Source organism: Oratosquilla oratoria, chromosome 12, assembly GCF_046742065.1.
Source record: "Oratosquilla oratoria isolate Oo_2021 chromosome 12, ASM4674206v1, whole genome shotgun sequence".
NCBI classification, from domain to species: Eukaryota; Metazoa; Arthropoda; class Malacostraca; order Stomatopoda; family Squillidae; genus Oratosquilla; species Oratosquilla oratoria.
The window spans coordinates 38,148,137-38,220,225 of record NC_134788.1 but is presented as its reverse complement, the minus strand read 5'-3'; the positions used below and the strand labels follow the sequence as shown (position 1 = coordinate 38,220,225).

Sequence of the window (72,089 nt, the reverse complement as noted above, 5' to 3'; positions counted from 1 at the left end):
CTGAAATTTTTTATGAAGGTGTCTAGAAGTATTGGAAATTGAATTAATCTTTAACCTGTTTAGCATATTTTATATTAAGGTACTGGGCACTGGCATTTAATCCCTTTGGGATGAGATCCTCTTCTCGACTGAATAAAAACATCTGGTATTCACCAGAACAAACTCTGAGAAGTGTGTCGTCATATCAAAGAGGTTAACTCCATCAGTATGAGGTCCTCCTCACAGTTGAATGAAACTTTCTGGCACAACTTTAATAAAATTTAAAAACTATGTCAAGACAACAAATGGATCAAGTACATGTCACTATAAATAAAAAAGTTTATTGTTTAACTTAATAGTAGTAAAGGGGAGTTCAGGATATAACCATCAGGGATTGTGATTATAACTATTTTTTCATGATACTAGATGTGTGGATTTCATGCAGGCTTATGAATTTGAAAACAAAGTTCCTTGGAAACCGGTAACTGAAAAAAATTGTGTCCAGAAAATCATGGAATTTGTGATCCTTGTGAAATGGGTATTTAGTATATCTTAGTTTTTTTTAAGAATTATGTATCCTACACTATATGAGAACTCTAGAATTTAGGTACACAGTAATGAAGCACTGTTATACAAATTAGGAAAGCTAAATTGTGAAGGTGAAGGCAGAAAGTTTGTGAATGATAGTTTCTTGTTATATGTGACTTGAAAGAGTATCATAGTTGCCTCAATTTTTAAGTAATTTTACCTTGCCAACATGAAACCTTTCAACAGAAACTGCATAGAATGGCATCCGTTTCTTCTTTTTCATAATTGTTTTCGTTTGCTAAATTTCATTTCTATTCATATACTTCTCATCCCTCCTGTACATAAGATAGTGCAGTGTGATAAGATGTAAATATACAGTATAAAGAAGTACATTGTGTAAATGTGTATGTTCTTTATTTTGGACATGTGTGTATTTACCTAATTATATTTACTCACTTGTAATATACAGGAATGGAACTATACATGTTGTGTCCCATCTCTCTCTCTCTCTCTCCTTTTTTTTTTTTTTTTTTTTTTTTCTGTCTCTCTGGCTCTCATATTTAGCTATAGATTTGTTCATGGTTTTAAGCTATTCTAGGAGTTGATCCATCACCCTGGGAAATTGTATTTCTTCATGTCTTTAAGACCTTAAAATGCTCTTTCCATCCCAGATTAAGAGATATGAGAAATTATCTGTCAGTTTTATCTACTCCCTTCAATAATCTCAATTATCCACTCTCTTCATTGAATTGAACATTGTATTGGTGTCACCTCTTAATCTTCTTTTAATGATAGCACATCCACTATATTTGATCTCTCTATATAGTTTATCTGCAAGGCTTGAAACAAATTTTGATGCTTTTTGTATTCTCATGACAAACACTCCCAGATCTTTCTCACTGATATTAGTAATTGTTTCACTTGCCATTGAATAATTCATAGGTGGTTTTTGTAGGTCATAGCTCAAGGCAAAGAATTATTAGAATATAATCTCTTCTAATTTTTTTTTTCCTATTGCTTGGATTGCCATAGCATTATGTGCAGACATGCTATTGTCCTTGGGCACAACATCTTGCTGAAAAGGCAGAAGTGGAAAAGAAAAAAATTGAGGAAGTTAGCAAAATGGAGGGATGGTAGAAATGAAACGTGATCAACGTTCTTTTTGAGTAGATATTAGTCCCCATTCATAAAAGAGGAATGATTTGGTCTCTAGGGATGTCGCTAAGTCCCTAAAATACTGACTGCCATGATCATAAAATGTACAGTCTGTATCCTATATGGGTTAGGCAGTTGCAAGATGTATTGAAGCTTTGGGAGGAGGAGGGTTTGGTATGGTCACACCTATTACAGATTTTATTCTGAGGAGATCAAGTGGTTCTGTTCTGATAAGGAGATGATGTCATTAGAGTAATGGGCTTGAAACTTTGCTTAACACTTTAGTGGGGGGTAGTAACACCCTTTGAAATTTATTTTCACAAAAGCCAAGTGGCATCACAGTACCCTAAATGGTGTCAAGGGATTATATTCAACTGAGAGGTCAAAAGAATAACACAGATGTCGGCACCAAGCACACACAATTTTTTTTTTTTTTTTTTTTTATCACCTTTTTCACTCAGTTTTAGGTTGTTTTGTATCTTTACAAGTGTATTTCCCCTTAGTTGTATGTCTGTTGAATTTATATTTTGAAACAAGAAGGACTTGAACCTGGGACTTTGCCATGAACAAGTGCACTATGCTATGACCATTTTGCAAAGGAGGGAATCAGTTCTTAGATTTTTGTTTCTCTGTCACCTCTTTTATTTTCCCCCTTATTTTCAATATGTACATTTAAGATGTTTTGAACTTGAAGTGTGGGTGTAGATCACCTTTTTATTGGTTATATGTTGGTGACCACCCAGGGATGAAGGAAACCAAGTATAGAGTCCTCAGCCTATAAACAGATTATGTACTGAGAGGACATTTGTGAGTTTTGTAAATCCCTACAGTGGGTGTATATGAACAAACATTATGTAGCGTAATACCTTAGCATATACAATGGTTTGTGTCAAAATATTGTACATCCAAATATGAGAGCAAAACATTTATAATTAATTTAATAAATAATTCAATATAATTACTGCACTGTATTCTGTTCTTGCCTCAAAAAAGACAAAATGCTGAATTGAATCAAATACAGCTTTGAGTGTTCAAGAGACAAAGAAAATAAAGTAATGATGATAATAATAAGGCCCACAAGTGTAGCTCTTTTCTGTACCTTACAACTACAAAGGTAAATGCAAGTGAAATGATAGTTGAAGAGTACACTGGGGATGAACCAGACTTACTGCTATTAGAGGAAGATTTTATTTTACTATTATTATTATTTTTTATTTATTTATTTATTTTTTGCATGGGTTAAGCAGAAAGGTATCACTGAGGATAACCAGACTTACTATTGTTAGAGGAAGATTTTATTTTATTATCGTTATTATTTTTTATTTATTTATTTTTTGCATGGTTTAAGCAGAAAGGTATCACTGAGGATAACCAGACTTACTATTGTTAGAGGAAGATTTTATTTTATTATGATTATTATTTTTTGTTTATTTATTTTTTGCATGGTTTAAGCAGAAAGGTATGAAATGGACAAGTGTGATGGGAGTGAAAGGAGCGAGAATGTTTTTCTGTTGTGCCTAATTACTGCTTGGTGAAAGATGATATAAAGGATGAAAGAAACTTCGATTCATACGTTTTGTAATGAACACTGAAGGTGACATCACACTTGACATTTCTCACTAGCATGCTACTTGCTTTTGCTATTTCATTTGAGTAGAAACAACTTCAGTTATGGTCTCGTTTTTCAAATTTCCAAATGTGAGATGACTCTTGCAATATCTAGTAAGAAGCTCAGTGTATGTTGAACCTATACAGATGTTAGACACATTGTCGAGAAGTTCTTCCTGAAGTCTAGAATATTGTAGCCGAAGTTGTTTCTGCTCAAAGTAGCAAAAAGAAGTAGCATGCTTGCCTTGTGTACTGCCACCTTTAGTCCTCCAACACTCCTATGGTTTTGGGGAAGAATTACTTTAAATAAAGAGGAAATATGTGCACTTGCTTGTATTTACCAAATTATATGAACTTAATTGTAAAGTACACGTAATAAGTGTGCTCATAGGGTCTTGTCCCAATGTCTTCACCATTTTAAATTGGCTTATGGCGGCACAGAAACGAGACTCCACAAATGTGGTTCTTATCCTGTATATTACAATTAGGTAAATACAATATATTTCTAGTATACATGTGTATATATACCTATATATGATATACCTGGATATTATAATTATTGTACAGTATACAGTACTACCTCTCATTAATGGACTAAAAGGGGGGTAATGGTGTCCGTTGATGTGAATAATCCGTTGATTTGGAGTGGTTTTTGGGTGGCATAGTGATTGCACAGCACTAAAGAACAGCACCAAAAACACCGAAAACAGCAAAAACACTGCAAACACAGCTAATTAATGTCCGTTAATGAGAGGTACTGTATTTACAACATACATGTGTATATATATATATATATATATACCTAGTTGCAATGCACAGATTAAGAATCCTTGTGGAGCAGTACTGAGTCTGTTTATAACTACAGCCATGCCAATATGCTTGACACATCACATGCACTCCATCCATGACACTATACCAAACCACATTAATCCACCCTGGTGAAGTATAAAGGCTGTGTCATCCCAGGGGGCCCTCCAAGGGGTTAGGAAGGTGGTCTTGTAGTGAACTTTGAAGGCTGATCATACATACATTATGATTATAAACAAATGTATGTGTGTTTATTTTTGTGTGTGCAAAAAATTCTAAGACTCACAAACAGTGGTTAGAATCACGTGGGTAGGCGGCATTGGGGCTGTGATGTTGGTGGTGGTGACAGAACGGATACTTGGCAACTTTAAAATTTCAAAAAGTCCTAGCTGCCATAAGATGGGTGGATTTTCTTTTGTCCTTTGAAGTTGGGTTTCCACAAATTGCCTTCTCATTTTCCATAACAGGTACTGCTGGGAGTTTTCTTGGTCGAGAAAGAAAGAATATTGGTGACAAATGGGCTATACCATATCAGCCCTTTCCTTACTGTCCATCACTTTCTGTTTTATTTTGGCTGCCACAAAGCAATTTTATGCATCTCTGCAGCATCCCCATGCCCCTGAATGAATAGATTCTCTTTCCACTAGTTGAATTTTCTTCAATAATTGTATATTCATTTCAATTTATTCCCTTAATTATTCTAAGCTCTTAGATATAAGGGCTGAAGTCATTGGAAACCTTACTGTAGGAACAAATAGTCCATGCAAAGCGTGGCTTTGAAGCTTCTACGTCATTGGGTCTTGTTTTCCTCCAACTGTCATACTTCGTTTTGAATTTGCTCGTGCTTTTAGCAAGGGCTATGTGGAAAACTGTTTATCGATATCCTTTACACAGGTCTTCAGTTTGTTTCAATGATGTGATAATACTCTCTTGTTCCAAACCTTGAGATCTCTGTCAGTTTTATTTACTTCCTGTAATGACCTGAACACTACTGTCAACCCGCCTCTTCCTCTTCTGTCAACAGTGGCAGAACTAGTTGTTTTTACTTTCTTCATATATTTCATCTGCAATGCTAGGAACTAAATTAGTTGCTGTCTGATTATTTTCAATTGTCACTTTCATATGGAGACCTCATTGCTGCTGCATATTATCTTGTAGGGTAGATCTGGCATTCTATTTTATATATATATATATATATAAATATATATATATATATATATATATATATATATATATATATATACACACACATATATATCACAACTAACACCACAGTTGGATGAAAGAAAGAGTTGAGCAAGCAAAACTATATATTTCGATTGCTAACTGCAATCCTCTTCAGTAGTACAAAGTGGAAGGAGGATGCTATCTTAAATAGCAACTTCTTACAAAGGAAAAGGAACTTAGAGAAGAATGGATGTCACTATGCCAACCCAATGTGACCTGGGTTGGGGTAGTGAAATTTTTTCTTTTCCAAATTCCCTTTCCTTTGTAAGAGGTTGCCATTTAAGATAGCATCCTTCTTCCACTTTGTACTACTGAAGAGGATTGCTGTTAGCAATCGAAATATATAGTTTCGCTTACTCAACTCTCTTTTGTCCAACTGTGGTGTTAATTGTGATTTACAAATGTGTTACTACATTTCTCACCAGTGATATATATATATATATATATATATATATATATATATTATATATATATTTTCTTCCTTTTCAATTATGTAATATGTCTGTGTGTGTGTGTGCATACAGGTGTGGATGCGTGTGTGCATGCATATAATACATTTCATGTGTGCACTTGTATGCAGTATTTACATGTACTTGTATTTTTTGTGTGCATATATATGCTTACTATATTAGCAGGCTTGTCTTGTAAGAAACAATAAAAGTATTGTCTAAGTTTGCACATTGTTTTAATCCATATTGTACTGAAACAGATTTAGAAAGCAGAATTCACCAGATTTGGTCAGTATATTATAATATTTTGCTGCTTTGATAGTTTATTATTTTTTATTCCTGAATATTCGGAACTATCTGATATAAGAATGGCCAAAGCTATTACTTCCATAATTAGGTTCTAATCTAACCTTTTGAATCTCCACCCATATGTACTTATGGCCTTGTTATAGCCAGGGCAGCAATTCTCCTTCTCACTGGAATGGGGTAAACATTCTATCATATTGAAGAAACAAATTAAGGAAGATCCAGTCACAGACCAGTGTCACTCACAAGTGTAGTTGGAAAGTTATTTGAAAGAATAGAAATATGAGGAACTTCCACATAAGGCACTTAGATGTAGTCCTTTGTATTCATATGGGTAAGGACAATGTCAGGGATCAGACTTGAATCAAAGTAGGTACAAGGCAAGTGTGAAGTTTAGGTAAAAAAAAAAAAAAAAAAAAAATTTATTACACATATGGGATATGAGAATTTAAAAGAATTCACATTCTACATGGGGAGACTTATGTGTTTGAAATGTATTGATTTTCTTAGACATGGTCACTGATATCTTGCAAGAGAAATGAATGGACATACTACATTTGTTCATGTTTAAGCAAAACTTTCCATAAAGTACCTTACATGAGTTTGGAATCCAGGGGAAATGGGAGTGATCAAGGGTAAATTCTTGAATGAGCACTGCAAGGGTTGGTGCTACCATTATTTATATTTTTAGCATATATGACCTCAGAAAAAAAAAATATTGGATTCTCTCGATGATGCAAAATGATCAACCTCTTTACTACAACAGTGTACCCAAAGTGAAGTGCATTGTTGCAATGAAAGGTTCAAAGTAGTTAGAACCTCTATGCTAAGGTAGTGTATCCTGAGCTGAATAGAATTGTTTGGCAGGTGCATCACCATCGTGTAGGGATTAAGAGGAATAAGAGACAGAGGCTTTTATGAAATTTGGAGGAAGACTAAAATACGATCTGTGACTGAAGCCAAAAATGGCAAGAGTTGCCAGTGTATTATTATAGAAATTTAAAAATAAATAGATAAATGAGGGGGTTAAAATTCAATGAACCCCTAAGGCATGAGCGCCCCTTGGAGATTTTGTGTCAACTATCATAGAGAATTTTGATCACATGTAGGGGAGGGAGGGGGGTTGATATAATAAATGGGTTATGAATGGTCATTGTAAGATTCAGTACACCTGGGATTTGTTTTTATTTATTTCAAATTGTAGTTCTTAGAATAAGGTAAAAAGAGACTGCCATCCTTGTGGAGGTTTAAAAGAGGATTGCTCGGTAAATGTTGGGTAATGTGACCTAAAGAAAAATGTGGGTACAGGTGTGTTAAGGATGAATGATTCATTACTTGAGTTACCTGGGAATGATGGGTCTCCTACTCTTGTGGGTGGGGAGTTGGATGTGTGTGTGTGTGTGTGTGTGTAAGGTCATAGCATTACCCAAAATAGGTGATATATATATATATATATATATATATATATATATAAACTGTGACCTCTCATCCAGGAGGGTAAAAGTTGTCGATCACGAGTCCAACATGTGGTCCAAGACCATGGTGAATCACCTGAGGCAACATATTGACTGATTGAGAAATATATATAATACATTAACTGAGCCTCAGTTGAACTGTGCATACATCTTAATTATATACAATTTTGTTTTCTAATTTTTCTACAACTATGTACCTCAGATACAAAGGAGAACATTTACATTTTCATATAGCTATTGTTGGTAGCACTTTGAGTTTGTGAGTACTAACCATCAAGGATATACCACAGGAACAAGCCAGAACCAGGAAAATGGGTACGTGCACTGCATTTGATGTAATTCTTTTTTTCTAATTCCATGAGTGTGGATTTTTTTCTTTATTACTTTTTTCCAAGAAAATATGTATTAAGTCATTCACATATCTTAGTTTTAGGTTACTCTAAACAATGAAGGAAAGATACACAGAATAACTTTCAACTTGATTTATGGCCTTTCATTGCAGGTTGACTTGGTGGAGAGTATTCACTTGAAAAGATAAAAAAATGGAATCATTATCAAGTGTTAATGAGGTGTTGGAAGGTGGAGGTATGCAAGACGGCTACAAGCAGAACGTCAACTCAAGTAGAGAGGCAGAGCAGGGGGGAGACGTAAATCAAGTAACTGAGATTGTCAAGGAAGAGAATGATGCTTCTATGGCTGATGACAATCAACAGATGGTAGCTCAGGAGGAGGAGAATTATTATAGGCCATTTAAATGCACGTACTGCGAGAGTTCATTTACGAGGAACGACCATTTGAAACGGCACATTCGGATACATACTGGAGAGAGGCCCTATGCTTGCCCACACTGTGAATCTGCATTTAACAACAGTGATCATCTAAAGCGGCACATAAGATCACATACAGGGGAAAGGCCCTATGAATGTATATTTTGTGATGCCACGTTTTCAAAGAGTGATCGTCTGAAAGAACACATAAGGAAACACACAGGGGAAAAGCCCTACAAGTGTACAATGTGTGATTCTGCATTTCCTAAAAATGACCATCTGAAGAGACATATTATGAAGCACACAACCAAGAAAGCTCACAAATAGACCCACGGTATTATTGCTATGGCTTTTGTCTACAAATGACCCCTGGTGGCTGAGTGGTTCTTTTGCTGATTTAAGAATACTAAGTATATTATGATGATATAAAAGAAAAAATTATATGAGGATATGTAAAGACAAAATAATGGTACAGGTAACTCGCCTTTTATGTAAAGGTTAGGTTTGGGAAGATGTCACACAATTAGAATTCACATAAAAAGAATTTCTTCCAACTGATATAATTTAAATGTGGGGCAGGGGAGGGGGGATAAGTTTGAAAATTTGGTAAAAGTGGACCCTACTGGGGGAGATCCTATCAAAGAACTATTTTCTCAAACATGCAATTATAAAACAGTACAAAAGATGCAAAATGTTAACAAAATTTCTGCATGTAATTTACTCAGACTGCTTACTATACATATACAAAATATTGTATACAGAACTGAACACAAATGTCACTAACAATGAAGAAAATAAGAAAAGCTATAAAAAGAATCTCTTACACGATTAAACAGCAATGGACACAAAACAGCAATCCTACACATAGAAAAAATGGATATATAGTCTAACTATTTCTTTAATCCTTGTGTCATTTCCAGCCTTCCTCTTTGTCTTCACCTTCTTCCTCATGCCCTCCTTACTATGCCATCATGACATCTGTCAATAAATGGTTTGGAAGAGCTTATGTGGAGGCTTGGTGCACAGTTCAAAATTCTGATGTAGGCTGTAAAAGTACCTTATTTTTTTATGCCACATAACGAAGAATTCACATGAATAGAATCTGAGTAATTGGAGAGTTACCTGTATTGTTAGTCATTATCATACTTCATATCAGGAAAGATGCCCACATGCTGGAAGAACCACTTCAGAAGAATATATGATTTCTAGATTCAGTGACAGATGTCTGAGAATCTAGATTTGAGTAAAGCAAGATCCCTGTGCATGCATTAGATTGGTGCTGTGGTATGCATACTATCTGACTCTTCACGGAAACACAATCTAGAAAATACTATAGCTTTGTGAGCAGAAATAGCAAAGTAAAACAGGATGAGACTTGTCACTTGTAAATCACAGTAGAATTTGAATTAAGAACTGATGTGGGTAGTTGAAATTTAAACCAAATATGATACACATTGATGGACAAAAATTAATAATTCATCCTAGGTTAAGTACAGAGAAAATTTCTCACTTGGAGGCACGTTTATTGATGTACTTTATGATTTAGTATTTTGTAATTACCTACTTGTGTTTATCTACAGTTAGATAAATATAAAATACTCAATTGTAAAGTTTAAGGAACCTTGTGGACACACAAGCACAAGATATTCAATATGATGTAACCCTGGTGGATTAATTAGAACTGTGTAACATTAATTTACTAGTAGTTCATACTAGAAATTAATATAACTCATTTTTTATGTGGCTTGGCTTTTTAAGCCATTTCATAAGTAAACTGCCTTCCAGTCAGTGTACATATAATGAAAATTTTTACATTTGAAATTATACCAAATCCTACAGAAAATTAAGGATTGGCTTTAAGAGAATTTGCCTACTGGAAAAAAGCATATGGGTCATTAGTCTGTACCTCACTTCTTTTAATCACTTCACCAGTAACATATTTTGTAGATTTTGTCATAGCTGACACAAAATTATTTTATTTGATGGGAAGTTGTCTCAATTTGTCAAGATCTCTTTCAAATTTGGGCTCTCACTTCAACAAATTAAATTGTCTAGTGTTTATTAGAAATGAAATCTGTAAAATATGCTGCCATGTGTAAGAGATTACAATCATGTTTCACTTTATAAGTAAGTTCTGTTTCCTCAGTTCGAGGATGCTTTTAGTGTCTTCTGTAGAAACATAACTGTAAGCACAATGATAATGTAGGTTATGAATGCTCTTAGCATGGTGTTTTGTATGGAGTTCATCAGGATGACCTTATAACAGAAATTTATGGTTTATGTTCCATATGATAATACATAAGTAGAATGCCACATGGTGGAATATGTGGCACCAGTTTTAATGTGTAAAATAAAATGTATTCAATTGAAATGGGAATTTATTCTTCATACTTAATCCAATTGGGAATTCATCAATTAGTAAACTTAAATTTTCTTAAAGTTTCCTTATCATAATAACTTTTAATGTCCAAAGAAGAATGTTTTTACATTTATATATACTATCTCAGTATGTGATCAGTTTATTCATGTGTCATAGTTAATGATTCATATGGTATAGACATTGTTTTCCTTTGCTTTAACAAATACATGTTATTTTAATTTTTGTGATTTTGTGTTTAAGCTTCATGTCAGAATTATATCATCATTATTTTTGTTATTCAGTTATATATTTTCTATACTAAATATGTAAACCATATTTTATTTTCATTTGTTTTCACCCCATCTTCTAAAGTATCTGAATTGACTTCATATATAACTTATATATTATTCACTTTGTCAAGAGTCTGTTTATACTGTATGTAGGGACCAACAAGTGGTGTAGTTAAATGGACATTAGAAAGAATCACCCATATGCTGCCCATACTGTAAAGCTATCAACACTACCGCCTTTATCTGGAGGTGCAGCCCCGAGGGGCTGACACTGTTTTTAGACTGTACCTAACATAGATCTGAATCAACTGCATTTACTTCACTATATCACATAAGAACAGCTGATGATTGCTCCCCTCCAGCAGATGACAGAAACACAAATTCCTGTACGGGCACAACATACATGTAGGACTTATACAGGGAACCAGACTAATGCCCTAAACCACACTATCCTCATTCACTGATGACACCACAATCAGGAAGATAAAGCTCACCCAAAGGTAGACTCAGAACACAATAGCATACTATTCTCCAGCAAAGCAAAAGAAACAAAATCACATGCAGACATCTCACAGAAATAATAACAATCCAAACACAAAGAAAACATACATCAAAGACATCTTCATTGACCCCACACACACACATACATCCCCAGGTTACGACCTGTCTGACTCCAATCTCACATTGCACTTACAAACCACATACTAGCAAGTGACTTCAATACACACTGCTTAGTGTGCTACACACACAGGGGACCAAAAAAGGAATCAGAATGCTAGAACAATTCTCCAACATAACAAATTCCAGCAAACACTTCACCAGACAACCTTCCCAACACAACCAACCAACAACATCCCTAGACACAATTTGTTTATTCTCACTCTAACTACAAACAACCTAGAAAACCACTTATGATCTCCCAGACTTCTTCCCCATAAAGATCATCATAGAACTTGAAGACAAAAAATTAAATATACAATAAAAGATGATATACACAAACTACAAGAAAGAGTAGCAAGATTACATGAAGAAAAAAAATAGACTTACAACAATCTAATTTCACCCATAGAGAAGGCAGTAAAAGAGATCTTAGAGACCATACGGAAGGCCCACATGAAACATATTCCAAGAGACTACGAAAAAAAAAAAAATGCAACTCCAACTTTAAACTGCCTAGTGTAGTCCTTATGGTTTCTTGCAGTCTTCTTCATTCTTATAAATGATAATGGTTACCTGCATGTGATGGTCCTTCAAGATGGACACCAAAGCTGCCCATTTCCAAAACCTGTTAACCCCCTCACCTACATCAATAGGTGCAGTCCCAAGCGGTTGGTGATTGGTGTCTGGACTGAGCCTAAGGTCTCATGATGAACTCGGCTGTATTTTTTACACTTTTTCACACATGTAGAGCTGATACCCTGCAACAGCTCCCCCCCCCCCCACTCTACCTCTTCAGTTGGTGACATAGAAATGGTTTCACAGTAATACACAATACAGACAACAGTCCAAAGTTTCTTCTTGGAGAGATCTATAGGAAGCCTTGAGGACCAGTGCCAGCTACTGTGGGGATGTGGATTTTCTAGTTAATGGAATTTGAGGAAACTATTATTGAATAACCCCAGCTATACACCAGAGGTAACCACCCTCATAAAAAAGAAAAGTTAAAAAGCAAACTGAAAGCTAACAACAAGAGAAAGAGCTACTCTACTGAATATATGACACATCAACAAGTCAGTCAATCAGTCTGTTGCCCCAGGTCTCTCTTGGAAGACCCACAGCTCACAGATAACTGTCAACAGCCACTTGATTGGCATATAGTCACCAAAGGAAACACTATTGCATTGGATATGGCTAAGGTGGAACTGTAAGATAAGGTGTTCAGTGTCCTCTTGTGATGGTTGCGCCTGGGACTGTTTGTTTCTGTGGCCAGGCCTATTCAGTATTGGTATTCCTGGATGTTGGCCTGAACACAGGTGTGCTAGTGCGGTTCTTGCTTTGACTGGGAGGTGGTTTCCTTGGGAACTTATGTTTGGAGGGATTTGATGGAGTCAGTCTTGAAATCTTGTTTTGTGATCTGAGTGGGGGGACATATTTTGTGTGTGAATGTATTGTGCTGTGCAGGTGGTAAATTGTTGTAGACGTGAGTAGTATGCTGCTGGTGTAGTTTTTTATTGCATTTAATTGGTTGTGCTAATAATAATGATGATAATAGTATAATAATGATGATGATAATAATAATAATGAAGATAATTGTTACCTTGAATTTCACTTAAGTGGAAAAACTGCAGCTCCACAACAGCTGAAAAAAAATATTGAGACCTCCCACATTTCTGGAAAGAAACTTTGGACTGTATTCTGTGTTGTACTGATTTGGTTCTATTTCTCAGCAGCTGAAAGTACAGGAATACCTCACTATACAACTGAGTGCTATAAAGTAGGTAAAACAAATTTTGGGTGTATGTGAAAGCTCCAGGAGGCAAAAATTGAGGAGGGATGGGGTTGACAGGGCTCATGAACACAACCCCCTATTTACATGTTAAACCCTTAACCTCGATATACTAATTTTCGCATTGCGACCAGTCAGCTGGGAACACAACTCGGTTGTACAGTGAGGTATTCCTGTAGTAGGAGGGGAGCAGCCACTGGTTAGAAGCTCTCCTTGGGTGATATAGCAAGGGCTGGAATCATGTATGAATTTAAAATAAGGCATGATGATGATAATTGGAGAGTAAGAGCCAGGACCCCATGAGGGTTGTTCCTTTTTTTGTGTACGACAGTTATGATAATTGGAAAATACTTAAGCCAGGACCCCATGAGGGTTGTTCCCTTTTTTGTGTACCACAGTTAGCTAAATGTAATGAAGTACTCACCCATGTCACACACACATGATGAAGAAACTCATATAAAACCTGATCCATCCAAGATTAGAATATGTGTCAGTGGTATGGTCCCCACACAGAATGAAGGATATAAGCAAGACAGAGAGAATACAAAGGGTAGCAACCAAACTGGTCCCCAGCCTGGCAGATAAACCATATGAGGAGAGACTTTAAATCACTGGGTCTACCAACTTAGAAAGATTGAAGAGAAAGAGGTCTCTCTTGCCGGAGACCCACAGCTCCCAAGTAACCAGCAACATTGGCCCACAGGTCATTTAGAGAAGAGATATTGCATTCTCTGGGCAGTGTAGGATGATTTGTATACATGAATATATACAAAAACATAACTTTCCATGCAGATGCATCAACCTTTGGAATAATCCAATAAAAAAAAAAAAAAAAAAAAATGATAATTCAAAGACCAGTTTGACAGATGGAGACAAAAAGACAGGATCCATGAATGTAGCTCATTTCCTGTACATCACAATTTAGGTGAATACATACTTACAATTTAGTGAAAATACCACAGATGTATGTAAATATCAGCCTTGTAAAAATGTGGAATCAAAGTGAGGTCTTTGAACCATTAGAGTTAAGAGATATTTTGACAGAAGAATATTTTCTCTGAAGTTGTTACACATGATAAAATTTATATGGAATTAAAGTGAGCTCTTTGAAAAATTAGAATTAAGAGATATTTTGACAGGAGATTATTTTCTCTGAAATTGTTACACATTATCAGATTTACTCTTTTGGCCATACTGTCAGAATGTTTTGAGCTTTGCATAGATTTATAAATAACATCTAATAAATGCAGATTTGTGCCAATTAAGCTTTTGTCACATCAGCAACCAGAAATTTTAAGTGAATACCAATATTTGCATTGTGAAAATTAGATACAAATTCAATTTTAGATTCTTGAATTTGAGTAGGGAGGGGAAAGTGATTGTCTATTGTCTCAGGTCTCTTTTTCAGGAGATCCAACAGCAGCCACTGGATTGCCCCATAAGTCACTTAGGGAAGAAACATTGCATTATCTAGGGAATAGAATGGGACAGTGAGGAGAGACCAATAGACAAGTTTTGATCAATCAAGGCCATTTTCACCCCTGGGCCTTTCCCATGGTTATAGCAACTTGTTCAGTTGTAGATGTAGCAAAAATGTGAAGTATACCAGTAAACAACATTCCCTCTAAGCTGTGCATATGTATGTGCACATGTTTTACAACTAGCGCCCATAAAAAAAAAAAGTGTGCATACAAGGTTTTCAATTTATATTAAAATCCATTCAATAGAGAAGTTTCACCCAAACATCAACTTATAAATTCTCCAAAAATATGGTAACTTGTCCACCGTCAAACCAATAATTGCTTTAGTGGAGGTAATATGTAATACAAACTTACAAATTGTGCATATTTGCTTATATGGTCAGATGGTGACTTTCATGGGTGCACACATACTTTTCAGAGAAGGCAAAAATTGCACACAAGTAGTTATAGAAGAGACCTGAAAAAAGAACAGCCTTCTCCACAGAGTGGTAAATGTATGGAACACATTGGATGAAAAAAACAGTGTGTGCAAAAACAATACAAAAATTTAAGAGCAAACTGGATATGGAGAGATACAAAGACGGGACACCACGAGCTTAGCTCCCCTTTCCCGTAAGATACAACTAGGTAAATACTCACAGCAAAAAATTAGAGGGAACATTGCCAGTATACTGCTTTGTTGAGGGGGTCCACTATGAAGCAGGTTTACATGTTGAGCAGAATAGTCAAATGTCAACATGGGACTCCTTTGTAAACATGAGTCTGTATTTTCCACATTAGAAAGGAATATAATTTTAGTTATAAATGAATTTGTATGTCTTGATTAATTAGGCAGAAATGTGTATATTTACCTAGTTGTATTTTACGGGACGGGAGCTATGCTTGTTGTGACCCGTATTCGTATCTCTCCACATCCAATCTATTTTTGAGCTCGTGTATAGTTCTGGCATTCACTGTTTCACTGTGTGTGTGTGTGTGTGTGTGTGCATGTTTACCTAGTAGTATACAGAAAGGTAGCTATGCTCATGGGGTCTTGTTTCTTGATTCTTTATTATCATACCTCATTTTAAATTCATAGTTCCAGCCTGTATTATATCTTCCTCTAGGCTATTCCAGGGCTTTATACATCTGTATGGGAAACTGTTGTTTCCTAACCTTCAGTATGTATGTAATACTGATGACCCACTTTCAGAGAATAATAAGCGAAGTATAAAGATCTGTATATTTCGATCACTAACTGTGATCCTCTTCACATCTGCTGAAGAGGATCATAGTGATCGAAATATATAGATCTTTATACTTTTGCTTATTCTTCTCCGAAATTGGGTCATCAGTATTATTTTACAAATGTGCTACAACATAACTTTGTTGTGATGTATGTATGTGTAAATATATGTATGAATATACATTGTATGTGTGTGTATACACATATATATATGTATATATATGTTTATATATGTATATATATATATATATATATATATATATATATATATATAAGAAATTTGCTAGTGGACAGCTACATCAATTAGATTTTTATGGATGTCGCATGTAGGGCTCGAACCTACAGCACATGGATCATTAAGACAACTGTGCAGTGCTTCAACCCTCTCAGCTAGAGACTTAAAAGTCTCAAAACTCAGAGCCATACTGGTTCCAGAGATACGGAAATGGGGTTGCAGAGAGTGATCTTTCCTAAACACTGGGACCGGTATGGCTCCGAGTTCCGAGACTTTTAAGCCTCAGTAGTCAAGAGGGTTAAAGCACTGCACAGTTGTCTTGACTGCCCCTGAGCAGTAGGATCGAGTCCCACATGCGACGGTCATAAAAATGATCATATATATATATATATATATATATATATATATATATATATATATATATATATATGTATATATATATATATATATATATATATATGTATGTATATGTATATATCACAACTATCACCACAGTCGGATGAAAGAAAGAGTTGAGTAAGCGAAACTATATATTTCGATTGCTAACTGTAATCCTCTTCAGTAGTACAAAGTGGAAGGAGGATGCTTTCTTAAATAGCAGCCTCTTACAAAGGAAAGGGAACTTGGAAAAGAATAAATGTCACTACCCCAACCCTATTTGACCTGAGGATGATGTGAGGTTGGGTCACATTATCCTCAGATCAGGGTTGGAGTAGTGACATTTATTCTTTTCCAAGTTTCCTTTCCTTTGTAAGAAGTTGCTATTTAAGATAGCGTCCTCCATCCACTTTGTACTACTGAAGAGGATTGCAGTCAGCAATTGAAATATATAGTTTTGCTTACTCAACTCTTTCTTTTGTCTGACTGTGGTGTTAGTTGTGATTTACAAATGTGTTACTACATTTCTCACCATATATATATATATATATATATATATATATATATATTTCCTTAGAAACTAAACTTTAACCATTGAACACTCCTATATGTAGACCCAGTGGAATGATAATGATAAAAAAGAACAACTAATAAATAGAATTGATATAAAGAAAGAAAAATGAATAGATAAAAGGCCCCATCACTCTTCATTGATTTTGGCATCCCAGATACACTTGACACTTTAGTTTTATACTTCCACAAATGAAATGATTTTATCAAGAAATTTCTCTTTTAGGTCATCGTAACTTTGAAAGTGAGATGAATATTTTAGCTTTCAACTTGATTTGTGGCCTTTTGTTCCAGGTTGACTTGGTGGGAGTACACAATTGCAAAAAAATGGCATCAGTGTCAAGTGTGAATGAGGTGTTCAGAACTGGAAGTATGGAGGACGCCTGCAAGCAAAGAATCACCTTGACTAGGGAGGGAAATATTACTCAAGTTGGAGAGCAGTTTGTCTACCCTCCACCACATATACCTTTTTTAGGGCATCCTCAGCTCATGCATCATGTATTAAACCAAGAGCCTGAAAAAGTTTTTAAATGTTTGATATGTAATGTTGTATGTTCCTCAAAGAGAAATTTGAGTCAGCACCTCTTGACTCACTCGAAAGATAAACCCTTCAAGTGCACATATTGTGAGAGTTCGTTCACAAAGAACGATCACCTGAAGCGGCATATACGAACCCATACGGGAGAAAAGCCATACAAGTGTACTTACTGTCCATCGGCATTTAACAACAGCGATCACCTAAAGCGTCACATTAGGTCGCACACTGGAGAGAAGCCCCATAAATGCACTTACTGCGAGGCGGCATTCTCGAAGAGCGACCGTCTCAAAGAACACATACGGACACATACAGGAGAGAAACCTCACAAATGCATGTACTGCGAGTCGGCATTTTCGAAGAGCGAAAGGCTGAAGGAACACATTCGAACCCATACAGGAGAGAAGCCATTCAAATGTACATACTGTAAATCTGCATTTGCCAAGAGTGATCGCCTCAAGGAGCATATAAGAACACATACGGGAGAAAAGCCCTACAAATGCACGTATTGTCCGTCAGCGTTCGCAAAGAGCGATCGTCTCAAAGAGCACATTCGTACGCATACTGGCGAAAAACCACACGAGTGCACGTATTGTGATTCTGCCTTCAGCAAGAGGCACCACTTGAAGCAGCACATTATGACGCACACAGGCGAAAAGCCTTACAAATGCACATACTGTGAGAGTGCATTCTCAAAGAATGATCACCTGAAGCGACACACTATGCGGCACACTGGCGAAAAACCTCACAAATGCACGTATTGTGATGCGGCATTTGCCAATACTGACCACCTCAATCGCCACACCAGGTCACATACAGGAGAGAAGCCCCACAAATGTACACATTGCGATGCTGCATTCACAAAGAGTGACCACCTGAAGCGTCACCTCATGAAACACATGGGCGAAAACCCAGAAAAATACCGCCTCTGTGATGCTGCATTTTCCCAGTTTTCATACCTGAGGCCTGTTTGGCCACCTACAGGAGAAATGGCCTCGGTCTATACACCATGGAATGCAGCATTTCCAGAGAGAGTTCAAGTGAAGGGTAACACTAAAGTGCCAACAGACAAAACACCTCATATATGCACTCTCTGTGGTGCAGTGTTTTCCAGGCCTGATGCTTTTATACTTCACATGAAGACACACAGCGATGATTAAGTCCTCAGGTCTCACTAAGTTTTTTTATGTAGTTACACGTATTAATAGTACTTCTGTCTATATACATTATGATAGCAAACAAACAATAATCCATTGGAGTAAGATTGATGACAGGCACGTGACTCGTTGAACATAGTAAATGAAAAAATTATTTGGTATTAATAGTAGACTGGTAATTCATTATTCCCCAAGCTAATGTAGATAAGTATGATCATATTATTATGAAAAAGTTTCTTGATAATGTATAAATCATCATAAATGCAGTGAAATCATATGAAATTAGAATTTGTTTAGGATGCTAAAACAATCCAGTTACATTTGCTTAAACCTGAGTTTGACATGAGTCAGAGCTTGGAAAATATGGATTTTTTATGTTTTGTTTCTTACTCTCTTTTCATGTTTCTGAAAAGAGTAGATACACATTACTTAATAAATGTGTAAACCTCATGGCATATATGCAGAATGTAGCATTATTGTACAGTATTTCTTAGTTTTGTAAGTCAGTAAGTATTTGAATATACACCAAGACATAAGCTCCACAATAAAAAAGGTAATAATAGATTAAGAGATAATTCTCCAGAAACAAAATTTTGTGAAAATAATGTATATATGGGCACATCAAGATTATGGACAATTAGGAAAAAGTAATAATAATTTAAAATTCTGATTACGTGGAGAGAAGAGTTTTTGATATTTTATTATCAGTATAGAATAAAGCTCATGCAGTACTGAAGTACTGAAATACATTATAAACAAAAATCTAGCGGATATGTTTGAGATAGTATGTGACTTCAGTATGACTTGGTTTTGTTGATGAGTACACTTTTGTGCATTTTCTTGTAGCTTTCATTATGTAATGTATATTACAGTTGGAATAAAGAGGCAGCTTATTAACTCAGAGTGAAATCTGGACTGCAAAAGCAGTGGGGAATTAAGGGATATATGGGGTTTTGATTCAGAACAATCATATTTGTATATATTTTTGTGACAAGAAATTTACATGATGCAAATTGCATGTCATTATGAGAATAATTTATATCTTGTCTTTCTTTACATGTATGAGTTTAATATCAATTTACTTGTTATTACTTTGTTTTATATAAATTCTTGTATGGTAGTGTATTGTAGGAATATATCTTCAAATATACCATATAAAGGCTGCCATTGTTTTTCTACATTAACATCCATTTGTTAACATTTGTTTTCATACAGATAACAGTATAATCAATATGCAGTGGCAGTATGGTCTCATATAAATTGAAAGATATAAACAAGATGGAGAAAATACAAAGAGCAGTGACCTAAAAATTCCCAGCCTTATAGATTAAATATACAAGGAGAGACTAGAAACACAAGACCTACTCTCACTAATGGAACAAAAAGAAAGAAGCAACTTGATTGCAATGTTCAGGTGACAGAAGGACTGGGATAAGATTGATAAGTTTGGGATGGGAGGTCATGGAACAAGTTGAAAAAGAAAAAAAAAAGGATGTGAAGTACAGTTTTCCATACAAAAGTATAAATAACTGGAATTGCTTAAGCTGGAACTATAGACAAGATTAAAACTAAATATGATAAGTGGAGAATAAGAGACAGTATCATATAAGCATAGATTCTTTCCTGGATACTACAATTAGGTAAATACAGCATGTTCCACATCTATGCTGAATAAAGTGCACCTCCACAAAAGACACAAAATCCACTACTATCTTACAAAAAAAAAACTGGAAAAAGAAAAACACACACACATTATATATATATATATATATATATATATGTCATTGTCACTTGTTATGTGCTAGCAAAGGTTTGACTCCTTAGCTTTACCACATATCAATTTTTGCATGTATGCCTCCTCGAGTTAATCTACGTTGATGGCATAGAATTAAAGTGAATTGTGGTTGATAAATGTAAATCTGTTCACTGGGACCCTTTCAGTATTGTACAAATATATATATATACTGTATACATGTGTATATATATATATATATATATATACATATATATATATATATATATATACACACATATATGTATATCCCCCGTGTAAGGAGGAAAGAGCCTTTGGTGTATGTATGTATGTATATATATATATATATATATATATATATATATATATATATTATATATATATATATGTATATATAATATATATATATATATGTATATATATATATGATTATATATATATATATATATATTGTCTGTGTGTGTTTCATAAACATAGGAAAAACATGAATTTGTGTATATACTGGTAAATACAAATAGACATTGATGTAAGCTGTAAAATAAGGAAGCAACCAAGTCAAAGTATACACCCACTTCATACACATTAAAACCCATTTATCACCCCCTTCCATCTCAGCACCTCTGTTTCCTGCCATGCTGCTTGGGTTTGGAGTAATACAACAAGGTACTGTGCTTTCACAGTTAGCTTGGCAGACAGAGCTGTTTTGCTACCCACCACTTCAGTCATTCAGAATGATTTATGAAGTATGAGATTTACCTCCCTCCTTTACTCGTTAATTCACCTCCACATTCACTTCTTTGTTTATTGTTACATGTGACCTCAAATGCAGTTCTCCATTTCCTCCAATCTTGACATTACAATCTCAACTTTCTCTTCTTATCCTTCCAAACTCAATCATGAACTGATTGACTCCTCTCAAAATCAGCCTCAAGCACATTTTCAATGGCAATCAACAAATGGCTTACTTCCCACATCCCTCCACCCTTACTCACCAACTCCATACTTCTCCCTATCACTTTCACCTTTGCCTCCCTCACTACTGCATCCATGTGTACATGATAAACTATGATGACATCACATAACCTTGATGCAGCACCACATTTACCTTAAACCATTCACTCTATTCCCAACCCTCCCACATACCTTACTACTTATGTAGAAACTTTTGACCTTGTCATCACTTCCCCCTACTCTGTATATCTGCAATAGAGTTCACAATGTATTTCCATTAACCTGGTTATATGCATTCACCCACAAAAGCCCCCCTCCAAAAAAAAGAATAAATTAATAAATAATTAGATAAATAAATAGATCTTCACTTTGTGCCAAATATTTTTCACATAGTTATTATAGCAATGCATTATTTTTTCAACCATGGAAATGAACACTGAAAATTCAGCTGCCCAGGATGTAACACTTCACCCCATACCATACAACACATAATGGAAGACTGCATTATACACAATCATGCACGCAAACAACACAACATACACTCTATAAAGGATTTGTGGGAAAACCCAGTTTCGGCTGTGGCCTTCCTTGGGGAGACGGGACTGCTCGGACAGACAGTCTAGGGAACGACAACAACAACAACAACAACACTGAAAATTTTAAAATAAAAATTAAAGAAATACTATAACATTACCAAACTATATCTCTAATCAGACCAGTTGTGTGGTTAGTTTATGTGACTGTTGAGAGAATTACTGACAGGGTGTGAAACTTGTCTGTTAGTAGCCATAATTCTTTCCATGAGCTACTGAAGAGGTCATACATAGGTCAATAGAATATCTTAGCAGCAGCCAGAATGAGAAAATCAGTATTACCCAATACACAAGGACAGGCCATCTTCCTAAAAGCAATCTAATAGAAAATAAATACTAAGATACTAGATATTATTAAACATTTATATATATATATATATATTTTTTTTATAAAAGGCTATTCTAATGGGTCTTGATACTAATTTTGAAGAGAAATGAAACTGTAATACAAATTAGAGGAGAATATATGGGCATAAACTATGAAGCTGTAGATTTAATTGAATGTTCATAGCAACTTTGTACACTCAACCGAACTTCATGCAAAGGTAATTGCACTTAACACTTCCAAATTTCTAGGTTTATTTAAAAAAGAATTATGTTTTAATATACCTGACCCTCTATTATCTATATAATGTGTTTGTGTGTGGTTAGATATATTGTTTGTGGATTGTATATTTGTATTTTTTATTACAAATCACAAGCTTGCAATATGATATGATATAACATTGGCTTCTCAACAGAGTTGAACCTGAGCCTTTAAAATAAGTCAACATTCCATACATATTGCAGTAGTACATACATACATACATATACCAAAGGCTTCTTCCCCCTACATGGGGGGTAGCCACAAAGAAAAAGGCACAGAAACCACTCCCACCCGTTCCATTTCCCACATACTCCACTCCCCTCCACCCTCCTCCCTCCCTCTTATCTTGGCACCTCCTGGATGATGGGTCATCCCTGCATCCTGTCTACTTCCAGGGTCATACTTTGGGCTGGCATAAATTCCCTAAATAGTAGCAAAAGCAGCGTTTTTCATATTCCATAGCCCCATTAGGGTGTCATTGGTGGGTGCCGACATGTGGTCCTGCAAAACATCAAAGAGAAATAGTTTTCTTTGCCATATGCCTGTAAATTTGTGACATAAATCTCTCTCTGACCTTAAAGAGCTTTGGTGTTAAATGTTATTCATCTGTGGCATGTCATGAGTATACTCTGTCATTGTACCATGATTCTCCGTACATATAAATATGGGGCAGCAACAGTACAGTGATAAAGTATCCAAATTTTAGATGCGACTATGGTGATAGTGGAGGGTTGGAAATATCCAGCCCAGAATTATTTGCATCACAAGTTGTGATATACATTACACTTGACCAATATATGAGCTCTACTCTTCAAATTGTGAGGGGAAAATTCAAAACATATATAAAGGCTATTCATAGTTGCTGTATGATCTATCAGGTTAATTCATTTTGCAGCTTGGTATATAAGAAATACTCGATTTACTATTAATTTTAGTTAATTTCTGAGCTGGTGAGTTTGTGCCATCACATTCAGAAAGAAGGAACAAATGTTGGACACCCACCATATACTGTTAGGCTGTTAGAAGTAGGATGAGTTCATGGGGTTCAGACCTGTATACAGACCAATGTGATTTTCATCATGAATTGCAAATGGATTAGATAAGATATCAGATTTAATATTTACCCAAAAAAGGTAAAGTACTTGTTTTATCCCAGGTAATATAAGGCAAATCTATTTAGTTATGTGGCATCACTATGACAAGAAAAATGTGAAAAATAATTCTGCCAAGCTTGAGCAAATTATGCACCATAAAACTGCAGAAAAGCAAGTACATTGATTATAATTTTTTCATTATCACTGTCCTTCTGTGACATTTTATCTCTGTGCTATTAGATTTCTACACTTAATTTGTAATGCTTATCTATAGGTATGTACAGTGATTTAGTTGATAAAGCAAGGATAGATCAGTTGTTTGAAGAAAAAAGAAACAAAATGGAAGCACCTTTAAATTGTAGTGGCCAAATTGAGTTTATGCAAGTTTAGACAAGTGTTTACAACAGATTTCTTAGTATAACACAGGGAGTTTAATTCTCGACACCATAGAACTATGCACCTTTGGGTTAGAATGAACTTCAGTTTTGTAACCTGCATGTTTGAGTGAATGTTTTTAGAATTTGATTTTCAAAAAAAGTAAAGAATGGATGGGTTGAATTGTATAACAGATGGACTGTACCATCTTAGCTTTCAACTTGATTTATGGCCTTTATTTGCAGGTGGACTTGCTGGAGAGTATTCTGTTGCAAAATACTGTAATGGCGTCAGTGTCAAGTATGAATGAGGTTTTGAGGAGTGGCATTGTGGAAGACGACTGCAAGCAAAACATCAACTCAAGTGTGAAGATTGAACCAGTAGAAAATGATGTTCCATTTGGAGAAGCGTATGACTGTCATCTTTCAGATGATGCTTTCATTGATGATGATCAGCTGATCCAGCAGATGGTTGCTGATCAAGCAGAGACATGTTTGAAATGTTTGATTTGCAACACTGAATGTTCTTCGAAGAGGAATTTGAAACAGCATCTTTTGACACACACAAGAGTTACACCATACAAGTGTACCTTCTGTGAGAGCTCATTTACAAAGAATGATCATCTTAAGCGACACATTCGCACGCACACAGGAGAAAGACCATACAAATGCACATACTGTGAATCAGCATTTAACAACAGCGATCATCTCAAACGGCACATAAGGTCACATACAGGGGAGAAACCATATGAATGTATTTTTTGTGACTCGGCATTTTCAAAGAGTGACCGCCTCAAGGAGCATATCAGGATACATACTGGCGAAAAGCCATATAAATGCACATACTGCGGTGGTGCATTTTCAAGAAATAATTACCTAAAACGACACATTTTGAGACATACAACCAAGAAGGCACAAAAATGAATAAATTTTGAGGCTACATTTCATAATGTAATGACCTGATATGAAAGATAAGGCACAGATGATGCTGTTCAAAATAATGGTCTTTAATTAGACAGTATGATAAGAACATAGGTGACATCCCAGAGACCATATACTGCCTTGTTTCGGCCACATTCAATCAGAACTCTGCTCTGTAGGAATGGGAACTCACCTGAAGTCTTCTAGTATGGTTAGATCAAGTGTTTACACTTGTACACATTGTGATAGTGTGGTACTCAAATAATCTGCTCCACATGAACACACTCTATGGAGGTAGTTTTACAAAAAGCACACATGATGGAGGTAGATTGTTGCTTAACCTATTTCTTGAGATTTTGTTGAAACAACAGCGGAAGTAGGATGCTTCATTACTAATTTATTTTGCAATACATTAAAGGTAACTCAGCTTTATGAATTGACACTTACCTGGATGTGATGCAGAACAAGATGTGCTACAAAAATATGCATATAGCATTGTTAAAGATATGTACAAATGAAGGCATATTCTTAGTTGTGCAAAACTAGATAATTCTTTTATTGAAGGAAAGGGAAAATTTTAGTGATTAAGTACTGATATATATTTTTTATGGAATATCAAATTTTCCCAATGCAATGCATTAGTACAAAAAATGATTGTGAACTATTTTATTTAAAATTATTTACATACCATATGATAAACTTGAGAAAGAAGTTGATCATATGTTACTTAAGCAGACTGTAATGTATTTGTTTACCTAATTTTATATGTAGAATACAGCACATAATGTAATGCTTTTCATTCAATCGACTGAATATAGGACAGGAGGATACTAGATGATTTTTCTTTCAGTAGCAGGAATTAGACTATGCAGAAGTTAGTGCATTGTTAGAACATTTAACCACAAACATTGAAAATTAAAAACAGGTGGTTGTTATCACCATTGCTTTCCATGAGTAGTGCATTAGAAGATTATGTTTATTTTGCTATTTAGTTTTAACATCTATCTAAAAAGATAGCAAGATTTGTAGTCAGCTTGAGTAACATGAGCCAATTAGCATTACTACATTACCTAACTAATTGGGTTTTACCACATTGAAAATGTGACTATTTGATATAAGGCACTTAATAACAGAGTGTATCAAGTGCCTTTGGGAGGACGTTTATTACTTCCTTTCAAAATGCCATCCAATTATTAATATAGAAAAAACACTAAAGTAGGTTTACAGAAGAAAAGAATAAAAATTAATCACTGAGAAATATCAATTGGATCCAACAACATGGCATTTTGAATGTAGAAAATCTTACAGCATTTTTCTCCATTTTCTAATCAGCACTAGGTACAGTTTAAACACATCATATGTAAACATGCACGTCAATACTTATTTAAAGAACAGCAATGTATTAACTTATAGATGCTCTTGTCTGTATTTTATGCAAGTCAGTTATTCTTTTGTAGTGCTTGTTCATGTAATGCTAAAACATCCAAAGGATACAAAAGTAATCTGTGCTACAACACTTTTATATGTGTAAGGTAATAATTTTTATTGTGTGAAAAACAATAAAAAATAATTGCTTTAAGATCTTTATGTTTTAATCCAAATGATCATTCTGTGGTACAGTATTAGATTTAGCACTACTGTACATGATTTTGAAATAAGATTAGGCAACAAAACCCCTAACACTTCTAGTTGTCACATTATCCATTTTACTTAAAAAATTATTTTATGAGGTGCACAATCCCAAGTTCTGTTTCCATGAAATACTTCACTTATAAATTAGTTGAATATTTATTCCAAGCCTACCTATGTCAAAAAATGATTTCTATTTTCTTCTATTTCCTGTTTACTCCTGGAGTTCAAGTTTAGGGTACAAAAGAGACTAAATTTGAACAAAATTTACTCCAGAGCTTCCATTTGGTAATTGTGTATGTGAGTCCATTCCAAGTTCCACTCAAACCCTCATAAAAGCATATCAAATAAGGAAATTATACAAATTAGATAGTCAATATAATCTGCTTGCAGAAAATTATTCAAGTTTACATGTGTTACATGAATTAAATTTTCTTTATAAACAATTTGGTTATTACCTAGTTTGTACAGTGAAGCATTCATATATTGGGACCCCATTGCAATTTGAATGATTTTTTTTTTTTTACAAAGAAGAGATTATATATACTAAAATCAATAGCAAACATAGGTTTTGGCCAGCAGAAAGAAGTAGGGTAGTGTGGGGGCAACTCGTACTATAAGTGGAAAAATGTTTATTAATATTAAGTTTTTGAGGTGTGAGAAAGCACAATAGGTGCAAAATCAACTTCAATTATTTAGTCAAGTATGGCATCCATCTCAAGGTTTCCCAGTCAGGTCAAATATGTTTTTTAAGGATTTGAAAATATCTTTTATTGGGGGGGGGGGGGACCCATACTGGGTGTGGTATGCATACAATTTAATTGACACCTCATATTGCATCTAAAATGTAATTTCATTGAGCTTAACAACATTTATTTGAAGAAGCCAAAGAAATAGAAAAACAACAACAGCAGGGCGTGACCCATACACCTGATCAGCCTGCCACATAAAATTTTGAAAAAATTTCTAACAATTACACTACCACACTTGGAAATAATTACTGACAGTGCTTTACAATGTAGAAAAATATGGTAAAAAATGTATCAATATGACACTTGGATAAAAAATAGATAAAAAAAACAAAAAAAACAGTTTCACTGATTTCTCGGGCACTATTTTCCAAGAGAGAAGGGGGAGGTGAGCCAAGTAGAGAAGAAAAGATAAAAGGCACAGATGGACAGATCTTGACAGAAGAGAAGACTGTAAGGGGAAGATGGGAAGAGTATTTAAGAGATCTGTTGAATGAGGAGGAGGATAGGGAGGCATTGGTGGCAGCAATGGGAGGCACTAAGTAAATATCAGTGATGGGAGAGGAAAATGGATGAGAAGTAAGAAAAGATGAGATGCAAGTAGCTCTGAAAATTATAAGAACAGGTAAGGATTCTGGATTAGATGGGTGCCATGCAGTGTCTGAAGAAGGGAGGTAGATTAATTGTGGACTGGCTCGTGAGGTTGTTTAATGTGTGTCTAAGGGAAGGTAGTGTGCCAGAGAGACTGGAGGAGTGCCTGTATAGTTCCACTTTACAAGGGAAAAGGGGGCAAATGTGAGTGTAGTAGTTTCAGAGGGATCAGTTTGTTGAGCGCAGTTGGAAAGGCTTATGTGAGGGTTTTGATTGAGAGGATTAGGAGAGGAACAGAGGGAGTTATTGAAGAACAGTGTGAGTTTAGGAAAGATAGGGGCTGCATGGATCAGGTTTATGTAGTAAGGCAGATATGTGAGAAAGCTTTGGGAAAAGGTAAGGATGCTTTTTGGGCCTTTATGGATATTGCAGACATATGGGATTGAAGGAAAGCTGTTAAGAGCAGTCAAGAGTTATAGAGCCTGTGTTAGAGTAGGAAATGGAGAGAGTGAGTGGTTTGAGGTAAAGGTGGGACTGCATCAGGGCTATGTCATGTCTCCATGGCTGTTCAATACGTACATGGACAGGGTGGTGTGGGAGGCAGAGGCAAGGGCAATGGGCAGGGGACTGGATATTAAAGAAAATGGAGAAAAGTGGGAGGTGAGCCAGTTGTTGTTTGCTGACAACAGTGCGCTTGTGACAGGGTCGGAGGAAAGATTAAGGAAGTTAGTGACAGAGTCTGGAAAGATATATGATTGGAGAAAGTTGAAGGTAAATGTAAAAGCAAGGTGGTGAGATATACAAGGGTAAAGGATGGCAATGAGTTGGAAGTAAGTCTAAAAGGAGATAGACTGGAGGAAGTGGATAGTTTTAGGTATTTGGGGTTGCATGTAGCAAGAAAGGTAGGAGTGGAGGTGGAGGTAAATTGTAGGTTGATAGAAGCAAGTAAATCCCTTGGGGGATTAAAAAGTGTTATGAGAAATAGGTAACTGGGAATGGGTGCAAAGAGGAGATTGTATGAAGGAGTGATTGTGCTGAAAGTATTGTATGGGGCAGAGACTTGGAATTTAAGAGAGGCAGAGAGGAAGAGTTTGAATGTGTTTGAGGTGAAATGTCTGAGAAATATGGTAGGGTTTACTAGGTTGGATAGTGAGAAAGGAGGAGAGTGGGTGTGGAAAAGGAGATGGCAGATGGTGCTGATGAAATATTATTGGGATGGTTTGGACATGTGGAAAGCATGACTGAGAAAAGATTAGTAAAAGAGGTGTAGAAGGCAGAGGTGGGGGGAGTGAATTTGAGGGGATGACAGAGGATGAGATGGATGGATGGGATAAGGGAACATTGAGAAAGAGGGGAATGCCTGTTGAGGAAGGATGGGAGAAGGCAGAAGATAAGGATGAGTGGAGAATGACTGTGATTCTATTATGCAAGGAAGGGAGGGATGGGGGGGGGGGAACAGGTGGCGCTTATGTATGAATAATATTTTGACACAGCCCGAAGGGATTCTCCCTGTCTTCTCTTTTTCTGCATGAGGGGACGGAGAGTTGGGGGTTGCTGATCAAGTGAAGCGGCCTTGCTGTCGATGTACTGTGTCTTGCTGCATTGCATTTGACCCAGGGCAGTTGGCGGATGCAGGGATTACTTGTCATCCGTGAGGAGCTGAGGTGAAATAGGTGGTGGAGGGGAGTGGAATGGGTGGGAATAGGCAAGTGCCTCTGACTTAGCTACCTCCCTTATAAGAAGGGAAAAACTAAAAGTTTTTGGTTTATAGGTAGATATTGTTTTACCACTTATTTTGAAAAAATGAATAAATAGATAAATAAAATATATAAAATAAATAAAATGAAATAAGTAAAATAAATATTGTATCCAAAATTCTCCTGTACAGATTGCTCTGGTATACATGGCCCCTGACAACAAAATTGTTTTCCTTCACATCTCAAGGAGCCATATGCATTTCTTTGGTAACTGTTTTCACTTAAAACCACATAGATAATGGATATTCTCACTATTCAAATGTGCAGTGTAACAAACAAATCATGACATATTTAGAATCATGGGACTATATTAGTAGCCAGAAAATTGATATTGAACCTTTGAAAAAACAAAAATCTTACTTGAAAACCACAAAGAGAGCAGGCACCAAACCAAAATAATGTTGTGGGGCATCTTGCTCTTCTTCCTCAAAGTGTGTGATGTCATCATATGGGTGATAGTTTTTTCTCAGGAGTGACGGTATGTGTTACCCCCATATTACCCTATAGTGTTAATGGCAGTATACAAACATATTAAAAATATTGTTCAACCATTCCCCCACAGCATGGTTCCCTATAATCAGGAAACAAAGATGTTCCTCAAAAACTCAAAGTAAAAATTTGACAATAATAATAACAGGATGGATAACTGCCTCAGTAGAACACTTACTCTCAGAAACCAAAATTTTCTAATCCCACATATATTTCAATGATCATAATATAAGTGCAACCAAATGAATGCAATGAAAACACTACACCAGCAACATATTACTCAGAACAATTACAGTAACCCATGTGTACCTCACAACACATTCATACAAAAACATATACACTGATCACAAAACAAGTACTCAAAGACTGACCTCTAAAATTTGTGCTCTGCTCAACTCTCCAAGACAGCAGCTCCCCCCTTTCAAAAAAAAAAAAGTCCAGCCATCACACAGTACTGAAACAGCACCAACACAGAATAGGCCTGGCTGCAGACTTGGATTACCCCTGGTGCAGTCATCACACAGAAGACATAAAGCATATACAGTATCACGTGAAAGTAGAAAACTATATTAGACTTTTTAAGTTGAAATCAGGGCGGTCAAGTATCTTTGAAGTAATGAAATTCTCGCTAGGTATAAGCTCAAATATTGAATAATATATATATATTTAGATTTTTTATAGAATAATAAGTGACAAAAGGAAAAGGAAGTATGGCCACTTTCAAATGTCTAAAATATAGCTATTTCCATTCTGCCTACTATACTAGAATGGTACAGTCATACAGTATTTCAGTTACCAGTATTATATAAAGTACATATACGGTAGGTTATACACATCATGGACAAAGGTTACAGGATGTCACATAAATTAGTATTGTAATTTACCACTAGCCTACCATTGTTTGGAAGCATGATTATGGAAAGCTTATCATAGCCTAATATAGAGAGAACATAGTACTCTAGCTTGGTTTATCATATTAAATATACAGCTAAGTTCTGATGTTCATCTATAAATGCCAATCATATTATTGTGCATATTGAGAAGATGGCATTTTAATGCCTTGATGGACCCCACTGTGGAGATGCTATTTTTTGCTGTATTGCCTCTGACCTGGACATTGTAGCAGGGAACAGGGATGACCTTTCATCCATGAGGGGCTAAGATGATAAAAATGAATGGGTTTTTACATAGGTGTAGGAAAAGTATAGGGTGGGTGTATACTTTAATTTGGCCACCCTGTCTGTAAGGGGGGAAAAGGCCCATTAGTCTATGTATATATTGTTTTTATATACAGGATAAAACCTTAACTCACAATTGTTGACCTATTATTTAAGAAATACCAGGGTCAACTTGTACACAAAATCTATAAAATTTCTAAATATTATAGCCAAAAGTAGTGGGTTGGATTTTACATGAGATGACTTTATAGTGGACCTGCCAATTACCAAGGATTATATTCTAATATCCCCCTTGCTAATTCTTAAAATTCGCAAATTATTGGTTCCTTCCTAACAATTACATCTACTAGTAATTATAGAGTTTATGAACCTTAACTACTGCAAAAAATCAAATAAGAATACTAAAATAAAGGAATAAAAGGCCAAAGACTTCAATGATGGCAAAACTTTACTAAGACACAACAGAATGAATATAGCCTGAGTCTGTTCAGGTCAATACCCTGCATTGAAATGGTATCAACCCAAAATTTGCCTTGCAACACAGTCCATACAGATCACAGAATACCTTATATATTGCCCAAAACTGACATGGTGTAGACACCAGAAATAAATTCTTCCCTAGGGTGACATATGGGCCAACCTTAGGGATGTTGCTGGTACCTTGGGGCTGTGGGTTTCCTTGAAGAGACTGTAGTTTCACTAATCAGAAACCTACAGCTACATATCAGCTGGAAATGGTCCTTGGACCCTCTCATAGATCTCTTGGAAGAAACATTGGACTTGTCTGTGTTGTAATAGTATGGGACTATTTCTGTGTCACTGGCATATAGTAGCAGGAGAAAGGGAGAAGTCAAATGTCAGCTCTCCTCATGTGAAAAATTAGAGGAAATGGTAGAGATAGATAGGGGCCAGTCTGGAAATGGAATGTTAGCTCCTTTGTTGTTTTGTACCTCCAGGTGGAGGTGAGGGTGTTGCTGGGTTTTGAAGACCTACAGCTGGTAGATAATTCTCTGGTGTCCAACTTACAGGTACCAATTGTTGGTCCCTACTGAAAAAGAAAACTGAAGCAACATACTGATTGACTTCTCAGAATGCTTAAGGTGTCCTCATTGTTTGCATATTTGTATCTGTTTGTGAGCAAGTGCACATTGTGCTACCTGTGCAGTATGTTTGCTTTCTTGGTTTTCATATGATTTTCTGAGCTATTCTCAAACCTCCCTTCTATTTCTCTCTCTTTCCCTCCACTTCACTCAGTCTATGTCTTGAAAAAATATATTGAAAATATCTTGAAAAAATTCTTAAACTGTCATTATGTTTTCCTTCATACCTATTTTGTTTGGGAACATGAACCTCTTGATATCCTTTTTGCTCTAGGCTCTCAGCCTGTCCTCTTGGTCTTCCCAGCAGTGTACAGTATTTGAATATTCTTCTTTGCAAACTGCTGAACAAAGACCTCTTCTGTGAGTTATGAAGTTGTGCCAACCTCATGTCATGTCATTCCTGCAAAGTTTGCTATTTTCTCTCTCTACCTTCTGGAAGTGGGAGACTAGGCTGATTGTATTTCATCACTGGTGAGTTATCAATGACAAAATTCAGTCTGTCCCTATTCCCACTTCCATGCTTGCTGTGGTGTCTAGACAGTAACATAATTGCTCCATCCATTATCCTCCTTTCTGACTACTTGCCCATTTATGTTCCACTTCTTTATCACTTCTGCAATACCCCTCCCTTCAGGCTACTCTCTTACCAGTTATCCAGCTTACCTTCTTCAGTTTTTCAGTGGTATTCCTAGTATTGGTCTCTCTTTTGCTGGGTGCACTCTTTAGCTTAATTTGATTTATTTTGTTCAGTTTCTAAGTTTTAAATCTGTAGATTTTAGCTGGGATAATACACTGTAAATTTTGTATTTCAGATACACAGGTAGGGAATTTTTCATAATATCTTTATTATTTTCAGACCAATTGCAATGTGTATTTTTATTTTGTTTTCTTCATCTTTTGTAAGTTTCTGCATGACCTAGCTATACATTTCCAGTTCTTCATTTTCCTCTCACTCTAAAGCTGCTCTCCTCTTTTCATCACTGGAAATTAAGATGTAGGTTCTTAAAATGTCAGTATGTTGCATGCTTATGTTGGAATTCAGACAAAGGCTGGAAATTCTGTATGTGTGTATACCTAACTGTAGTATACGGGAATGAACTATGCTCATAAGGTCCTGTCTTAGTTTTTAATTATCATACCTTATTTTAAATTCAAACTGTATGTGTGTGTGTGTATGTGTGATTCACCACAGTTTTTTACTACATGTTAGACTCACAATTGACAGCTATTACTCTTCTGGATGAGAGCTCAGAGCTTATATAGCTCAGTCTATGGATAAAGGTGTGACCCCCCCCCCCACACACACGCACACACAACTCCTTTCCAGCTCACAGTGCAGTGATGCTTATTTTTCAGCCCTGGACAGAACTAAAACTTAGAATGCTGAATTAGCAATTGAGATTAGTACCACTGTACTGTCAAGTGTGTGTGTGTGTGTGTGTGTGTAAAAGGAGAGAGCCCATGACGTAACCTAATAATGTCTTTGTGTAGCTAATGTATTTAGTTTGCTATTTGAAGTTTTATTTTTTGGGGGGAAGGGCCAGTTTAACATGGTAACATTTACTGTTAATGTTTATGAGGAAATCTCTTTTATTATTTAAAGTTGAAAATTAATTTGGAAAATCTATTGCAAATAGCTCACATAGTCTGGCAGATCTCACTAGTTACCAGCTTATTACTGTTATAGCATCTCAGTATAAGAATTTTTAATTTTGATAATTATATCATTAGTGTATATACACTCTTTATATATTTTGTGCTTAAAATTGGTGTTAAAAGATAAAATACAATAAAAGTTCTACACATGATTAATTGGTGTCAGACTTTGGAAGCAATTTGTGACAAACTTGTACCTTTTCCTATCTGATGGGCAATGTCTCATATACTAGAGTGATCATTGCTTTTTTTTATCCATAAAAAAGAAAATACTAAAGTTCATAGTGAACTAAAATGGAAAATAAGTTGAAATATATGTACTTACATGAAATTATAGCAGTACTTATAATTGGACCACACTACAAAAAGAATAAGTGTTCTTATTGTCGTCTTTACAAAGTAGGACTAAAAATTGTATAAAATTGAAGACATAAATTGGTTAAGGTATAATAGGCTGGTGGCCAAATATAAAGGAGATATTGAAGATAATTACTAATAGCAAAGTATAAGAGCAATTGTGAGAGAATGACTTTTAATTAACTGAAGGAATTATGGCATCTTAAGATGTTCCTACAATGCAAACAATTTTGGTAGAGAATATTAACTGTAGGCCATGGCTGCATTATGCTATAGCTGCATCACAAACATTGTATAGAGCTGAAGAAGTACATAAAAATATAGTTTTGGGCAGACTTTTCTTTATAGGTTGGGATTAAGATGAGACCTAGGCACCTTCACACCACTGAATACGAGTTTCGGTAATCCAAACCTGGATTGTCTCAACCTGGTTTATATCTATGAAACTAAGCTTGACCATTTTTCATATTTTTTTTATTTTTGATTATGTTAAATTTGAAAATGAGATGCCTGTTTTAGCTTCATTTATGGCCTTTTGTTGCAGGTTGACTTGGTGGAGAGTGCACAAATGCAAAAAAAATGGCATCAATGTCAAGTGTGAATGAGATGTTGAGAACTGGAAGTATGGAGGACGCCTACAAGCAAAGAATCACCTTGAGTAGGGAGGCTGAACTAAGGGCAGCTGTACCACAAGCTGGAGAACAGTTTGTCTATCCTCCTGCACATGCCTCTTTCTTAGGACATAACCAGCTCATACAACATGTCATGAATCATGAGACAGAGAGTATATTCAAATGTCTAATATGTAATGTTGTATGTTCCTCAAAGAGAACTTTGAGCCAGCACCTCTTGACGCACTCAAGAGAAAAGCCCTACAAATGTACTTATTGTCCAAGTGCATTTACAAAAAATGATCACTTGAAACGGCACATTCGCACTCACACAGGAGAAAAGCCTTACAAGTGTACGTACTGTCCCTCGGCATTTAACAATAGTGATCATCTGAAGCGACACATCAGATCACATACAGGAGAGAAGCCTCACAAATGTACATATTGTACTTCGGCCTTCTCAAAGAGTGATCGTCTAAAAGAGCACATTAGAACACATACGGGAGAGAAGCCACACAAATGTATGTATTGTAAATCAGCCTTCTCCAAGAGCGAACGGCTAAAGGAACACATTCGAACACACACTGGAGAAAAGCCATACAAATGTACATATTGTCCATCAGCGTTCGCAAAGAGCGATCGTCTCAAAGAGCACATTCGAACACATACTGGCGAAAAGCCACATGAATGTACGTATTGTGATTCTGCCTTCAGCAAGAGGCACCACTTGAAGCAGCACATTATGACACACACAGGGGAAAAGCCTTACAAATGTACTTACTGTGAATCGGCATTTACAAAAAATGATCACTTAAAGCGGCACATTATGCGGCACACTGGGGAAAAGCCACACAAATGCAAGTATTGTGATGCGGCATTTGCCAATACTGACCACCTCAATCGCCACACCAGGTCACATACAGGAGAGAAGCCCCACAAGTGTACACATTGCGATGCTGCATTCACAAAGAGTGACCACCTGAAGCGTCACCTCATGAAACACATGGGCGAAAACCCAGAAAAATACCGCCTCTGTGATGCTGCATTTACTCAGTTTTCATATATGAGGAGACCAGTGTGGCCACATGCTAATGAACCACCTACCCTCTACACACCTTGGGGTACTGGATTACCTGAAAGAAGTCCTTTAAAGAATCCCAGCCGCATACCTACAGAGAAAACACCTCATGTGTGCACTCAGTGTAACGCTGTGTTTACTCGCTCAGATTCTCTCTTGCTGCACATGAAGACGCATACTGGTTAATGGATTTACCTTTGGAAGTGGATTCTCAATATATGGAAAAGTATGTTATAATACATTAGATAATAATTTGAGATAGTTTTGTTATTGGATATAATTAGTGAATTTTAGTGTAAGACAAAAGACACTGTATGAATGGAGAACAGAAAAGTCAAGGGAAATATATTAAAAAAGATAACAGTACATAAGTAATTCTTTATTTCTAGAGATTTAGTTGGTATAGTACATTTCTAAGGAGTAACACATCAAATATTTCCTATGATAGATGGATTACATAATAGAGTATTCATGCAGGAACTCATATTGATCTGCATCAGCACTAGAGGGTATTAGTGTAGGAATTCTTTGTAGATTGCATAAGAATATTCATTTATTGTGCATGAAATATGGTGAAAGGCGAGTGAATCTCATGCTCTGCATGCAATTAATTTTGTATTATCTTTTTAGCAAATCAAGTAGTGCATGTGTATGTTGTTTCTCATTTGATTATATGCTTTCTCTTCTGAATGTGAATATTGGCTAAAAAAAAAAAGGCAAATTATATGTGGTTAATGGAGTCTTTTATTTCATGTGTAACTGAATGAAGTCTTGGGTCTTTTTTCCATACAGTGAATTGGAATAAGGGTTGTTGATTTTCAGCTAGGAAGAATTGCAATTCAGAATTGTTAATTCAGAGGTTGGATGTAATTTATAATTCATAACCATAAAGCTTGGATAAGGATGGAAGAACTATAGGAAATTGGTACAGCATATAAAGTACCCTTCAGTGAGACTTAGGCAAATCATGAATGTTCAAAATTCTATGACTGAAAAAATAATAGTAATAATACTGAAAGGTATTACAATAAAACTGGAGTTTTACATTCCCCTGGTATGTACATCTTTTAGGACCACCACTAGCAGGCACTTATTATTGGTTCCATTTGATTATGTGTATATATATATATATATATATATATATATATATATATATATATATATATATATATATATATATATATATATATATATATATTAATATAAGCAAGTAATCATACATAAGGTAACCAGTAACAATCTCTGTGTGGGACCACAAGTCACTCAAGGAAGCTATTTTTTATTGTGTAGGACTTAGTGTGGTGCATTGTAGTATGAGTCCTCTGTGTGGTGGTTGCGTGTGGGTCAGTTTGAATTTGTGGCCAGGCCATTTCTGTCTTAATACTATTTTAATACTGGATGGAGACCTGAGCACTGGTGTGCCAGTGTATTTACCTAGTTGTATTATACAGAAAGGGAGCTATGCTTGTAATGACCTGTCTTTGTATCTCTCAGCATCTAGTTTGTTCTTAAATTCTTGTATGGTTTTTGCATATACTATTTTTTTGTCCAGTTTGTTCCAGACATCTGTCACTCTGTGAAAAAATATTCTTTTTCAGATCTCTTCTATAACTATCCTTTTTGAGTTTCTTTTCGTGTTCTCTTGTTTTTCTTCTGTCCCACTTTAATAAATCTTCTCTGTCAAGGACTTCCATACCTTTCATGATTCTGTAAATGGCCAGTAGATCTCCTCTTTCTCTTCTTTGTTTCAGGGTTATTAGTTCCACCCATATTGTTCTTAGTAAATTGTAGTTTTCTCTGACTATTTTGTTGGTATGCTTGTCTGGTGACATGTCTTTGCTAATAATTACTCCTAGGTCCTTTTCCAAGCTAACTTTTTTTTTTACTTCCTTTGCACCAACCTTATATTGTCCTGATATTCTATTTTACTTTTTCCAAACTCCATTATACTGCATTTCTTGATATTGAAGTTCACTTTTCACTTTTGGCTCCATTTCTAGACTTTGTCCAGATCTCTCTGAAGTGATTAACAGCCTTTCTCTGTACTTATTTTCTTTAGTAGTTTTGCGTCATCTGCAAAGAAGTTTATATAACATTCCACACCTTCATCCATGTCATTTATATATATATATACTGTATATATATATATATATATATATATATATATATATACATATATATATATATATATATATATATATATATATATATATATATATGGCAAACATTATTGGAGCTAGTACTGAACCTTGTGGGACTCCACTTATCATTTCTTCCCAGGTCGAGATTCTATCTCCAACTACCACCCTCATTTTTCTCCCATTCAAGAAATCTTCCATCCATTTCATTAATTTTCCTTGTACACCTCCTGTTGTTTCAAGTTTCCTTATTAGTCATTTGTTTGATACCTTATCAAATGCCTTTTGTAAATCTATAAAAGCACAATCCGCCCATCTGCCCCTTTCATGTATTATGTCTATTAGCCTTGAATAAAAACAAATGAAGTTGGTGGCACAAGATCTTCCTTTTCTAAAGCTAAATTGTTTTGGATTCAGTATCTTATTTTCTTCCAGATGTTTAATCCATCTGTGGGGCATGTGATAATATAATAAGTAGATGAAAATCTGCAAAAGAGTGAAGGAACAATCATACATTGTAAAGTAATTATAAGTTTTATCTATTGTATATTAAAAGTACTAACAATGGGAGGAGGATGTTGGGGATATTCATCTCCTTGCTGCTTATCTTCAAATCCCATCAATATCCTCATTTCTTTATAAGGGTGAAGTCCTAAGGGACTGGCATTTGTCTCTGGACCAAACACATGATCTCTCTCTTTCAGTACCATATCTTTCCTTCACCTCTTTACATACAGAGAGCTGGTTACCACTCCCCTCTTCCTACTATACTAGCCAGTGACATAGAAAAAGATTCATATTGATAAAACAAAGACAACGGTTTGGTGTTTCTTCTTGGAGGAAGTTATGGGAGTGCCTGAAGAATGTTGCTGATCAGTGTTATGGTTGTAGGTTTTCAGGCAGAGAAACTCATGGAAAACAGTTATTACTACTGTTTATGAATACAAACATGGGATACAAAGAGTTTGATTTGTCTTGTTCTCATAAAACTTGACAAAGTGAATTACATACTCTCACACTTGCACTCTGGGGGGTTCAGTGAAGTATAGTTTGGCAGTCTTGTGGAATGCATGCTTTGTGATCTAAGTGTAAATGTATTTTTGTATGGACATATTGTGGAGTATTTGGGGATTAAGTAATTGTAAATATTTGAGAATACTGCTGGAGTTATTTAAATGTTGCATTTGGTTGACTCAGTGTGTATGATGTGATGTGAAGGGGGAGTACATTGAAGGACTCTTGCAGAGCCTATCATTCTCATGTGCTGCTATACAGGAAGGATTTTAGCTTTTGAGTGTAGATGTTCTATTGTTGTTTTAGTGTAGCCAGTTATTATTCTTAGAGCTTTATTTTGTGTTATCTTTAAGATATTTCTGTTTTTCTGAACTATTGCATACACTGTGGATGCATAGTTAAATGTACATTACCATAGTTCTTATGAAGTATTTATATAATGATAATTGTTTATTTCTGATGTCCAAATCCTGCGTCACTGTTCTAAGTATGTTCAGTTTTATATTTGTTTTCACTGTGAGGTTTAGGTGGAAGTCTTGCATGTATCAAATCTGAGACCAAATATTTTAGGCTTTTTGATTATGTAAAGACATCAGTGGGAAGCACAACAGGGCACAAGTTTACACTCCAGAAAACCCAAGGTAGCTCAGCTTTTCAAGCAGAACAGTTAATGAGAAGTTTAGTTTCCCAAATAAAATGATCAGAAGTAAAACTTACCATTAACCACTTCAGTACGAGTCAAATTCTTACGTGGAGCATTGGCTGCCATATGTATGCTGCATCACACTACTCAAATTAAAAAATATAAAGTCACTGCTGTATTACTTGTTCTCTTTTACTGTGAGTAATAATAAACAGAAAATATGATCAAACCAATTCACAGAATCCAGGGGTAACTCATGTACAACTACAAAAAATATGTAATCAGACGCCAGCTCCGGCAAACTCGTGTACCCACTTGTGCCTCATGAAGCCTACATAGGCGTCATCGTACTGAAGTGGTTAAGAAAAGATAACAGCTGGAGCAAATTGTCACCAGGACTCTTAGAGGCCCATATGATAAGTGTAAAATGTGATGGGCGCAAAAAAGGGAGAAAGAGTGAGAGTAGGGGAGGATGGTGCAACATTAACTATGAAAATCACATGAGGCCACAAAATTACAGAACAAATGCACATGCATTCACACTGTTTCTGACCATCTATTTGTATTTTTTTTGTTTTTTTGTGGAGACATCTGGGTACTTACTGCATGTACTTATTGCTTGAGTAAGCATACATGTCCACATTGCAAGCAGAGGCATACACACATGGTTATATGTAGATGCAAATCTGTACCCCAACATACAGAGTTCAAGGCAACCATTAGGTTTTGAACTAATGGTAAGTAAAAAGATGGGATGTAAAGTATCTGAGTCATTCATCTAAAAGTCAGCAAGGTAATTATGTTAATTATGGAATGCTGAGAACTTAAGAACAAGATTCACACTTAATTGCATGTCCATTAGAAGAAAGGTTAGTGCCATAGGATTGGAAGAGGGTCAATGTGATATCATTTTGCAAAGGAAAAGGAATAAGAAGCAACCCCTGAATTATAGACCATTGTCCATTTGGCAACATACTAGTTAAGTTATTTGAGAGAATTATGAAAAAAGATGGATCAGATATCAAAAGGAGATGGACATCTTGGGAGAAAAAAATCAGGCTCAGAAATTAGTCATGTGGCTCAAATCTGTGAATTTTGTACTTAAGGGTAATTGGTTGCAACAAGAAAGAGATAGCTGGAAGGGTTGTGTACATCAAGTAATGATAATGATTACCCTAAGTTCAACTCAGCCTTTCCCCACATAAAGGAGTAAAACCCTTATGGTATATATATATGAATATATATATATATATATATATATATATATATACATATATATATATATATATATATATATATATATGTATGTACATATATATATATATATGTATATATATATATATATGTGTATATATATATATAATATATATTTATATATATATGTATGTATAAATATATGTATATATACATATATATATATATATATATATATATATATATATATATATATTATATATATACACAGTAGAATCCAAATGTTTTGGACACTTGTAATTTCATATTAAAGTTACTAATATCGTCCTTGAGATTTTAAGACCAGATTTTAAAAATCGGAATATGGCAACCTACAAGGATTGGTTACCTCTAGACAAAATTTGAAGGAATAGGAAAACATAGGGTGAAGGTTATTAGTATATTTGCAATTCAGTCTTAAAAAGTATGTGTTCAAAATGATCCGGACACTTTAATTTACCTGTAGTAATTCACTTAATTGCCTATCATCTACATAACAATTTACTTTATTCACATTATTGGAACGTAACTTCAGTACAGGCCCAGCCCTTCTACAGTGAACATGCCTCGAAATACTATTACTTCTCTGTGAAAGAACTAATTGTGAAATTGCATTACCAAGACAAACTCTCAATTAGAGTCATTGCTGAGATCGTCAAACGTCCCAAAAGTGTAGTGAATGACATTTTGAAGAAGTATGACAAGACTGGTACATGTAAGGCAGGAAAACTCATTGGTAGGCCAAGAAAAACCATGGTAAAGCAAGATTGAGCCATTTTCTGTATCATGAAGAAGGATGACTTTGCAACAGCTGCAGCAATTTCCTGTGAGATCAGTGAGACTATGGCAGTCAATATGTCTAGGCAAAATGTGTCATGTCATCTTAAGGAAGAAGATTTGCATGCTAAAAGACTGAAGGAATACAAAGGGTAGCAACTAAAATGGTTCCCAGCTAGCTGGCAAACCTTATATAGATAATTGAGAAAAAAATTACCTTCTTTCATTAGAAGGAAGAAAAAGAGAGGAATGATATGATACTGCATTCAGATCAATAAAAGGAGTGAATCAATTAGACAGAAACTTTATTTTAATTTGGGAGAGGAGAGCAACAAAAGGTTATAGGATAAACCCGAAGAAAGACAAGGCACTTAAAGGTTATTAAGAAACACAACTTTCTGTACAGGTTCATCAATTTGTCAAATAGCATAAAGCAGGAAATAATTCAGTCATAAAATATATATTGATTTAAAACCTGGTTTGACCAATGGAGGAACAGAAATGAGACTCCATGAGAGTAACTTTTCCTGTACATTACTGCCTATGAACCACATGCTTCTTATAAGGGAGGTAGCCAGACAAGGCATGCACTCCCTCCCATCTATCACCTTTTTGTTTCCCTTTCATCTTAGCTCCTTAAGGCTGAAGGTCATCCCTGTCTACCACCTACTACCTGAGTCATAAAGCAGTGTAACAAGACATAGCCCATCCACAGTAAACCCAGTTACATTAATACATGCACACACTCTTTTTCATCAGGATAACTTTACATCAAAGAGTATATGATTTAGTTGCCAGTTTTCCACCCCCTTCCCGAATATTGTTCCTGTATGCAAAGTCCTGACTTATTTTCTATAACTCATTGTCAGTAATGAACATCTTTGGTGGCGTTACAAATCCTTGTATTCCCTGCCACCACTTTATACCATTCTGTCACATGTGTATATAGACCTCACACATCTTTCTGCTCTCATACATATGCATCATCCCTTAAACACTGTTCCTCAGATTTCATACACCTTCAAAAATCTCCATGTGGCTCTCATATATATTCTATTTTGAAGGCCATACAATAGTTCCTCACACTTATACCAGTAACAATTACTTAACCTATATGGTTCAGGAGCATCAAGTCCACCCTGCTCCCCTACCCTCTGCTGAGCTACCTTATCCTATCATCATCCTTCCATATATTTCCTAGTATAGTCAGGAGTTAAGTTCTGCAATTCTTACATTCTTTTTAGTCACCTGGATCTTTGTAAACTGGTACCACACATGCTGTCCTTCAAACTTCTGGGACTTTACCCTCCTAACTACAGTTGGCAGGAGAATACTCTGGATGCATCCATTCTGCTACACCTCCTTTATTCAGTAACTTTCTTGATATTCTATTGACTCCAGGTTACTTCCCAGATCTCTATGTCTGCATTTTTTTTATTTACTTCTTACTCAATTTGGTCTGCCTCTGCCTCCATTTTCTCTTTAGGATCATTGTTTTATGAAAAACAGTGTTAGTCAGGAAAAGTCTATTACTAACCAATGAATTGTCCCAAATACATATTTCATACCCTAAAATTGGATTATCATGTATGGTAATAGATACAAACATCTCAAGGCTAAATTTGAAGTTCAGACCTAATCAAATTGTGGCCACAAGTGCCAGCATTTTTCCTACTTCTAATTACATTATAATATTGACATTATCATTAGTAAGTTTAGATTTTTTTTTTGCATTTGGTGTCTTCTTTTACAAGGAGCACCAAATTGTTACAACCAAGAAATTTTACTGTATTTCATCATTGCCCAGGCAGCTTGGATGGATCTGAAAATTGATTAACTTTGCAGCTAGTAAGGTTGGGCATTAATGTTGACAGCATCTGTTGGTCACAAGTGAAGAATATAACACTGAAATTTTTTTACACACAAGAAGAAGAAAGATCATAATTGGGTATGTTATAGTTTTTCTCTTTTTCAAGTACGTGTTTCATGCAGTATTGCAAAAATGGCTGTCTCATGACATAGAAACAGTTTCCTTCAGTTTAATCCTTTTGATATAAAAGATAACATTGGCACTTACACAAATTTTGCCTTATAGTCAATCACTTGTAGCCTTGAGATTCACTTAATGGAAAACCTGCAGCCCTGCAGTGGCTAGCTGGTTCTTAGAACTACCCACAGATCTCTCAGGGAAGAACATTTTGACTGCTGTTTGTATTATATCAGTGTGGGACTGTTTCTATATCACTGGCTAAAAGTAGGAGAAAGAGGAAAATAGTCACTGGTTATCAGTTCCCCATGTATGAAAAAGTGTAGTACAGTTGAAGTTAATTGAGAGAGATCTTGGACCCAGTCTGGAGACCAAGTATCAGCTCCTCAGGGCTACATCTCCTCATGGAAGTGAGGGGGATGATGGGTCTTGAAAATGGGCAGTTTTCCTGTCCATCTTACAGGACCACCACACGCAGGTACCTGGCGTTGGTCCCTGCCTTCCAGTAGTCTATTCAATTAGAGAATGCAGTAATAGACAAGGAATTCACTGGATCCAGGGTCCCATACTTTTCATCTTTTTTTTTTCATATTGTTTAAGTGAAATATTCCTGATAACCTGGTTTTTGTGTAGCATAATTTCAGCTCTTTTCAACAGTGAAAGGAAAATACATAATAAAGCTTTCAACTTGATTTATAACCTTTCATTGCAGGTTGACTTGCTGCAGAATATTGTTGCAAAATAATGGCATCATTGTCAAGTATGAATGAGGTATTGAGAACTGGAAGTGTGGAGGACAGCTACAAGCCAAGCATCAACACAAGTAGGGAGGCTGAGCAGAGTGGAAATGTAACTCAAATTGGGGAAGAACAATATGGATGTCATCCTACAGAGTCCCAATTCATTACTCATGCTCAACATATGCAACATATAATGGATCATGAGGCAGACGGCTACTTCAAATGTTTAATCTGTAATATTGTGTGTTCTTCAAAGAGAAACTTAAGTCAGCACCTCTTGACACACTCAAGGGATAAACCATACAAGTGTACATATTGTGAGAGAGCATTTACAAAGAATGATCATCTGAAGCGACACATTCGAATACACACAGGAGAAAGACCGTACAAGTGTACTTATTGCGAATCTGCATTTAACAATAGTGATCACCTTAAGAGACATATTAGAACACATACGGGAGAAAGACCATACAAGTGCACATACTGTGAGTCTGCATTTAACAACAGTGATCATCTGAAGCGGCACATAAGGTCACATACAGGAGAAAAGCCTTATGAGTGTATGTTTTGTGAGGCTGCTTTTTCTAAGAGTGATCGTCTGAAAGAGCATACTAGGAAACATACAGGTGAAAAGCCGTACAAGTGCACATTCTGTGAAAGAGCATTTTCTAAGAATGATCATTTAAAACGACACATTTTGAGACATGCAGGAAAGAAGGCTCATAAATAGATCTATTGTCTTGCTGCTTTTATAAAATGTGATCTTTGAAATTGGCAGCTATTTAATACACTGTCAGAAAGAGCACACACTTGTATGTACTCACTGTATATACGGAGAAGGATTCTGAAAATTTTCTTATTGGTGCTTGGAATCTGAGAAAGCTTATGTGACCAAAATCTAGGGGAAAATCTCAGGTTGTCACATTGTAGCAGTCCTTATTCAGTGGAAGAGATCCTCTGTAGACCAGACAACTATCTGAAAAAAAGTAGCTGTGCACATGTGGTCCTATTTTATTGTACTCTTTCATGCTCCTTACGAGTACATACTGAAGAATTGCTTTGCAAATGTATATATTGGAATGGATTTTAGATTGACAAAATGTTTTACAACACAGGAGGCAATGTACTGTACTTTGGTTCTGTGTTGTAATGCATACTAAGTAATATTACAAAATATATGATTAAGACAAGTACATAATTACTGTTCATGGCAGCATGTTGTACTGTAATAATAATTGTTGACTCAGGTTTCATTGACTTGAAACTGAAAGGCCCACAGTGGCTGGCAATGGTCCATGGGCCCTCCCAAAGATTTCTCTGGGAAGAAACATTGGACTGTTGTCTGTATTGTATTGTTGTGGGGATGTTTACTGACTTGCAAAAGGATGGGAGTAATCATTGGTTGTCAACTTTCCTTGTAAGAAAAAGTGGAAGAAATGCTGATAGAGATCCTTGGTCCAATCCAGAGACAGTGTCAGCCTCTTTGAGTTGAGGGGGTTAGGTTAGGTTTTTAAGATGAGTGCCAGGGAGATGATTTTCTCTTATATCCATCTTGCAGGACCACTATTTGCAAGTACTCACCATTGATCGTACATTATTTTCAAGTGCTGGTGAATTATAATTTGGTAAATACAAGAGTGACATTAATTCTCTGAAAAAAAAGGGAAGAAGTGTCACTTTCATTAGTATTCTGTAGTAGCACACATCTGTACAAAAAAGAATATACTGTATAAGTAAAATCCATGTATTAGAGACAGATTGTAAATTTCATAATTCAAGAATGATAAGGAATATGAATTATTTACCATTGAAAATATAGTGAAGGCTGTCATTGGTGGAATCTAATTTGATGTTATTTTGTTAGAATTATTTCATATGGGTAATGAGTCATCTAAATTATCTCCATTCTCAAAGCAAATACACAGACTACTGCTTCCTACAGATTACTGGATATTGGTAAAAATAAGTGAATTATTAAGGTTGTATATAATTCTCAAAGCACAAATTAGATGAAAACTTGCCACACACAGATTGATGGTGGAGCCTTGTTTTCTGTGTTTCAGCATAGAAAGTAGCTTAAGTCTCACACCATTGTGTAAAAAAAATGTAGAAACACTCATGGTCAACATAACTGACAGGAAATTTTATTCATCAATTATCACTCCTATATTCCTTTTACTATATGTACACAATCAACTGTGAATATGATTGTTGTAATACTCATACAACATCATGTACACTGGTCACTCACATTGCATTGTCTCAGATACCCAAATTATATGAAAATAACATGTACTCTAAAATACTATACAAACACTTAGACCTTCCTCCCACAGCTTTGTGACAATATCTTTTTGAATAATATCATGGACTGGTTGTTAAATCATACATGAAATTATAAGTAATGTATACTTCAACACTTTTCTCCATTGAGAACATTTCTCATTCAAAGTGTGCTCATGTGAAAGTTAATTTTACATCCAATTGTATAAAAAAGTTAAAAGTCCATAGAGAAATTTTCTGAGGGAAATGAGTAAAGTTTTAGTGTACCAAAGACAAGGAAAATACATTAGTTGGCACTCTTGTAGCTTTGCTGACCTTTACCATCTCCAGTCTTCTTGGCAGGCAGACAGTGAGCTGTATGAATAACTACAGCATGCATTTTTATTGTAAAACAAGTAACAATATTTACTGTTGAAAAATGTAATCCAATTATAGTCATACTGAACTTAGGAGATTTTATTCTAGCTGATGTCAAATAATTCTAATTAACTGAGGGAGAACTCAAGGCACAAATGAGTGAAAGGTATCAAAGAAGCACCCAATAGATTCTTCAACATAGTATTGTGTACAAATAGAAAAAGAAATAGAGGCATTTGTCTGAGGTAGATGTAAGCAAGATTTACTCATAAATTTTGATGGGAGGTATATTAAACAGTAAAATTAATAATTTTGTAACTGATAATCATATAGTTGGTAGTCATTCATTCAATTGATAGCGGGAGTTCCTCTGACTGGAAAACCCATGGCATTATAGAAGAAATGTTGGGTTACTGCCATGAGATTTTTATCTTTTCAGAATGCAAGTGGATAGGTAATCCTGTCCTGGCATTATATACATATACAGTAAACACAAATAGCTGTTCAGAACAGTGAAAAAAATAGAAAGAATTCACAAGGAAGATCTTGTTTGGAATGGGAGAGTGAAAAAGGCAAATAGAAAAAATGAAAAAGAGGAAATACAGCTACTTTGATTTTCTGGAGTGACCTAAAACAAAAACAGAATGGCCAATCATAAAAAATAAATTAATTGGAAGTCAATTCAATAGATGGAGAAAAGGAAGGGAACTCACAAATGTAGCTCTATTACTGTACATTACAGTTATTTGAAAAAAGATATGTAAATATAATTAGGTAAATATACATATCATCTATATGTGTGTGTATATATATATATATATATACATATACACATATATATATATATATATATATATATATATATACATATATATATACATATGTATATATATATATGTATATACATATATATATATATATATATATACATATACATATATATATATACATATATATATACATATATATATATACATATATATATATACATATATATATATACATATATATACATATATATATATAAATATACCTATATATATATATGTATACATATATGTATATATATATATATATATATTTATATGTATATAAATTTATCAATTAATCTGTTCCCCCAGAACTATTTTGAAGATCCACAGCTCCTAGGTAACTAGTAACAGTCAATAGATTGGCCCATAAGTCACTCAAGGAAAAAATATTGTGTTGTCTAGGTATGGCTAGGGTGGAGCAGCAAAGAATGTGGTGCTTAGTGTTGTCTCTGTGATGGTTGCATTTGAGGCAGTTTGTTTCTATGATCAGGTCTATTTTATGTTGGTATTATTGCATGGTGACTAAATGCAGTCATGTGTGGTTCTCGTGTCCCAAGGTAGGGATTTGTCTGTGAATGTATGTATGTATGTATGTTTATATATATATATAAATATATATATATATATATATATATATATATATATATATATATATTCATATATATATATATATATATATATATATATATATATATATATATACATATACATATAGAAGGAGTCCTCGGTTTACAATGGTCTCGACTTCCACCAATTCATGGTTATGACACTAGCAGTGTCTGTCCCTGTACATTCCCCTTTGTTGATGCTTTTATTTATTTTTTCAATCTTTATATTTATTAATTTATTTTTCTTAATACAAAGAACTAGTTGGTAAGGCCAGAGAAGGAATACATTGCCATGCAATGACAGACTGAGGAAGGAAGTGCAATTTTGAATGACTAATTATCATTAGTTTCCTCATATATTATATATATATACATATATATATATATATATGCATATATATATATATATGTATATATATATTTATATATATATATTGATAAATCTTGGCACCAGGTTTTCTTTTAAACGTTTTGCTAAAATCAACTGCGTATTTGGCGCTACAAAGCTTCTTGAGTAGACTTTCAATTCTTCTAAATGTTGATTTTCAGTCATAAGACAGAATAATAGATTGCCAGTAAACATTAGGAACTTAGTCTACTGGCAATGTATTATTCTGTCTTTCCTAAACCAAAAATTAATGTTCAGAAGATTTGAAAGTCTACTCAAGAGGCTTTGTAGCTTCTTGAGTAGACTTTAAAGTCTTCTAAATGTTGATTTTTGGTCATAGGAAAGACAGAATAATAGATTGCCAGTAGACATTAGGAACTTAGCCTACTGGCAGTGTATTATTCCATCTTTCCTAAACCAAAAATTAATGTGCAGAAGACTTGAAAGTCTACTCAAGAAGCTTTGTAGTGCCGAATGTGCATATGTATATATATATATGTATATATATATATATATGTATTTATATATTATATATATATATATATATATATATATATGTATATCATATATATATATATATATATATATATATATATATATATATATATATATATATATATATATTTTTTTTTTTTTTTTTTTTATTGATCCATCTTTTTGGGTGGCGGTTTCCCCTTCATTATGACTCCAAACCATAAGATAGACTCTTCTGATGGCAGTGAACTAAAGAAAAAAAAGCAATCATCATGGAAGGTTCTTGCTTAGTCTGGTTCTGACCTATGCCAAAAATCAGTTTTTGACGTTGCATAGGAACGGAAGTCCATCATAACTCAAGGACCCCCTGTGGATGTGTGTGTATATATATATATATATATATATATATATATATATATATATATATATATATATATATATATATATATATATATATATATGTATATATATATATACCTGTCAATGATGCTCTTGCAAGATAGCCACCAGAAATAACTATATCCAAGTCACTTGTCTTCAGTGTCTGTCAACTCCTTTATCTCTGTCTTGAGATGTAGTCCTGAACTCTGGTTCAGGCATATGGGTCTTTTTGTCAGCTTCGAATATCTCCCCTCCTCTTTATCACATAAGGAGAACAAGCAACTGGTGACTGCTTCCCTATCAGCAACATAAACAGACCAATACCAATACAGCACTGACAGTACTCCAATATTTCTTCTTAGGGAGATCCATGGAAGGACCCAAGGATAACTGTTAATTACTGTGAGGCTGTGGGTTTCTATTTAGTGAAAATCAAGACAACAATTATTATTACAGTGGGTCAGGGGGTTAATTTTTCTGGACATGAGTGTTAGATCAGAGTTTGATCTTCATGACAATATTACTGTACAGATAATTCTGAAACAAAATCACAGAACATTTTGCTCTGTGGTTGCTGCATGGTGTGGGTTCAAAACATATTTTGAACAGTAATGTAGTACATAACATGCTAGGATTTTTTTCAATAGTGTGAATACATTGTTCTCTTAGAATTGCAATGCATAGAAGATAATGCAATGTGAATGCAATGTGCTGTGCGGATCCTCTATGTATACAGTGATCTCATTTTCATTTTCTCATATTTTTTCTGTATATCCAACTATGATATTCATGTGTCTAACAGTATTTTCATCAAACATAAGGCAGATATTTGCCATTTGTGTTACATCACTATATTCCATTTTGCTTGTCAGAATTTGCTCTTCTACTGCTAAAGCACTGTAGAGGTCAAATTCAACATTGTTGTGTTCAGCCAATAGGCCTTACTCATGGTTTCTGTGGATGAACCCTTATCTCTTTCTTGTATGGATCCACACTAACCTAGCTGGGATTTCTCAAGAAAGTCATCATAGCCCTTTATTTATTTATTTACTTATATATCTTTTATTGTTATTCATTTATCAAATTTTCTTACTTCTTACTTCAGCTCCCAGTAGTAGGCGTTATGCCTGTCAATGGTCCCAGCATGTTCCTCCATCCGGCTCTATGGAAGGCCCCTTCCTCCCTCAGAGTTTCGATGTTGGGCAAGTCATGTCTGCTGAGGGCTTCTTCAACATTTTATTTTATTTATTTATTTATTTTTTGTCTTACACAGTCCAATCACTCTACTATAATGTATATATTTTTTTCATAAATCATATTCAGCATTGACTCTGTGGCAGTTGTAAATGCCACATGCCTTGGCTTTCTGAGCACATAGGTTTAATTGCAGCTAAGCACATTTTCTTTATGTATATGAAATCCAATTAGGATTTCATATACCTATCTTCATGGACCATTTTGTCATCCCAAATTCATTCTTATTCAGCCCTGTGATTTTTTTCTTTTTTCTGAGTAAGGAAAGGTAGTGATTGTTTAGTACTTTTTTCAAATACTTGTAAAAGAAAATATTAATCACCAGTGTACCTAACTTAATCTCAAATGTTGCCTCATCTTTTGGTTGTTTCCATTGTTATAGCAGTACTATTCCAATTTGATATATAGTTGTCCAAACAAGTGCTTCTAAAATGACATAACCACCCCTATCAATGATGTTGGTTCAGCCAGATGTCTGGGGTGATATGTCCCTACATATTACTTAACACATTTTTTATGTTATGCCAGTTGAGGTGCTTAATTAAAAAATAATAATAATAATAATAAAAAGAAAAAAATAATGATAATGATTGTTGCCTTCAGTTTCACTGACTGGAAATACAGTCCCACAGGAGATCATCAGACCTCAGGTGAATCTAGTGCATTATCTCTGAATTGTCTCCGTATTGGTGGATTCATAACATATTCTCATTTAGATGTCTCCATATTGGGGGGTTCATAACATTTTCTCACTTAAATGTCTCCAGACCAAGCCTCCACATTCTAAATACTTTGAAGTTGTTTTAGAAAAATTATTATGGTGAGGAAACAGTTATTCCAAAAACAGTAATTTCATATCATTGAGAAATCATGAACTAAATTTTCTGAAAACATTCAATGTATGTGTCATTGTCTTTCATCAACAAAAAGATAATGGCTAATCATATTATTGCCATTTATTTTGATACAGTAAGTGAACTGAACTCGCATAAAAACACCTGAAATGTTTTTCATCTAGTCCATCATAGATTAAAGGATCACAAACTAATCAGTTAGATAATAGTTTTCTTAAACATATTCCAATAAAGAAACACAAATTAGTAATTATTTTTCAATGTAATACTGCTCTTTAACAGTACAGTATATGTTTTAAAATATAAAGTATTTTTATGGACAAGGTATGTAGGTTTCATTTACTGAAATACATTTGTACAGCTTATTGGTAAATAAATTATCATATTACTTATTCATATAATTGGAAAAGATAGCTATAATGTTACTTGTTCCCTTCACACAACAGAAACTTACCATCCAGTTTCAGAAAATGAAAATTAAGTTATTAATAATAATAACAACTGTTGCTTCAAATTTTACTGGGTGGAAAAGCTGGAGCTCTACAGAGGTTAGCATTGGTCCTTGAGCCTTCCAACAGATCTCTCTATGAAGAAATTTTGTGTTGCACTGGTGTGGAACTGTTTCTGCCACTGGCTGAAAGTGGTGACAGGGGAGCAGTCATGAGTTGTCAGCTCTCCATGTATGAAAAGGCATAAGAAATACAATACAAATTGATAGAGAATCCTGGATCCAGTTCAGAGACTGAGTGTTAGCTTCTCAAGACTGCACCTAATGATGGAGGTTAGGGGGTAGATGAGTTTTTAAAAATAGGCAGCTCTGCTGTCCCTCTTAAAGGATTACCAGAAGCAGGTACATGTTATTGGTCCTTGTTAAATTATCATCAAGTAATATTGAAACAAAATAATTTTAGGTTTAAATGGACACCTCAGGTTATTTGCATCGAGAAATTTTGTGAAAGAATCATCTTTCTACTAGTAACCTTAATACTTATATCAAAGACTATTCTAATTATCAGAATATTTTTTCTTAGAAGATTTCAAAATCTACAGGAAACATTTTGGTCTGGAGACACTGAAATAATGGAGATATTTTTAGAGGAGAAATTTTGGGTGTCCTTTGGGCCCTCCCAAAGATCTTTCTGTATTAGTGAGGGAATGTTTCTATGCCATTGGCTTCTAGTAGTAGGAGGAAGGGACTAGTCACCAGTTGTTGTTTCTCCTTGTGTGCAAAAAAAAAAAAAAAAAGGACAAAATGGAAAGTTAATAGAGAAAAATCACGTGTCCTCTTGGTGTTGTACCTTCAAATGGAAGTGAGGATGTTGACAGCTGTTGAGAATGGATAGTAGGAAGACTACTGTCTGATATTCAACTTGTAGGACCACCCCATGCAGGTACCTATTGTTTGCCCTGATTAAAAAAAAACTAATGAATGCAAAATAATTTAATAAGATAACATTATTAACAAAGTATGAGGTGAAGTTTAGCATGTATAACTATTATAAATGATTAAGATATGCAAATTAGAAATTATTAGGTTACACAGGGTGAATAGTTTGGCCACTACTAAATCGCCACTTCTCAAGTGGCCAAACCATCCCTAATGAATATAATAAACTGAGGGATACACTCAACTCTTGCTTGAGAGAATTTGAGGTTCTTTATGTATAGCAGTACCTTCAGTATACTACACAGATTCCCCATGATGATAATCATGTGGCATATTCATGAAGGTGTGGTTTACAATATGATCTCTGTAAATTATAGAGGGTGAGGCAGAAAACAGAGTTTGGCTTACAGCTTAAAGTGTAACCCACCATGCAGATCCCAGAAGTCTGTAAACAAAGCTGCCAAAATCATGCAAAGTTTCACGCCTGGAGGCTTTATACATTTATTAGTAAATGCATTGATTGACTATACCACTGGCTGAACCATCATTGCTCTCCTTTACTATACTTTGCTTTAGTTTAGTTAAAAATTACTGATCACTCCTTGTTCATTCTTTGATAGTATTCCATCTTAGTACAACTAACTCTCATACTCTCTGCTTCTAATGTATGTCTATAGTTAGGCATTGTCTGTAAATTGCATTTTATGATATTAGATAACCATTATTACTTTATATGAAGTGCCAAGCTTTATCTTGTACTAAAACAATAAATTAGAAGCAAAACAAGTTCTTTATGTCAATCCAAATGAGAATTCTTTGTAACACTATTTTGTAGAATATATATTTATCTCCATCATATAGGATAAAAAACTACCATACATCTACAAACATAACTTGTAACTCCAATATACTTTCCTTTTTCTTATTTTCTCTTGGCAGCCTTTCTTTTGTTTGTCTCACTTTCAATTCTAATTTTGTATGTCATCATAGCCATTTTCAAAACAAAAAATTAGTTACTTTATTTTTCTCAGTTTACTGCATTCGGTAATGTCTATAGATTGATATTTACTTTTTTATATTTATGTATGACTCACAACTGAAGATGTAATTACATGAATTATTGTATACTCACATGAGCTCCTTTTGTAAATGCTCTAGGCTATATCTGCATCCCATCAACAGCTCTGCTAGCAGCTAGTGACTCAAAGGCAATGGGGACATGAACCACTTCAAAACTGTGACTAATTGTTTATACTTTATCTTGGTTATCATACTGTTGGGCATATTTATGGGTATTAGCCAGAAGAAAACAGATGAACTGTACCATTGTGTTCAAGGGATTAAGATAACATGCTGGGACCAGTGGTGGGAACCTGCTTCTGGTAGTCCTGCAAGTTGGATGGCAGAGAAAATCATCTCTCTGCTACTCACTTTCAAAACCCATCAACCCCCTTAACTCCATCTGGAGGAGCAGCCCTGAGGGTGATGACACTTGATCTCTGGAGTGGGGACCCCAAGATCTCGCTCTGTCAGATTCAAATATATTTCCCATATTTTTCACAGGTGGGGACTTGATAACAGCCAACTATTTCTGATTACTTTCAGCTAATGACATAGAAACAGTCACACACTATTACAACACAGACAAGAGTCCATTGTTTTTCATAAAGATATCTAAGGGAGGGCCAGGGACTGTTGTGGCTTTCTAGTCATTGAAACTTGATGCATTTATACTAGTGACATACATAATATGTTCCCATGAAGTAAAATTCATTTGTGGAAGGACAGAGAGAAAATAGAAAGATTGAGTTAAAGGATATGGCTGCAGAAGTAAAGGAAATATGTAAACAACAACAACAAAAAAAGGCCAGTAAACTTCCTGGCTGGCAGAAAGTGTAGAGTGTCTCAGAATAGCCATGTGTTGAGGATCTAAAGACTGCATAATGGAGTTCCCCAAGGTGTTGTACGATGACTAGTATTGTTTAATTTATTCATGAGCCCACACTCCAAACCCAGAGCACGTCAAAGTTTTCACAAATGTGGCTGACCTAACCATCATAGTCCACTTACAAAAAATAGAATGACTGCTTCATATAAAAAATCATCTGTTACATTACATACACCAGACATCCATGAATCAAAGAAACTTCCAGCAGTCAAATTGAATGGCCAATTTCTACCACTGGATGAAAAATCTAAAGTTCTAGGGCTCACTTTTGATACTTGTCTTTCATTCATCCCCTCAAGGCCCTTGTGAAATCAAACAAGAAACTTAATATATTAAGATCAGTAGCAAACACAGGATTTGGCCAGTAGAAAGCTGAATCACATTTTACAAACAACTTATAAGAGCCACAGTAGATTATGCTTCCACAGCATGGTTCCCAGCAAGAAAAATAAAGACATTCTATAGATAAGGCAAGGCATTATGAATGATGACAGGATGCACCAAAATTATCCTGACAGAACACCTATAATCAAAAGCCAAAATTCTCCTTGTGAAACATCACATGAAATTGAGACACACTTTTTTTTTACAAGAGCCCTCAATCTCACCCATCCTTTCTGAATCATCACACAAGTGCAACAATTGGGTGAAAAAGAAAGTATCATACTGGCGTTCATAACAACCTCTTATCAGTGCCTCAGAACACATCTATAAAAGGATACACAAACAAATTACAAAGTCAGCACTCCCAAGCATGATCCTCAAACTCAGTAATTTACCAGGATCCCCCAGACATTAGCTTCACTAAGAAATCACTCCCTCGATGAGCAAGAATTACATTAGCATGACTGTTCAGGCCACCACTTAGTGTTAAAGCAGTACCAACACAGAATTGGCGTAGCCACATACTCAAATTGCCTTGGATGGAAACACCAGAGGCACTGAAAACTTCATACTACACTACCCTATCTAGATAAGAAGACACCACTTCCTTGAGTGATATACAGGCCAAATCAGAGACCATTGCCAATAACCTGGAGGCTGTGGGTCTCCTGCAAGAGAGACCTTTGGCAATTGATTTATTAACTCATGGGAAGTTAATGTACTACAAGTGAGAGATGGCTGGTAGGATTGTGTGTATCTAGATATGGAAAAAAACCCTGACCATGTACCTCATAAAAGACTATTGTGGAAATAGCTTGAGGGAGGATTTAAAGATAGCTTACTGGAACAGATGAGACACTTTCAACTTGTATCATCCTAAATCCCTCAGTCATATACAACCAGCATTCTGTCTTCTGTGCCCAACCCATCACTTGTTTATTTTTTTCCTTAATAAATGCATCTTTTGTGCTGGCAAATGCAGTAATATATATCACATACAATATATATATATATATATATATAGATATATATATATATATATATATATATATATATATATATATATATATATACACATACACACTGAATGGTTCCCAGTGATCAATTAATATCTTTTTCAACCACATATCACTTTTAATTCCATACCATCGCAAACGAGACTGAGAATCGCTCGAAGGAGGCATCCGTTGGAAATTGAAACATAGACGAGCCGAGGATTCAAACCCAGCTAACCCGTAACAAAGTTACATTGACGTAACCCAATATGCTATCAAGAGAGATAGCGTATTGGGTTACGTCAATGTAATTTTGTTATGGGTTAGCTGGGTTCGAATCCTCAGCTTGTCTACGTTTCAATTTCCAATGGATGCCTCCGAGCGATTCTCAGTCTCATTTGCGATGGTGCGGAATTAAAAATGATATGTGATTGAAAAATATATATAAATATATATATATATATATACATATATATATATATATATATACACGTATATATATATATATATATATACATATATATATATATATACATATATATATGTATAATATATATATGTAATATATATATATATATATATGTATATACATTACAAGTGATTCCAAGTCCTATATTAGATTTTCTTCAGAACATTTTCTTTTCATCTCATTAGTGTTTTCGTTTCTTCTGACAGGCTGTGGATAAGGCTTCCATAATTATAATTCATTTGGATATAGGTAAATCGCAATCTAGCTTTATCCAAATGAATAATAACACTGTACAACAAATTTCAGGATTAAGAAAAAAACATAGTTCTCATGTGCGTTTTATTATGAAGTTCAGTGTGCTGAATTCAAATTTGATAACAAAAATTTCATGCCACGTCGCAATTTTTTGTAAATCGCTGTTTTAATAATTATGCAATTAATAGAGATTTCCAAGGTTCCATAAATGTATTTTGCTCCCAAAGTCAGATTAAATGTCTTCATTGTATTTATTTGATTAATATATAATGAATCGGCATGTTTGTTAGCTTTATATGATGTATTAACCTACAATCTATTATTTACTTCTTCTTTTATAAGACGTCTCAGGCGTGTCACGCTTCAGGTTCCAACAGAAGTCAGCCAGCATAGCAGGGCTCCATTTTCCCTTGTACCTGTTTTCCATTGACGCTATATCTTGATGGAACTTCTCTCCATGTTCATCACTCACATCTGCTGCATTCTCTGGGAAGAAGGACAGATGAGAATGAAGAAAGTGTATCTTCAGTGACATATTGCATCCGAGATCTTGGTAGCATTTGATTAGCCTCTCCACTTTACGCTCTCGCTGGGACTCTTGGTGCTTTCCCAGAAGCCCTTTGCATACATCTTTGAATGCATGCCAGGCCGCTAGCTCAGGTTCATCCATTGTCGCCTCAAAGTCCTCATCATTTATAAGCTTGCGAATCTGAGGGCCTACAAATATACCCTCTTTAATCTTGGCATCACTAATTTTAGGGAAGATCCCTTTGAGATACTGGAAACATGGCTTGTTATGTTGCAGTGCTTTGGTAAATTGCTTCATTAGGCCTAGTTTTATATGCAGTGGTGGCAAAATGATTTTTTCCTTCTTAACTAGTGGCTCATGAATTACATTATGGCATCCAAGCATCATAGATTCCCGAGATGGCCATTCTGAGCGTATATAATGTTCTGATCTGGCCCTACTGTCCCACTTGCAAAGAAAGCACATAAATTTGGTGTATCCAGTTTGTAGCCCATTAAGTATGGCTACTACTTTCAAGTCTGCACAAATTAACCACTCATGCTCTTTGTAACTTATGCGGTCTAGAATAAAAGCAAGGTTCTCATATGTCTCTCTTAAAATGACTGAGTAAGCAACTGGAACTGAAGGCATGGTGTTCCCAATGTGCAACAGAACTGCTTTTTATGCTGTAAAGGGATCCATCTATGAATAGCCTCCACTCATTGGGTTCATAGGACAGCTCAAGGGCACTGAATAGGCCTCTGATATCATTACAATAAGTCAAGTTGTTTTCCAAAGTGAAAAAATCCTGTAGATTTGCAGAACGCTTCCTAAATACTGTAATTCGAGCTTCTTCATCCAACAGGTGCCATTGTTGCAAACGTGAGGCCAGGAGTTCACTCTGTTGCTTAGTAAGTGTTAGATCACGAACTAGATCATTGAGTTCTGGTTGGGTGATGAGGTGTTGTGTCGTATACGTTGCATCTTGAGATTCTGAATCGTCTGAGTTGCTCGTGTCATCGCTTGGTAGTTCAGAGGGCGGCTGTGGTACAGGAATATCACTTGAATGTAGAACTGGGCGAATAGCAGACTGAAGATCTGGATACACGATAGATTTCTTGCCTTTTCTGTTGCGACCTGCAGGAAAATAAAATAAAATCAGACTAAAAATGGATACTATTGGTTGTGATCACGTGCAAAAATAGTGGAAGTGCAACTTATTATGTATTTCGATCTTTTTTATTGATACATCTCTTGAAAATATATATATAAAAACAGTAAAAAATAAACACTGAACACCCACCTTTAATATCCGTTAAGTAGCAATCTGTTGAGTGGTCCTTTGGCTCCCTCCAGACCATTGGTACGCCAAACATGAGGCCAGTCCCTTTGCCTTTCACCCATATATATGTGTGTGTGTGTGTATATGTATATATTGTACCTATAATTTCTAAACACTTGGAACTCAAGATGTTTCATCTATTTGGGTACATGTGTTTAAAATATGTTCCAATCCAGTTCACCATTATAGATTCCACTACATAAAGGAAAGTCATATAATTGCATTTCTATGGTTCTCAGACATAGAATTGAACCTGGATTTTTTTGGAGCCAGCCATGGATATTATGTATGCTTGTATTTACCTAATTGTAATACAGTAAAAGAGCAACATGCATGAAGTCCCTAATCTTTTTCTTTTGATCAAATTTCACCTTAACTCTGTCATTTAGGCCGGGGATCAACTTAGTTCCATTTATTTGTATTTTCTTAAGCTTATTTGTGTGGGAACCACACCATCACTGAATACTTCTGAAGCAAATCATCAGGGGTTTCTTTTTACTTCCTTTATAGACTGGTACTTTTAATCCATTTCCAGTGCCGGAACACTATCTCTTGTTCAAGTGAAACCACAATTAGGCTATGAATTTTGTCTGCCCATTGCTCAATTATCCAGTTTGAAATTGAAGCACTACATGATCTCTTTTTCTTGTAGGGCATATTCTAGAGTCAATAACATCTTATTTGGTACCATATTTTCCGGCTTAAAATGCGCATCGGGTTATAATGTGCACCCATGCACTTCGTTATCTCAGTACACAGATAGCGCGCACTGACATATAACGCGCATGCCCGATCGTATTTGTCTATAACGCAGTTTTACCTCGGTATTTATATCATGTGAACGAGGTTACATGGAGAAGTATTTTTCATTGGCTAGAGCCACCGCTGGGAAATCTGTTGATTTGTCACTAAATTAAGTGTCAGTTTAGGCATCAATCAGGACACGACTAAGAAAAAGTCGGAACTACATGTACCGATATATGACTCATGTTGTTTGTTGGTCCCTTATTACTTTGTAGCTTAAATAGTTTGTAGGAAATATGATCTAAAAAAAGTTTATTGAAAGTGAAATATACAGAAAAATTTTGGGATTTTTACAGAAAATGTTCATTTTATATCTTGAGGAAATAATTCGTCTTTACCATTTTTTATTTAATACTGAAACAAACTACAGACTGTTTCGTTTTAGCTTTGAACCTGCAATGACAGAGGTGATATAGGACAGTCTCTCATCGAGGTGACATTTAGTTAATATAACTTCCAAAAGAGGGTGTTGTAGTCAGGTGTTTGAGACGAGTTTATGAACGGCCGCAACAGAATTTGTACCATACCTAAAGTGAAGCAACAAAGCCAACATAAAAATTCAAACTAGGATGCTGTGAACATGGGCAAATATCATGAATATTGATCATGTTTCATGGTGTTTAGGCCTATTTAAACATGAAAAATAAGATTCGATAGATACCTACTTATACCAAATATTTATATACGGTAGCCCATGCTAGCATATTCTTTCATGTCACCATGGTTGTTCTTCTTGTTCTCACGGAATGTCATGGAGAAGTGTGCCGTCCCGACTTTGTGATGGCCACCATCGTTACGTTGTTGTGAAAAAAATTACACACACAGCCGCAGAATTTTTGTTAGGCCGTAGATAATGCGCACCACCGGATAACGCGCACCCCCCATTTCTAGGCCCTTCCAACAGAAAAAAGTCACGCACTATACGCCGGAAAATACGGTAATCACCAAGTCCAATATCGCACTATCTTTTTAATCTCATCATATGTTAACCAATTGAGTCATTCCGTTATCCATCAGAACATTAACAGAGAATTTTAATTTCCTTTTGTTTCCCACTCTTCCTTATCCACCTCTTTAAAATTTAAGTCTCCCACAAAGATTAATGTCTTTTTGTTCAATAGTTTTCTGTAAGTTAAATGATGTGTTTGACATCATCTCTTGATATTCAGATTTATTCGACATCCTCATCTTTGGGGGGGGGGGGCAAATGTTACTCTGAAGTCACATCTAATTTTTTCCCTGGCTCTAATTCTCTTTATTGCTTCTACCAAACTTCACCCAATAACACATTGTATTGTCATTTTTCATTACTGTCATCATTCCACCTGCCCATTTGATCTTTTCTGTCATGTCCCCAGGATCTATATCCACCATCCCAATTTGAAGTCCATATTAATTGATATCTTGGTTGACTGAACACAAAGTATCAGGTTCATTTGTTATCAAGCTATGGATCACTAATGTGGCTGATAATAAAGCAGCTATATTAACATATGCCACTTCTAGTTTCCTTATAAATTAAAATACTGAGACCAGTAGCAAACAGGTTTTGATCAGCAGAAAAGATATATATAGTTCACAATCAGTTCATATGAACTACAATTGATTATACATCCCTACAATCAAGAAAACGAATTACTCAAACAAAACATTAAGAATGATAATAGAATGCATTGAGACCAACTCAACAGAACATATACTCACAGAAACCATGGTTCTCCTCTTAGAAGAGCACATGAAAATGATAGGTGCACAGTTTTCAAAAACCCTTAATCCTACTCGTCCATCCTACTACATGACACAAGCACAACCAACTAAATGCAACAAGAAAACAACACCAGCAACATACTACCTGTACTCAAAGATGTACAAACTACCACTTGCACCATGCAGCTCTTCCAAAAGAAAACACATACACATTCAGATCACAAAACCACCACCCTGTTCTACTAAACACCTCTAGAAAATCCTTTTATTTTAGATTATCACTTATGTATATACCTAATTGTAGTATACAGGAAATATCCCATCTCCAATTCACTAATATTTTATCATACCTAACCTCAAATTCATGTACAGTTCCAATCTAATCAATATCTTTGATTTCCAATTTTCACATTTAGATTTTAGCTCTTGTATTGCTTGGGCTATATCACTTCTTAAGCTATTCCAAGTATTTATGCACCTATATGGAAAACTGTATTTCTTCACATCCTTTAGACATGTGGTCTTTCTTAATATGTTCCCATGACCTCTTAAAGCCCCCAATCTCTAATTAACCCCTTGAGTACCGGATGTGTGTTTTGTGACACCTGCGTGTCACGGCTGAGTGCACCTGCCAGGAACCGAGCATGCTCCCCGTGACATGCACGTGTCACAGTTATAAGCTGTGTGTATTGAGGGTTTTCAAGGCCTCGGTTTCTGGGTTATTTCTACCCACATGGTGGCTAGTGTCTGTGTTTACAAACATAAGGCTCCAGCCATTCGTGGGACGGTTTGAAACATTTGTTTACGTAAGGTTGATGGGTCGGTAACGAAGGGGTTCAAAGATCTCTTCTGTCTGTGCAATCTACCCCCTTTTATGACCTGAATACTGTAACCATATCACCTCTTCCTCTTCAGTCTTTCAAAGTTGGCAGACCCGGTGCTTTTAGTCTTTCCTCACATGGTTCATCTGCCAGGATGGGGACCAGTTTGATTGCTCCCCTTTGCATTTGCTTGATCTTGCTTATACCCTTCACTCTGTGTGGGGATCATACTACTGATGCATATTCCAGTCTTGGATGGATCAGGGTTTCAGTGAGTTATTTCATCATTTCTTCATCCATATAGTGAAACACCATTTTGATCTTCTGCAGTAGTTTATATGTCCCTTCCAAAATTCTGCTATGTCTCTAAGATGAAAGGTTGCCTTTTATCAAGACTCCCAAGTCTTTCTTTTCTTTTGCTTTGGGTTCACTTCCCACTTTTGCCACTATTGCACATTTCCAGTACCTTGCATTTTTTTAGTATTGAACTTGTGTATGAGCATGTGTATATGTATAAGCCTAACCATTAGTTTTTCTGGGGTGCTTTTTACATACTTGCTTAATTTCATATTTGGTTAATCTTCCAAAGAGACATTGCATGAACCATTTTTCAGTCCGCAGGGGAGAGATAAAAAACAAGTATCCACAATGAATAATTGATTAAATAATGTTTTATAGTGCAGCATTTTTCCTTTATATCAGGCTTCTTCAAGTAGGTTGGGGGGTATTCAGTTTGCTGTATAATTTTGAACAGCATATTTAGATCACTCAGAAGGGTACAAGACAGTTATGGATAGTTCACTCTGGAGTACTGATTAAGCCTAGAGTACTATGTGTCCTTTAATGAATACCTGTTTGGCAGGCAGTCTGTTAGCAGTACTACAGCTAAATGCTTCAATTTCTTGTTTTTCACCTCATTCAGTGAGCACCTATACATATTTTGTTCTGGGTAACATCAGACAACTTCACCCAGCTTGGGGCTGAAGAAGCTAAGGCTATTTCATTTAGCCCCTTTGCAGTAGCAACATATTTACTGGCTTATTGTGCCAAATGCCAAAGAGCCTTCACCCTGTGCTGTCTCATTTAACACTGCTGTCATTTTGACTAACACCAGGCAAATTTGATTCAACTTAGGGCAGTTTCAGAAGACTTACTTAAGCCTAAGGCAGGATCCCTGTCATGAAAAGGTTAACTATTTTCATAGTATTACAAACTAGACTGCAGAGATATCTGTCACCATGAGTATTCTTTTGATGTGTTTAACCTTACATCCTTGTAAATTGTTTATAAGCTTTACTGTGATGAAGCCACTTACAGATTTTATTTTGATAAATACCAGATGATTTGAATCAGTTTATGGAATGATAGAGGGGTAAGGCAATAGTGATTAATATAAGATAATTAAATTTGGCATGAAGAATGACACTGCAGAAAAGAGGCTAATGTTATTTCACTGAATAATACTTCCTTCTGGAAAGTATGCCCCCTTTGTTATTGAAAGGGTACCACACAATTTGTTATTATTATTTCTAACACTAACCAAAACAAAGTACCCTCAAGAGATACCTGGCAACTGAATAAAATCATCTGGTATTGGTCAGAATGAAACAATCCCTCAGTACAGAAAGGATTAATGAAGAATGTGTGTGTGTCTGTGTAACCAAGTAAAGATAAGTAGATGTATAGCTGTTTACAATTATCTAGATAGGCAGTAACTTACCACTGGTAACAACTTCATCCCTAACTGACTGACCCAAACACATAGCTATCTCCACAAAGGTGCATTATCAGACTGGGTAAATTTTGGGATTAAGGATCCTTCCACAGCAACAAGAGTTTAATATTCTAAATATCTAACAAGGTTTTCTTTACACAATTATCAGAACTGGATTGTAACTCAATGTAAATTTTCTTTTTAATTATGTTAATATTGAAAGTTAAACACCTGTTTTAGATTTCAACTTGATGTGTGACCTTTTGTTGCAGGTTGACTGGGTAGAGAGTACACAAATGCAAAAAAAATGGCATCAATGTCAAGTGTGAATGAGATGTTGAGAACTGGAAGTATGGAGGACGCCTACAAGCAAAGAGTCACCTTGAGTAGGGAAGCTGAGCCGCCACCGCCACCACCTCCACCTCCGCCTCCGCCTCCACCCCAAGTTACAGGACAATTTGTTTATCCTCCCCCACATGCAACTTTCTTAACTCAAAGCCACAACCAGCTCATGCACCATGTATTAAACCCAGAGCCAGAAAAGATATTCAAATGTTTAATCTGCAACACTGTGTGCTCCTCAAAGAGAAACTTGAGTCAGCACTTGTGGACCCACTCAAAAGATAAACCTTATAAATGCACATACTGTGAAAGTTCATTTACGAAAAATGATCACTTGAAGCGGCACATTCGAACTCACACAGGAGAAAAGCCTTACAAGTGTACTTACTGTCCCTCGGCATTTAACAATAGTGATCATCTGAAGCGGCACATCAGATCACACACGGGAGAGAAGCCCCACAAATGTACTTATTGCCAGAGAGCGTTCTCGAAAAGTGACCGCCTCAAAGAACACACGAGGACACACACCGGAGAAAAGCCTTACAAGTGTACTTATTGCGAATCGGCATTTGCCAAAAACGACCGCCTCAAGGAACACATCCGAACACACACAGGAGAAAAGCCTTACAAGTGTACATACTGTGAGTCTGCATTTAACAACAGCGATCATCTGAAGCGGCACATCAGGTCACACACAGGAGAGAAGCCTCACAAATGTACATATTGTGAGTCGGCCTTTTCAAAGAGCGATCGCTTGAAGGAACACATTCGTACTCACACAGGAGAAAAGCCATACAAGTGTACGTATTGTCCCTCGGCTTTTTCAAAGAGCGAGCGTCTAAAGGAGCACATTCGAACTCATACAGGTGAAAAGCCGCACGAATGTACGTATTGTGATTCTGCCTTCAGCAAAAGGCACCATTTAAAGCAGCATATAATGACACACACAGGAGAGAAGCCTTACAAATGCACATACTGTGAATCGGCATTTACAAAAAATGATCACCTGAAGCGGCACATTATGCGACACACAGGAGAAAAGCCTCACAAATGTAAATACTGTGATGCTGCATTTGCCAACAGTGACCATTTGAATCGCCACACCAGGTCACACACTGGAGAAAAGCCCCACAAGTGTACACATTGTGATGCAGCCTTTACAAAAAGTGATCACTTAAAGAGGCATATTATGAGACATACAGGAGAAACACCTGTCAAACCAAAAGCCACTGAAACTTCGTTTGCACAGATTTCATACTTAAGAAGGCCTGTATGGCCACATGCAGGAGAGGTTCCTCATATTTATGCACCTTGGAATGCTGGATTCCCAGAAAGAGTCCCAATAAAGAATCATGCCAGACTACCTACAGAAAAAACTCCTCATGTGTGCACTCATTGTGGTGCTGTGTTTACCAGGTCTGATGCACTCATGCTACACTTGAAAACTCATCCTATTGAATTACTTAACACAGTAAAGTAATTTATTGTGGTATAGAAATATGTTCCAATTATGCAAGAGATATTCTTTTGTGAAGTGTAATAAGACACTGATAGAATAGTACAGTACATATAAGTAGGTTGTAAGATGATACATAACTGTTCTTCAGAACAGTATGGTGTAGAGCAACTAAGAGAATCTTAATAGATAAAGAACTGGTCATTCATTTATCTAATGTAATGCAAATAGATCCTAAATTTAATGGCATCTAAGACACTATGTAAACTAGTGTATTTCTACACTTAAGAACAATGAATGGAAGATTCAAGTGAACAAGAGACTGTTAAGGAATAATTTCCAATATTTTTTCCTGACTTGTTGTGTGAACTGTGTAACAGAGGAAAATATTAAGAAAAATTATTAATATAATCATTAGGCCCATAAAATTTTTAGTAGACAATCTTTGATCATGACAGTGGTTCAGCTCAGCAGAATGTACCTTTAAGTTCATATGTCTTAGTTTTCCAACCCATTGCACGGGAATATAAATGCAAGTATATGATTGGGGTTCAAAACAACACTATGATGCAACTTAAGATTAAACAATATCATCAGAACCAGATCAAATACCTGGATATTGTACAGCATAGATGATTAATTAGCGAATGAAGTAATTGTGTATATAAATGACAGGAAAAGGATATTTGGAGATATATGAACCTTGTGATACTTGTTGGATGTTATGCAGCTATTTAAGAAACAGTAGATTTAAGAACTATTGCATGTATGTGTATCTTCTCCTCAGATCCCAAAGTATTATTGTACAAGCAGGGTAGGGAGAAAACAAAGTGCTTAGAAAAAAGGAGATGGTAGAATGAAAATGTTATGACATGTGTCATTATTATCTAGTGGTTTGCTTGTATGTGGACAGATTCATCTTAATACTACTTTTCTTCTTGTACTTTGATACTTTTGGGAAGATTCATTGACTCCAAAAAGTGTATGGAGTTATTATCTATTGTACTATCATTTCTTCTTCTTTTAGCTGAGTTTATTTTAAACTTGTTTGTTGCTAATACTTTTGTATATGAAAACTTGTATGGAGGTCTGTTATAAACACAGTTGTGCAAGTATATCTTAGTAAACCAATACTGTAATTGACTATGAATTCATGTATATGATATACTGTATGTGTATATAAATATACAATAATAATTATTGCCTTGAGTTTCACTGACTGGAAACCTGCAGCCCCATAGTGGATGCCAATGGTCCATAGGACCCTTATGTAGATCTTTCTAGGAATAATGATTGTCCCAAGTTCTCTGACTAGAAATGTGCTTGCCCTTTGTAGTTTGCAAGAGTCTTTAGGCCCTCGCTTAGATTGTTCTAGGAAGAAGCTTTGGATGTTATATGTGTTGTATTGGTGTGGGACAGTTTCTCTGTTACTATCTTATAGCAGCAGGAGAACAGTCAGTGGTTGTCAATTCTCTAGAAATATTAGGTCCATTACAGAGCCTGAGTGTCAACTCTTTGCAGTTGCATCTCTAGGTAGAGTTGAGGGTGTTGACAAGTTTTGAGGATGGGTGATGGGGATCTTGTTTAGATCCTCCACTTTTTATGGAGACCATCCCACCCTTGGATTTTTTTTTTCTATCATCTTGAATCAATGGTGAAAAGATATTTTTATCCCTGGAAATAATATTGCACTGAAGAGATAGTCACAGAAGTAGTAAAGGAGAGATTTAAGGAGTATAGCAGAATGGAGGGATGGTAAATTAAAAGTGATTCAACACTTTTTTCTGAATGGAGATTAATGTGCAATTATAAAGAAATGACTTGATCTGTAGAATGTCACTGAAGTCTGAAATATTGACTACATAAAACATGCAGTCAGTACCTCATATGGGGTATGAGAATTAGATCATATCAGAGGACTTGAGGAAAGCTTTTTGAATGAATAAAGGTTTCCCTGAAAGATTGACACATGAGAATAGTAGTGAAGGATACAATGATATTGAAGGCAGTGAGTAGTGGAGTTAACAAAGGTGAGTTCTATCACCTGTGATTTTTTGGGATACATAATGACATGATGGATGATACAAGAAGCTACACAACCATATTTGCAGATGATGCATAGATCATAAGAATAAGTGATGAAAGAGACTGCAAATTGTTACAAGACCTAAACAGTACATATACATGGAGTCAAATGTGGAAAATTATCCTTAACATAAAAAAGTGCAAAGTATTGGAAATGTAAAAGCTCAAAAAGTTCTTCAATAAATTACTCAAATGTGAAGTAAAGTCATTTACAAAAGAGAGAATGTTGGTTACATACACTTGGCCACGTGACAAAGATACCAGCAAAATAAAGGGTGAAATATACTATTGATGAACATAAAATTGGCTTTTCATTAGATGGACAGTATGATGGAAAAAAAATCATAGATTGCCATGTCTACCCTACATATGCAGTAACGGTCTCCACACAAATGAAGATTATAAAGATCAAAAGAATACAGAGAGTAACTTGACTGGTTCTTAGTTTTGCAGTCCTTGCAGATATAACATACAAAGAGAAGTGCACAAGACCTGCCATTACTGAAAGAATGAAAAGAAGTGACATGATGATAGTGTGCAGGTTATTAAAACAGATAAAACTTAGTTTGGAGCAGTAGAGTGTCATGAGGTCATATGAACAAATTGAAGAAGACTGCTTGTATAATGTGACAAAAAAACATAGCTTTCCATATACATGCATCAACTACTGGAACAGTGTAGAAGATGATATGGCAACCAAAATTGGACCGATTCAGAAATAGGTATGATAACCAAAGAAAAAGGGATAGGACCTTCATGACCATAGATACTTTCCTGTGTATTACAGTTGAGTAAACAAATAGGTAAATACACAATTTCAATATATTGTGTATGTGTATGTGTTTTACCCAACTGTATTTACCCAAATGTAATATACATTTATGCTTGTTGAGTCGTGTCTGTGACTTCAATTATAATTCTTTTAAGTAATTTTGTCTACCTGGCCTGTATATTTTTCTTATTCCACAAATCAATGCATCTTTGTAGGAAACTGATAGGTGACGATAGCAGTGGGAATGGTCCTGTGAGATGGTTATCGGAATAATTTCCTTGGTGCTTATCTTCAAACCCCATCAACACTCCTCATTTCCATCTGGAGTCCTATGAGGGTGGCATTTGGTCTTTGAATCAGGACCAAGATCCCAATCATCTTTGATTATCTCTGCTCTATTTTTCAATCAACTTGAGCTTATAACCAGTGACTGCTTCCCTTCTCTTTCTCCCAGCTGGTGACAGAAACAAGCCCACACTGATAAAGCACAAACAGGACTTCAATACTTCTTCCCCGAGAGATCTATGAGAGAGCTTAGGAATGATTGCTTACTACATTGGAGCTGCTGGTTTTGTAGTCATTGAAGCTTGTGGCAACAATTATTACTATCCTTACAAACAATTCCCCAATGGTCATATAACTCAGATGAGATCAAGGACATAAGTGTCGACAGGCTTTGTAATCAAAGTGGAACAGACTGCACATGTATATGCATATGTATCTTATTCACTTTGCCTGGCCTCATCAAATTTTATGATGAAATCATACCTCTTCCATCCCATCTACTTACCATTGGTTCAAAACCTAACATATGGTTACCTCAAACTCTGAATGCTCAGGGTGCCTTCACTTTTTTGTAGATTTACACCCATTAATGACCATGTGCATGTCCCTTGGTGTAGTGTGTGAGCATCAATATGTAGATGCATATGTATTTGTTTTGCTTATGTGAATACATACTGTTAACCCTCCATTTAATAGACCTTTATTTCACAAAATTCGTTAAACTGCCTATGTATTCTCTGACACTTTTCTATTATGTATCTGTATATAGCTGTTATGTGTACACTATGGTCAAATTTGGACCAATTTGTTTACATATGAACAAAATCCAGCCTTTGTCATTTTACAGACAGGTATCCTTTTCCTTTAGTCTGTGAAATGGAGGGTAAACAACATATGCAAGAGCTCATCATCAGAATATCAAATAAGTGAATATATGCATGAATGACTGAGTTGGAAAACAATGTGTAGACTAAAGTGATGACCTGTCCTGTAAGAGGGATGCACTGGGAATGAATAGGTAGTATTGCTGGGGAAGAAACAAGGTACAATTACCACATGGTTTAAGCTGGAATGAGTGAAAGGGATGAGTGTGATGGTAGTGCAAGGTGTGAGGATATACCCTCTATGCCTAACTAATTCACTTTGCGGATAATGGTGTCTATACTGAAATATAAGAACATAAGAATGAAGGAGACTGCAAGAGACCATAAGGCCTACACTAGAAATTGGGGGAATAAGAAGGTAGTAGTAGCACAGTCACCTAAAGTTTGCAAGAGGTTATGGTTACTAATTGTTTCTATGCTGTCACCTGAGGCATCACAAACTTTGATGATAGTTCTAGCCTCTTACATGATCTGCAACTGCTAGACTTGTGACTTTTTGGAATAGTGGAGGTTGTCCTACAAGAGTGACAATAGCATACAAATTGTATCCCAGGAACAACACAATTATCTAGCAAGTTGTAGCCACTGGTACCTATTAGGATTTACTTCAAAGCCTTCTATAATCACAACTTAGGAAGAAAATACATGTGGTGTGCATGCATACCTACATAACCCCCCACACCAACCCAAACACACCAAAATATTATGAAACCATTTGACAAATATATAGGTGGGACCTCACAAATGTAGCACTTTTCTTGTGTATTATTATTAGGTAAATATATACATACAATAAACACACACACACACACACACATAACTGTTGATCAGGAGTCCAACATGTTATCCAAGACCATGGTGAATCACACACATGGCTCAACAGTGCAGTGGTACCATTTGCAACTGCTACTCCAGCAGGCATAGTTCGAATCCTGCCCAGGGTTGAAATAGTTTCAATATTGTTGTGCTGCAAGCCATTACTCCAACTCTTGTGGCTGTGGTACTCCCCAAGGCAGTCGTAGCTCCTCTTGGGGATCGGTGCCACCTGCATAGCGCCGGTGGCCAGGGCTGGTTGCCGCTGTTTGGCCCCCAACTCTTGGGGTTAGGGGGTGGTCCCACGACGTAGACACTGCGGCACTCACCGCTCCATTAACACACTGAAAGACACACTGCTGCATGCCAGACCCCCTGATATCCACCCTTCTGAATCCTCTCTCCCATGAGTCCACCTGGCCAGACTGCGGTGCGGCCACCACCCAGCACTTCTAAGCTACCAGAAGAGGCTGGATGACCGCATTGTGAACAGCTGCCCAGGATGTAACACTTCACCCCATACCATACAACACATAATGGAAGACTGCATTATACACAATCATGCATGCAAACAACACAATATACACTCTATAAAGGATTTGTAGGAAAACCCAGTTTCGGCTGTGGCACTCCTTGGGGAGACGGGACTGCTGGGACAGACAGTCTAGGGAACAACAACAACAACAACAACAACAACAACTCTTGTGGCTGGGGAGTTGAAGGTGTGTGTT

The 72,089-nt window shown here is 35.7% G+C and overlaps 4 protein-coding genes across 5 annotated transcripts in view; all 4 read left to right on the top strand.

The window, feature by feature from the left end:
• The window catches only part of LOC143032050 (uncharacterized), a gene marked incomplete at its 5' end in the record, with an annotated part of 12,048 nt that extends 1,235 nt beyond the window's left edge, over positions 1–10,813 (top strand). Inside the window, 3 exon segments of the mRNA XM_076196517.1 lie at positions 406–517; positions 7,825–7,849; positions 8,069–10,813. Coding sequence (XP_076052632.1) covers positions 406–517; positions 7,825–7,849; positions 8,069–8,628 — 697 coding nt within the window.
• A 6,498-nt stretch (positions 10,814–17,311) lies between these two features.
• LOC143031442 (uncharacterized) lies at positions 17,312–20,134 on the top strand. Its single transcript, XM_076195257.1, has one exon. It carries the CDS (start codon positions 17,535–17,537, stop codon positions 18,978–18,980), a length of 1,446 nt encoding a protein of 481 aa, XP_076051372.1. The 5' UTR covers positions 17,312–17,534; the 3' UTR covers positions 18,981–20,134.
• Positions 20,135–24,041: 3,907 nt separating this feature from the next.
• Positions 24,042–26,822, top strand: LOC143030692 (uncharacterized). Its single transcript, XM_076193876.1, has one exon. It carries the CDS (start codon positions 24,524–24,526, stop codon positions 25,250–25,252), a length of 729 nt encoding a protein of 242 aa, XP_076049991.1. The 5' UTR covers positions 24,042–24,523; the 3' UTR covers positions 25,253–26,822.
• Positions 26,823–35,303: 8,481 nt separating this feature from the next.
• Positions 35,304–67,721, top strand: LOC143031441 (uncharacterized). 2 transcript variants are annotated; one of them, XM_076195256.1, is made up of 2 exons: positions 35,304–36,670; positions 44,949–45,075. In XM_076195256.1, exon 1 carries the CDS (start codon positions 35,335–35,337, stop codon positions 36,628–36,630), a length of 1,296 nt encoding a protein of 431 aa, XP_076051371.1. In that variant the 5' UTR covers positions 35,304–35,334; the 3' UTR covers positions 36,631–36,670; positions 44,949–45,075. The 2 variants fall into 2 exon arrangements, with proteins under 2 accessions (XP_076051371.1, XP_076051370.1); XM_076195255.1 differs by lacking the exon at positions 44,949–45,075 and adding an exon at positions 64,994–67,721 and having other exon boundaries at positions 36,536–36,670.
• The last annotated feature ends 4,368 nt before the right edge of the window (positions 67,722–72,089 follow it).

What these genes read in the sequence shown, in the direction of transcription:
- LOC143031441 (XM_076195255.1), top strand. Translation starts at nt 65,029, where the DNA reads ATGGCATCAATGTCAAGTGTGAATGAGATGTTGAGAACTGGAAGTATG.
- LOC143031442 (XM_076195257.1), top strand. Translation starts at nt 17,535, where the DNA reads ATGAATATTTTAGCTTTCAACTTGATTTGTGGCCTTTTGTTCCAGGTT.
- LOC143030692 (XM_076193876.1), top strand. Translation starts at nt 24,524, where the DNA reads ATGGACTGTACCATCTTAGCTTTCAACTTGATTTATGGCCTTTATTTG.